This window comes from Nicotiana tomentosiformis, chromosome 5, assembly GCF_000390325.3.
Source record: "Nicotiana tomentosiformis chromosome 5, ASM39032v3, whole genome shotgun sequence".
NCBI lineage: Eukaryota > Viridiplantae > Streptophyta > Magnoliopsida > Solanales > Solanaceae > Nicotiana > Nicotiana tomentosiformis.
In genome coordinates, this window is record NC_090816.1 from 137,507,790 (window position 1) to 137,579,878 (window position 72,089).

At 38.6% G+C, this 72,089-nt stretch overlaps 4 protein-coding genes across 12 annotated transcripts; 3 read left to right on the forward strand and 1 right to left on the reverse strand.

The window, feature by feature from the left end:
• Positions 1–19,812: 19,812 nt before the first annotated feature.
• LOC104093203 (F-box protein CPR1-like) lies at positions 19,813–24,377 on the forward strand. 2 transcript variants are annotated; one of them, XM_009598929.4, is made up of 3 exons: positions 19,813–20,518; positions 20,652–20,707; positions 22,771–24,377. In XM_009598929.4, exon 3 carries the CDS (start codon positions 22,821–22,823, stop codon positions 23,892–23,894), a length of 1,074 nt encoding a protein of 357 aa, XP_009597224.1. In that variant the 5' UTR covers positions 19,813–20,518; positions 20,652–20,707; positions 22,771–22,820; the 3' UTR covers positions 23,895–24,377. The 2 variants fall into 2 exon arrangements, with proteins under 2 accessions (XP_009597224.1, XP_009597225.1); XM_009598930.4 differs by having other exon boundaries at positions 19,833–19,977.
• Positions 24,378–24,802: 425 nt separating this feature from the next.
• LOC104093202 (pentatricopeptide repeat-containing protein At3g51320) lies at positions 24,803–29,341 on the reverse strand. Of its 8 annotated transcripts, none has more exons than XM_009598925.4 (6): positions 27,548–29,341; positions 26,789–26,855; positions 26,268–26,340; positions 25,896–26,049; positions 25,650–25,755; positions 24,803–25,325 (listed from the first exon to the last, which is right to left on the reverse strand). In XM_009598925.4, the coding sequence occupies exon 1, from the start codon at positions 29,190–29,192 to the stop codon at positions 27,555–27,557; it is 1,638 nt and encodes a 545-aa protein (XP_009597220.1). In that variant the 5' UTR covers positions 29,193–29,341; the 3' UTR covers positions 24,803–25,325; positions 25,650–25,755; positions 25,896–26,049; positions 26,268–26,340; positions 26,789–26,855; positions 27,548–27,554. The 8 variants fall into 8 exon arrangements, with proteins under 8 accessions (XP_009597220.1, XP_009597218.1, XP_009597219.1 ...); XM_009598923.4 differs by having other exon boundaries at positions 26,268–26,356; XM_009598924.4 differs by having other exon boundaries at positions 26,268–26,368.
• Positions 29,342–30,574: 1,233 nt separating this feature from the next.
• LOC104093201 (glucan endo-1,3-beta-glucosidase 4-like) lies at positions 30,575–32,782 on the forward strand. Its single transcript, XM_009598919.4, has 3 exons — positions 30,575–30,797; positions 31,399–31,647; positions 32,575–32,782. Exons 1-3 carry the CDS (start codon positions 30,671–30,673, stop codon positions 32,607–32,609), a joined length of 411 nt encoding a protein of 136 aa, XP_009597214.1. The 5' UTR covers positions 30,575–30,670; the 3' UTR covers positions 32,610–32,782.
• Positions 32,783–45,569: 12,787 nt separating this feature from the next.
• LOC138893223 (uncharacterized mitochondrial protein AtMg00820-like) lies at positions 45,570–45,922 on the forward strand. Its single transcript, XM_070177001.1, has 2 exons — positions 45,570–45,782; positions 45,842–45,922. Exons 1-2 carry the CDS (start codon positions 45,570–45,572, stop codon positions 45,920–45,922), a joined length of 294 nt encoding a protein of 97 aa, XP_070033102.1.
• The last annotated feature ends 26,167 nt before the right edge of the window (positions 45,923–72,089 follow it).

Sequence of the window (72,089 nt, forward strand, 5' to 3'; positions counted from 1 at the left end):
GGGTTGACTTTTTGATATCGGAGCTGGAATCCGATTCTGAAAATTTGAATAGATCTATTATGTCATTTATGACTTGTGTGCCAAATTTGAAATCATTCCGGATTCATTTAATATGTTTTGGCACGAGATTTGTAAATTGAAATGTTTAAAACTCAAAGTTCGAATCGGGGTGTGAATTGTAATTCCAGCGTTGTTTGACGTGATACAAGACCCCCGAGTAAGTCCGTATTATGTTATTGGACTTGTTGGTATATTCGTACGGGGTCCCGAGTAACCCGAGAGTGATACGGATTGAAATCGGATCAAGAATTGGACTTAAGCAAAATTTGTACTTTACCTTCTGCTGTAATCGCACCTGCGGATTTTTCTCGCAGGTGCGAGCTCGCAGAAGCGAGGCTTCGATCGCAGATGCGACCGGGCTTGGCTGGGCAAAATTCCGCAGGTGCAGAAACCTGCACGCACCCGCGCGTCCGCAGAAGCGGACCAAATGATCGCAGAAGCGAAGGCAGCGCAGGTGCGCATTTTTCCTCCGCAGGTGCGAGGCCTCGCCTGGCAGCCCCCTTTCGCAGATGCGAGATCGCATGTGCGAGCCCAGGAACCGCAGGTGCGGAAATGCCTGGGCAGTGTATATATCGAAGAGTCCGACATTTTTACTCATTTTGATCATTTTGAGCTCGGTTAAGGCGAATATTTGGGCGCTTTTCACGGAAAACATTGGGGTAAGTGTTCCTTATCCTATATTGATTATATTTCATGATTCCATACTCGTTTATATCATGAATCCGTGAATTTATGGAAGAAAAATCAGAATTTTCTAAAATCTTCCAAAAACGAGAAATTTAGATTTGAAGGTCCATTTGAAATCGGAATTGGATAATTTTTATATGGTTGAACTCGTATCGGAACGGGTGTTCGGATTTGAAACGTGGGTCCTACTGCCAAATATTTTAATAAATTTCGGATTTTTATCCAGAAAATTTATAAATTCATATGGAATTAATTTCTATGATTAGTATTGAATATATCGAATTGTTTGTGAATAGATTTAAAACTTTTGGAGACAAATTTAAAAGGAAAAGTTGTGGTTGAGTAATTGATTGGAATTTGCAAAGCGAGGTAAGTGTCGTGGTTAACCTTGACTTGAGGGAATAGAACCCTTAAATTATTTGTTATGTGAATTGCATGTGAACGACGTATAGATGAGGTGACGAGTGTCTATACGTCGTCAAATTAATTGTTTGCCTGCTTACTTGAAAAATCATAAATTATTTTAAATTATAAATTAATTATTATAATAATTGTTTCTCTCCTATTCTTTGTCAAATATTAATTCCTGAATTCCTGCATTAATTGTTACATACTATTTCAATTATGTGCCTTAATTGTTATTTGACATTTAGCATATTAAATAATAAACTGAATATTTTCTCCCTGATTTCCATAATAATTTGCTAATTGTCATTGTTTGCTTCATAATTAAATTATAATTATTGTATGCTTGTTGTCTTATAATTTTATATTAATGATTGTATTTATTGGGAAAATTTCTTCTATAAGAATTGGTAAATGGATATATTGGAGGATCGGGTTGCACGCCGCAACAGAATTGATTGAAATGGATATATTGGAAGATCGGGTTGCACGCCGCAACAGACTTATATAAAAGTCAATATTGGGGGATCGGATTGCATGCCGTAACAGACTTATATAAAAGTCAATATTGGGGGGATCGGATTGCACGCCGCAACAGACTTATATAAAAGTCAATATTGGGGGATCGGATTGCACGCCACAACAGACTTATTAAAAAGTCTATATATACTTGATTGAAATAAATATACGACAGACTTGATTAAAAGGAATATATTGGGAGAGCGGGTTGCACGCTGCAACAGAATTGAATGTGAATATATTGTGAGAGTGGATTGCACGCTGTAATAGAATTGGTTAAAATAATAATGGATTATGACTGTTGAGTGGCTTCAATTATTATAAATGAGTTACCTGATTTATTTCTATTATTTGTTATTGTTATTAATATTGCATACAGGTTAATGTAAGTGAACCGCCTTAGCCTCGTCACTACTTCGTCGAGGTTAGGCTCAGCACTTACCAGTACATGGGGTCGGTTGTACTGATACTACACTCTGCACTTCTTGTGCAGATTTCGGAGTTGGTCCCAGCGGCGTACCATAGATTTGCTCGGATTTCGACTACCAGAGGAGACTTGAGGTATAATTGCATGGCGTCCGCAGTTCTGAAGTCCCCTTCTATTTTACTTTAGCTGTGTGTTTATTTCTAGACAGCTTTATTTTATTCAGACCTTTATTTGTATTTATTCTAGAAGCTCGTGCACTTGTGACACCAATTCTGTGATGGTATTTAGACACCGTTATTTTTATGGATTATTCACTATATTTCAAACTTTGCTTCCGCATTTGTTTCTTGGATTATTAATAATTTAAAAATTATTTAAAAATTGGTTAATATTATTCTAACGTTGGCTTGCCTAGCAAGTGAAATGTTAGGTGTTATCACGGTCCAAAGGTGGGAATTTCGGGTCGTGACAAAATAATAATTTCAAACTTTCCGACCGAATTCGGTTGGAAATTTGGAAAAATTTTAATAAAAAATTATTTTTGTACATTATATACAAGTATGACCAGGTGTTGGTCAAATTTGACCAATTTCCGACCGACAACATATTTTCGTCAGTAAATTTATTGAGTGCCGCGTATTTAATTCAAAGGACCACATACTCTATCTCAACTTTCGTTAAAAGCAGGGACAATTTTAAGCCTAAATTTGAAGCTATTTTTCGAAGATTTGAGCTATTTGATGATGTTTTTTATGAGTTGAAGTTCGCAAAAGACGAAACTCAATGTTGGTACACAATATTATACAACATTACAATAAGTGTATAACACTGTCGCAATAAAAATGATATGCTACGCCACTGTAAACTTAAACGCATGACTAGATAAGTGTTTGCTATGGCTAGGGTTGTTTGTGTTTGCTATGGCTAAAAGGTGTACAATTTAATTTTACTTAAATTGTTAATAAATTATTTTAGACCGTAGTGGGAAAATTTAGCTGAACACTGGTGCAGTGTTTGGTGGTAAATAGAAAGACAATTTTATGCCTTCACTGAGTTATTTTGTCAAACTAGATAATCCCAAGTGCCAAGTAATTTCAGTTTTCTTCACTTGAAAATATTCAATTTTATTATTTGTCAAAGTTTCTGAATACTTTAAGAAAATTGTCTGATCGCTTTTTCTTTCTAAATAGGCCATGACAATTCACTTCCAAGAGGAAATACTTATGGACATTCTTAGCAGGTTACTTGTGCGTTTTAAATGTGTTTCAAAATTTTGGAAGGTGTTAGTCTCTGATCCTTACTTTAAATTGAAGCCTCTTATTCATGCCAAGAGAATGACCCAAATTCCCAAAATTTCTTAATTGCAAAAGGGGCTTTGATAAGGATGATATGACGTTTAACTTTCTATTGTTCTTCTTTATCGTCGCTTCAAGTGGTTGACGATGAACAAAAATTTGATTGCCCGCCAAGCTACATGCAAGCCAGTAATTTGCATGTTGTTTTGTTGTTGTGATGGGTTCGTTCTTCATAAAGTTAGTGATAGACTTGTTGAACAGCTTTTGCTGTGGAACCCCTCCACAAGAGAATCCATAGAACTTCCCCATCCAGAATCTTCACTAAAGGATTGTGTATGTGGATTGGGATATGACGAAACTAGTGATGACTATAAGATCCATAAGATTGACCTCTGAATGGGAGTGGTTCTTGCAAAATATCCAGTGAAATTCTCACGCTAAAAAGTGGTTCCTAGAGAAAAAATGATAAATATCTTGTTGGCGTTCGTCGTGTGTAAGGTTTAATGGATTGTGGTATGAATTCTTTGGCATTGGTACATTAAGCATTTCATTGGCTTGGTTTGTCACTATATTACACTATCGTCTCATTTACTATTTCAAATGAGGTGTATGGAGAAATACCATTGCTAGAGCGAATGTACAATATATTCAAACAACAGTTCATCAAGCATGACATTTCAGCATTGGGAGGAATGCTATGCTTTTATTTTACATATAATAGGTTTGGGCCGGGCACTTTTAAGTTGTGGGTAATGAAAGACTATGGTTTCAAGGAATCTTGGACTTCATTGCTTACAATACAAGATACTAATTTTGTTTATTCAACTAAACTGAAATATATGTTTGTGGATGGTGAAGTGTTGCTACGCTGCAAACATGTGAAACGTTCTGGTTCTATATATAGGACATCCAGAGGACCATTTGGATTATGGCCTCAATGTGCTGCTATCTTTCAACAAGGAATCATTTATACATAGAGCTTGATCTCTCCGAAATTACTTATTTAATATTTGCATTTGCATGATTGAGATGCTTTTTTCTTTTTCCAAAGATCTTGTAACAACCTCTTGTTGTGATAAGTTTATTTATTGCTTGCTAATTTTTGGTTCCTAAATGTATTCACCAAAACTATCAGGTTAGTTCTTTCATGTTCTCAAAGAGGCGACATGAGCCATTTCATTGGAAAGAAGTGATTGAAGATCTTCCATCGCTTGTAAACAATCCTATATAGTAATTGCTATGAGTAATGCACTGTTTATTCTTAAGCTGTAGTTCAGTGGAATGATTCCTTGCTTGCTTGATCATTAATGATCTAATTTAATTAATTCAAAATTACCCTAAAGACTATGGTGTCAAGGAATCTTGGAATGCATTGTTAACTGTAGAAGATTCCTGGATTCATAATGTCCAACCGAAATATAGGTTTGTGGATGGTGAAGTGTTATTATGGTGCTATCATATTCAATGTATGCATTTAGGACATCTAGTGGACCAATTTCATTATGTCCTCAAGGTGGTTTTCAGAGTGGTATCGCTTTTATAGAAAGCTTGATCTCTCCAAAATCACTTACTTATTAGTTAATTGTGTATGATCCACGCACTTATTTTCAATTATCATGTTACAACCTCGTATTCTTATTAGTTTATCTATTGCTCACCAGTTTTTAAGTTTCAAGATGTATTTTCAAAGCTGTTTTTTGTGAGAAAAACAGGAGTCTCCTAACCATATTACTTCTTTACTGTGAGGAACCGACTATAGGGGAAGTTTCTCAGCTTGTTTGAATGTGGAAAATTGAAATGAGTGCATTAATGCTTCTAATATCATCAGGGAACAAATTTGTTTCTCCAACGTTCCCTAGCACAGTAATTGAAATTTGCAAAAAAGATAATTTAAATGTATTTTGTGGATTAAGTTGCTATATCTCTAATCTCATTGTTCCTTGTGCTCTTTTTGAGCCTTCTCAAGCTCAAATTGAGCTGACAAAGTCATCTCTCTCACCGATCCCAAATTCGCTCTCTCCATCGAGGCAAACGACGACTGAAGTTGAGAAGAAAATAGCCCAACCTCTGCTTGTAGAAGTTGGGCATCAGCCTGTAGAGCAAGGGCCGATGGCTGTAGAGCGGAGGTACCAACATCCTGCATAGAGGAGGAACCAACCTGATTAGGGGGAGAGGACTCGTCCGCCAAAAACTTCTTCCAATCGCCATCATCTTCATTGGGTACAACAACATCCCCAAATGAGGCTTCTAAATCAGATTCATTAGGTAAGGAACGTAACCATTCTTAACCTCTAGCACTTTTATATATTGCCTCAACTCATGTACATAGACCGTTGGTGATACTGCAACGCGAAATACAAATGTAACCCCAACAACATTAAATAGTTTTTCTTGCCTAACAGTAAAGATCAGTCACAAATAAGTCGCAAAGAACGGATGCTAAAAATCGATAAAGAATTAATTTTACCGCAGATTTGAGGTTGTACATTTCATAAAGAGAACTTCCCAGAATTTTCCCCGTACCTACATCAATATGCAGAAAGCCAAGCATCTCCGCTTGTATCTGACACTAGTAACTCCAACGCATATTTATAAATAAAATCTACATGCTTCTGGCAATTTTCGCATAACTTTTCAAGTTGTAGCTCCAAACCATGTTACAAAGGAATTTTTGTATTGCAAATTTTGCAAATACAAAACCAAAGATTGGTCTCAACTTTCTTTACCTTGACCCGTATGTTATAACATGCAAGCTAGCCAAAAAAGAAACGAGTGAAATTCAGGAGTATTCACACAATAAACCGATATGTATATAATTTATTTTTATAGTCCTACTTGAGACTGACCAAGGAAGGGTCAGCAGTTATTTGTGACAATGGGACTACAACATATCTTGATTTCAGCAAACCAACAAATTTAAGATAGTACAATTAGTACTACCTTTATCTATCACGGAAATGTTAGATTCTTATGTCCATGAACGGAATTACAATTTAGTAGTTAGCATCAATTTTGTTTTTTGGAATATAGTACTTTTTTCTATCACACATTCAATGTATGAATAATGTTATATTCTTAGCCTATAAAAGAAGACTGATATTGACTGTTGATACAGTTGACAATTTATTGTTGATACAGTAGATAATTTACTGTTGATATGGGAAAAATTGTAAATGTTGAGATTTTTGTCCAGTGCTAATTATCTTAAATATAGCGTTTCATAGTGAAGTTTATAAGCAGAGGAGTTTAGAAATCCTTTTTGTTCTGCTAGTGTTCTTAATATATATATATATATATATATATATATATATATATTACTTGAGTGGTGTGATATTAAACTTATTTACTAGACTGTTCTAGTAATTTCTTGCATAGATTTAAATACATACACAACTTTAAATTTAACGCATCAATTTATTGAAGATGGATGTCACACCCCTTTTTACCCCCCAAAGATAATGTGTGTTGGATTGTGGGTTAAAGAGTTTTTCAATTAAAGTGACAATTTGAAATAGGGATTATTTTATTGTTCAGAGTCGCCACTTGGAATTGATTTTTGGGTATTCCAAGTCACCTTTTATTTGAATCCCTAATCAAAGGAAGATTTGACTCTTTTATTATTGGTCTGCGAAAACAAAGTCCGGGTAAGGAATTCTATTGACCGGGGAGAAGGTGTAAGGCATTCTCCGAGTCCCGTAGTTCTAGCACGGTCGCTTTATTAACTACAACTTGGCTTGAATTAATTTTGGATAAACTCTGATTTATTGGTTTCCATGTTTTATATATGTACGCTTTTATTGCTTGATTAGATTTATGAAAATTATCTTGAAACGAACTATGTGTGTGTGAATCCGTTTTATTTAGTGTGTTAAATTCATGTCACGCGTACTTGTACGATTAATAACACATTATTTATTAAGATTGTTTCGCTCAAAGTTACGCGAACGCATACTTCGGTTTTAGTTTGGGAATCATGGTCATGTCACGCGAAAGTATACATAATCATGATGATTAGATTAAAAGCGCGCCTAAAAGTATACTAGCTGTGTTCATTATGGATTATTCTTGAACTAATTTTAGATTATTGCGAACACAATCAATTTTTTTTTTAAAATTAAATATAGCAAAAAATATCAATGATTAAACATGTAGCGTCAAAGAAGAATTTAACAAATATAATAACAAAGACTAATAGAATTTAAACCTACATCTCTTTTTACCGTATCATTGCACGTTTGTTTTTTTTAATGGTCTTGCACTTCAATATAACACCAAACAAACGGATTAAATATCAAGGAAACAAGCAACGGGATTATGAAGATATACTAACACCAAAGAAAACTAAACAGATCTAGCAAAGTTGAGAAGACAAAATAAAGTTGCAAATGAAAGAAAATGGACCTTTTACAGCTTTCAATTTATCAAAAAGCCTCATGTCGGTTTACAAAGAAAATCAGGCCGACGAAGCTAAACACGAACAGACCATACCGAAAACCAGGCCAGAACCTTCGAACCTTCACCCCTTCGAACAACGACTTCCGACGATCATCATGAATGCGCCGGTGTTCTCTGTTTCGATGTTGAGCAAGGGACTGTTTTTGAGTGAACTTGGCCGCTGTGTTTTACCTCTTTTGATGGTTGTTTTGAGGAAGAAAAAAGTATTTTTTGGGGCTGATTTTCAGCAGTAACACAACTGAGTTTTGGGGTATTTTTTGGGTGATTTGAGGCTGGTTTCAAGGGCTGTTTTGTTGCCTTTTTGGAGCTGGAATTTCGGGCTGCGATTCGTCGCTTTTTTGGCTATTTTTGCATCGAACTTTTGCTGGAAAATGGCTGTTTTTTCAGGTGCTTTTGGAGCCGTTTTTGGAGTGATTTTCGGCTGTTTTTCAGCTGGGTTTTTGGAGGTCTTCTTTTTTGGTTTTCTTGCTGGAATTTTTATGCTTTTTCTTATAGGAAGAAAAGGATTTTGCTCTCCTCTTTTGGGGGCTCCTTTTATCCGTTTTTCATGAGGAAGAAAGGAGTTAGGGGTTGTGAGTGGGGGACAAAGTGTGGGGGACAAACATGGGGGCAAGCGTGGGGGACAAGGAAAAGTAGAGTGAGAACACGCGTGGGGGACAAAGAGTGGAGACACGCATGGGAAGATGGGAGCGGGAAATATTCAAGCACGGTAAAAAATTAGGTGCTCACAATGGGAGCGGGAACCTGGGTGAAGAGTACTTCTACCCGGAACTGTGAGCTGAATCCCCCTAGGCAAAAATATTCTACCTGGGTTAAGCTACGTAAAATAGCCTGGGCGAAGAGTGTTTCTACCCGAAAACTATGAGCTGGATCCCCCTAGGCGAAAAAGGTTCTACCTGGGTTAAGCTACGTAAAACTTCCTGAGCGAAAAGTACTTCTACCCGGAACTATGAGCTGAATCCCCCTAGGCGAAATGGTTCTACCTGGGTTAAAAGCTACGAAAAACAACAGGAACGAAGAGTACTTCTACCCGAAAGTATAAGCTGGATCCCCCTAGACGAAAAAGGTTCTACCTGGGTTAAACTACGTAAAACATCCTGAGCGAAGAGTTCTTCTACACGGAACTATGAGTTGGATCCCCCTAGGCGAAAATGTTCTACCTGGGTTAAGCTACGAAAGACAAGCCTGGATGAAGAGTACTTCTACCCGGAACTATAAGCTGGATCCCCTAGGCGAAAAAGCTCTACCTGGGTTAAGCTACAAAAAACAACATGGGCGAAGAGTACTTCTACCCGGAACTATGAGCTGGATCCCCCTAGGCAAAAAAGTTCTACCTGGGTTAAGCCTATCAACTATGAGTTACAAGATTCCTATCTATAAGTCTTTTGAAGCTTGATCTTGAATCTTGACTGGTTGTTCATGCAAGCTCTGATCTGAACCTTGATGCTTGCTACCTGTAAGTGCTAGTTCATTCTTCTACGGCTTCTTTTGAGCAAAACGGGAAATGTGAAGCTCGTAACTTCAGTCATGTCTTGAGTAGTCCATATCCTTTCCATCTGCTTCTGCATTTGGATTCACTTCTTTTCCTTTTCTTTTCTTTATTCTGGATTGAGACTTTTTCTTTTGTTCATATCGAACATTGTGCCTCGTGGTAAAACCTACTCAGACATCACAACAAACAAACGAACGAAATTTTTCTGCCCCAGTTTTCACTAGGAAAACTTTCGTGAGTTATTGTAACAAAAATTCTAAACTACTTCTTTATTGAAAGAAATAAAAGAACAGGAATGGTGTACCCTGCATTTAAGCTCAAATCAACTAGGGAATGAAGTATCCTATATTGGAGAACACAGCTAGGGATTGGTATAACCTATACTGGTAAGGAGATCGGGGATTGGTGTACCCTATACTGAAAAGGAAATATAACCAGGGGTTGGTGCCATTTATTACTGAAAAGGAAATGTAACCAGGGGTTGGTGCCCTGTATTACTTGGAAAAAAGAATGTTGAATCCCTTTGGTGAAAAAGTTCTACCTGGTTAAACTATAAAAAAACAAAACTAGACAAAGAGTACTTCCACCCGGAACTATGAGCTAGATCCCCCTAGACGAAAAGGTTCTACCTGGGTTAAGCTATGAAAAGCAAGCTTAGGCGAAAAGTACTTCTACCCGAAAATATGAGTTGGATCCCCCTAGGCGAAAAGGCTCTACCTGGGTTAAGCTACGAAAAATAACCCGGGCGAAGAGTACTTCTACCCGAAACTGTGAGCTGGATCCCCCTAGGCAAAAAGGTTCTACCTGGGTTAAACTACGAAAAACAACGTAGGCGAAGAGTATTTCTACCCGAAACTATGAGCTGGATCCCCCTAAGTGAAAAGGTTCTACCTGGGTTAAGCTACAAAAAACAACTTGAGCGAAGAGTACTTCTACCAGGAACTATGTGTTGGATCCCCCTAGGCGAAAAAGTTCTACCTGGGTTAAGCAACGAAAAACAACCTGGGCGAAAAGTACTTCTACCCGGAACCGTGAGCTGGATCCCCTAGGCAAAAAGGTTCTACCTGGGTTAAGCTATGTAAAACAACCTGAGCGAAGAGTACTTCTACCCGGAACTATGAGCTGGATCCCCCTAGGTGAAAAGGTTCAACATAGGTTAAGCTACGAAAAGCAACCTGAGCGAATAATAATTCTACTCGGAACTATGAGCTGGATCCCCCTGGGCGAAAAGGTTCTACCTGGGTTAAGCTATGAAAAGCAAGCTTAGGCGAAGAGTACTTCTACCCGGAAATATGAGCTGGATCCCCCTAAGCAAAAATGTTCTACCTGGGTTAAGCTACAAAAAACAGCCTGAGCGAAGAGTACTTCTACCCGGAACTATGTGTTGGATCCCCCTAGGCGAAAAAGTTCTACCTGGGTTAAGCGACGAAAAGCAAGCCTGGCCAAAGAGTACTTCTACCCGAAAATATAAGCTGGATCCCCTTAGGCAAAAAGGTTCTACCTAGGTTAAGCTACATAAAACATCCTGAGCGAAAAGTACTTCTACCCGGAGCTGTGAGCTGGATCCCCCTAGGCAAAAAGGTTCTACATGGGTTAAGCTACGTAAAATATCCTGAGCGAAGAGTACTTCTACCCGGACCTATGAGCTGGATCCCCCTAGGTGAAAAAGTTCTACCTGGGTTAAGCTACGTAAAACAACTTGAGCGAAGAGTACTTCTACCCGGAACCATGAGCTGGATCCCCCTAGGCGAAAAGGTTTTACCTGGGTTAAGCTACGAAAAAATAACCTGGGCGAAGAGTACTTCTACCCGGAACTATGAGTTGGATCCCCCAATGCGAAAAGATCTACCTGGGCTAAGCTACGTAAAACAACCTGAGCGAAAAGTACTTCTACCCAGAACTATGAGCTGGATCCCCCTAGGCGGAAATGTTCTACCTGGGTTAAGCTACCTAAAACAGCCTTGGCGAAAAGTGCTTCTACCCGGAATTATGAGCTGGATCCCCCTAGGCGAAAAGGCTCTACCTGGGTTAAGCTACGAAAAACAACCTGGGTGAAGAGTACTTCTACCCGGAACTGTGAGCTGAATCCCCCTAGGCAAAAATGTTCTACCTGGGTTAAGCTACGTAAAACAGCCTGGGCGAAGAGTGTTTCTACCTAAAAACTATGAGCTGGATCCCCCTAGGCGAAAAAGGTTCTACCTGGGTTAAGCTACGTAAAACATCCTGAGCGAAAAGTACTTCTACCCAGAACTATGAGCTGAATCCTCCTAGGCGAAATGGTTCTACATGGGTTAAAAGCTACGAAAAATAACAGGAACGAAGAGTACTTCTACCCGGAACTATAAGCTGGATCCCCCTAGGCGAAAAAGGTTCTACCTGGGTTAAACTACGTAAAACATCCTGAGCAAAGAGTTCTTCTACCCGGAACTATGAGTTGGATCCCCCTAGGCGAAAATGTTCTACCTGGGTTAAGCTACGAAAGACAAGCCTGGATGAAGAGTACTTCTACCCGGAACTATGAGCTGGATCCCCTAGGCGAAAAAGCTCTACATAGGTTAAGCTACAAAAAACAACATGGGCGAAGAGTACTTCTACCCGGAACTGTGAGCTGGATCCCCCTAGGCAAAAAAGTTCTACCAGGGTTAAGCTATGTAAAATAACTTGGGCGAAGAGTACTTCTACCTGGAACTATAAGTTGGATCCCTCTAGGCGAGATGTTCTACCTGGGTTAAGCTACGTAAAACAAGCCTGGGCGAAGAGTACTTCTACCCGAAACTATGAGTTGAATCCCCCTAGGCGAAAAGGTTCTACCTAGGTTAAGCAACGGAAATGAGAGGTATGAACAATAATTATGCATGCTAAAAATAAAGGAAAATGGAGATTTTGAGGAAACTTACCTTTGGTGACATTCGTCCTTTAGAAATCACCATTCTTCACTGTTTTGTTCATGCTGCAAACAAAGAAAAATTGTGAGTTTTGAAAATAGTGGTCGGTTTGTAGCCCTGATGTCTTTGGAAGCTTGGCTTTATGCCCATCTTCTTTTGATGATGATTTCAACCTGCCACTAGATGTTTCCTGAATACCACTAGCATGTCTGGCCCCAGAGAGCCTTTGACTTTTCAAACTTTTACATGACGGTTGGTCGCGTGGGACTTAACCTTTTCAACTTTGTTTTGCCTTTGTGGAATTTCACTTTCGACTTCTTTCCTCCGAAACTTTCAATTTATGAGAATTGGGGAACCTTTAGCTTTTCAAACTTTGCCAAAACGGTTAGCCACCTGGGACTTAACCTATTCAACTTCATTTTGCCTTGTAGTCACTTTCAATTTGATTTCCTCTTTACAAGAGTTTTTGACTTCTAAGCATCAGCCGCTATGGCCAGTCTAGGTCGACTTGATGTCGCTGCCGAGTCTTGGTGCCTTTTTTGCATATTAGCTTGTATCAAACGAAAGCCCTGTAAATCAGTCTTGCTATCCCTTCTTTGTCTTAGTTTTGGAACAGAGTTAGACCAAAATGGATTCGAAGAAAAACAAATAATGGAATGGACAATGAATTTAGACAAGAGGTATCCCTTTCGGGGAAGGAAAGAATAACTTATCTAGAGTATATGCGGACTTTAATGAACATGACATGCCTTTTGGACTTGATGTCTGATCTGTGTAAACCGTCCGACTCTTAGAAATTTATCACAACTTTTGCCTCGAAACCTAGAAACCTTGCCCAGGATTATCAATACCAATGGCTGTGAAGATCCTCTTTTCGATCAGTAGTGCCCTTTGCGAGTTTTCGCCAGCTAAACTCTCTCAATTCTCTTCTCACCATCGCCTTATAGTGCCCTTTGCGGGTTTTCACTAACAAGACTCTCTCATTTTCATTTTCTTTGCTCGTCATCGCCCTATGGTGCCCGTGAGGATTTTCACCAATAAGACTCTCTCATTTTATTTCTCTCATTTTGGTGGCATCAGATCCAAGTGATTGTATCCTCCAATTCTTGAACATTCTCGTTGATTGATCGGAAGGACTTGAAAAGGATTTAGACTGAATTACAACTTTGGAACCTCTCAGGCGAAACCATCGCCGAACCATTATAACACCTGCCCCAGTTTCAACTTTTGGGGGAATGTAGATTTTTATTTTGGTGTGACTGAACCCAGAGAGAGGCTGCCTACGTATCCTTTCGGAATCAAATCGAACGTAGTTCGATTAACATGAACTTGTTTGATTTTTTTTTTCATTTTTTTTTTCATTTTTTTTTCTTTTATTTGTTTTTCTTCTTCTTTTTTTAAAAAATAACATCTTTAGGTTCCAAAGAGGGTAATCAAAGAAAGGTAACCGGCTCAAAAGGGTTAGCAAAGGGTTGATGGTGTTTGGATAGCGAGAATGAAAGCCTTCATCATCCCAATCAGAGAACATTAATGCTATATAGAAGGTCAAACATAGTACCTTTTGACTGCATCCACGTTGACGGTTGTTTCAGGGACACTTTCTTCATTGCTTCCCAGGTACAACGCTCTCTTTTGCAGTATTCTCATTACAATGTATGTACCTTTCCAATTTGGAGCCAATTTTCCTTTAGCTTCTTCATGAGTTGGGAGGATACGTCTCACAATGAGTTGTCCTATTTTAAATTTATTGGGCCGCACTTTCTTGTTGTAGACACAGACCATTCTTTGTTGGCATAACTACCCGTGGCAAATTACGGCCAATCATTTTTCATCCATCAGTGTCAATTATTTCAATCGGTTCTTAACCCAATCTTTATCCTCAATCCCGGCTACAACAATGATCCGAAGAGAAGGAATCTCAACTTCGTTCCAATTTTCTTACAAGCCTTGTCTTCAAAATATTTTGTTTCTTGATCTATTATTTCGGGGTCTGACAACATTTTAGGATCTGGGCATGAAGTCCGCAAGCATGTCATGTCATTAAAATCTGCATTAACAGAACTTTTAAGAGAATAAGAAAAGTGACAAGATTAAGAAAAGAAACATTCCCCGACAATGAAATATTAATTTCATTTGATTTTTTTTTAAAAAAAAACGTTTTTAAGATAGAAGGGTTTACATCAGAAAGCAAAGCAGTGAAGTAAAAATATTCGGATTAGATCTTGAAATAATTCGGACGCAGAAAAGATAGCAAGACCGGCTACCGAGACTCCCATATGACAGAGAACTTTTCAGGTTTGGCGCCCGTTTTTAGGTTTCTCTTCTGTCTCGGCAATGGCTGCAATGGCCTTCAGTGCCAGATCAAATTCCTCATCTTCACAGATCATTCCGATTACTAGCCCATTGGTGTGAGTAGGCAGAGAATTGTTCATCATATTAGGGGCCTCTTCATCTCTAAGCACTATTTCCTTGACATTGATGAGGTTTTCCACTGCTCTCTTAAGAGTCTAACAGTCTTCTGTATCATGTCTCACTGCTCCAGAGTGGTATTCACATCTAGCATTGGAACAAGATCGAGTATGTTTCACCAACAGGGGTAATCCATCTCTGGAGGCTCTCTCTCTTTTCTTTTCTTTTTTTCTTTTTTCCTTTTTTTTTTGATTTTTTTTTTCATATCTTGATTTTTTTCTCTTTTTGTTGCTTTTCGCTCTTTGTTTTTCTCTGTTATTTTTTGTCACTCTTTCTTTCTTTTTCACTCAATTTTTCTATTTTTTTTTACTCAATTTGTTTATGGCTATGATCGAATCCGATGGAGATTGTCTACGTATCATGACGCCGCATGAATCAGATCATTACGTAGTTCAGGAAGATTGAGAATAGACTGGCCCATTTTTCATTTTTTTTTCTTCTTTTTTTTATTTATAAAGACTTGTAAATATATTTTTTGAGTTTTTTTTTGTCTCTTTAGGGAATTCTAAAGAAGGAAGAAAATATTTTGGATTGAAGATTCTTTTTGCTCTTTTTTTTTTTTGGAATGTTTGAAAAGAAGAATTCTTAAAGGAGAAAGAAAATATTTATTTTTTTTTGGATTTTGATTATTTTTGTTTTTTGGATTTTTTGGGAGAAAGACTTCTAAAGAAGGAAAAAACATATTTTTGGATTTAGATTTTGATTTTTTTCAAATGAAAGACTTCTAAAAAGAAAGAAAATATTTTTGGTTTTTTTTTTTTGGTTTTTTTTTCCGGTGAGAATCAGACCCGTGTAGTTCGGTGGATCAGAAATAAAATAGATAAACTAACTCTTTTTTATATACAATTAATCCGATAAAATTTCCTAGCAAAGAAAATATTTTTTAATTTTTTTTTTCGATTGTTTTTTTTTTTGGAATTGGTGAAAGAAAAACTTCTAAAGTAGAAAAATATTTTTTGGATTTTGGGAGAAAGACTTTTTTTTTTAAAAAAGGAAGAAAATATTTTTGGACTTTTGGTCTCAAACAAATAGGAAGTTTCTAAAGAAGTAATTAAAGGAAAATATCTTTTTGGATTTTTTAAAAATTGGGGGCCGAAACCGATGAGGTTTGCCTACGTATCTCACATCCGGTGAGAATCAGACCCGCATAGTTCGGTTAAAATTGACTATGTACTTCTTCTTTTTTTTATATGAAAATTAATCTTTAAGAACCATATGCACTAAACCACATCATTTTTTCTCTCTTTGTTCAACCGATATATGCTAAAGTCGGTAGACATGCAAGCCTCCCAAATAATGCAACAAGTAGCACATAATATGATATAATGGTTTCAACAAGGTACCTGTCCTAAAACAGAACTCGGCCCATGAGTCGAGCGCTGCTAAGTCAAATGCACATGATGCAAATAAAGCGTAGCCTACTAGGGATATTCATTGCTTGCGGCTTGTTCTTCTAAGTTTGTAAATCCTAAAGGAGATGGTATCTAGACCTGGCTTACCCGGGCGGACAACCCGAGCCAAGGAGCGTCAAGCGTCACTAGTAGTAGAACAGCACTGGCTAGCTAACGGCTCTCCCGCCTAAACACGTGTGACTAAATCTTTCACCAGAAACTGGTAGGCTAACTAACTTTATCTCAAGACAGAAATTTTGTGATGCTGGTAGGCAAACACAACATAACTAATTATCAGAAGACTCATAGGAATGCGAGAGAAGATACAATTTATATGTACAGTTCAACAATATCAAAACGGTAAAAATTCGACAAGTAACACATTAGGCCTAAGTAAATCACAATATATACAAAAATTAATAAAGCCAAATAAAGTCAATGTACAAGCTCGAATTCTTGAAGTCCCCAGCAGAGTCGCCAGAGCTGTCACACCCCTTTAATGCCCCCCAAAATTATAATGTGTGTAGATAATGTGTGTTGGATTGTGGGTTAAAGAATTTTTCAATTAAAGTGACAATTTGAAATAGGGATTATTTTATTGTTCAGAGTCGCCACTTGAAATTGATTTTTGGGTGTTCCAAATCACCTTTTATTTGAATCCCTAATCAAAGGAAGATTTGACTCTTTTATTATTGGTCTGCGAAAATAAAGTCCGGGTAAGAAATTCTGTTGGCCGGGGAGAAGGTGTAAGGCATTCCCCGAGTCCCGTGGTTCTAGCACGGTCGCTTTATTAACTACAACTTGGCTTGAATTAATTTTGGATAAACTCTGATTTATTGGTTTCCATGTTTTATATATGTACGCTTTTATTGCTTGATTAGATTTATGAAAATTATCTTGAAACGAACTATGTGTGTGTGAATCCGTTTTATTTAGTGTGTTAAATTCATGTCACGCGTACTTGTACGATTAATAACACATTATTTATTAAGATTGTTTCGCTCAAAGTTGCGCGAACGCATACTTCGGTTTTAGTTTGGGAATCATGGTCATGTCACGCGAAAGTATACATAATCATGATGATTAGATTAAAAGCGCGCCTAAAAGTATACTAGCGGTGTTCATTATGGATTATTCTTGAACTAATTTTAGATTATTGCGAACACAATCAATTTTTTTTTTTAAAATTAAATATAGCATAAAATATCAATGATTAAACATGTAGCGTCAAAGAAGAATCTAACAAATATAATAACAAAGACTAATAGAATTTAAACCTACATCTCTTTTTACCGTATCATTGCACGTTTGTTTTTTTTAATGGTCTTGCACTTCAATATAACACCAAACAAACGGATTAAATATCAAGGAAACAAGCAACGGGATTACGAAGATATACTAACACCAAAGAAAACTAAACAGATCTAGCAAAGTTGAGAAGACAAAATAAAGTTGCAAATGAAAGAAAATGGACTTTTTATAGCTTTCAATTTATCAAAAAGCCTCATGTCGGTTTACAAAGAAAATCAGGCCGACGAAGCTAAACACGAACAGACCGTACCGGAAACCAGGCCAGAACCTTCGAACCTTCACCCCTTCGAACAACGACTTCCGACGATCATCATGAATGCGCCGGTGTTCTCTGTTTCGATGTTGAGCAAGGGACTATTTTTTAGTGAACTTGGCCGCTGTGTTTTACCGCTTTTGATGGTTATTTTGAGGAAGAAAAAAGTATTTTTCGGGGCTGATTTTCAGCAGTAACACAACTGAGTTTTGGGGTATTTTTTGGGTGATTTGAGGCTGATTTCAAGGGCTGTTTTGTTGCCTTTTTGGAGCTGGAATTTCGGGCTGCGATTCGTCGCTTTTTTGGCTATTTTTGCATCGAACTTTTGCTGGAAAATGGCTGTTTTTTCAGATGCTTTTGGAGCCGTTTTTGGAATGATTTTCGGCTGTTTTTCAGCTGGGTTTTTGGAGGTCTTCTTTTTTGGTTTTCTTGCTGGAATTTTTATGCTTTTTCTTATAGGAAGAAAAGGATTTTGCTCTCCTCTTTTTGGGGATCCTTTTATCCGTTTTTCATGAGGAAGAAAAGAGTTAGGGGTTGTGAGTGGGGGACAAAGTATGGGGGCAAGCGTGGGGGACAAGGAAAAGTGGAGTGAGAACACGCGTGGGGGACAAAGAGTGGGGACACGCGTGGGAAGATGGGAGCGGGAAATATTCAAGTACGGTAAAAAATTAGGTGCTCACAATGGATGATTGTTAAAGAGTTACTACAATGTTCCTTTTTCTTTTAGAGAATTTCATGAAGACTGACTATATAATATTTTGGACAATATTCAAAATATTTTGAAATAATTAACTTTTTTTTGGTTGCTAAAATGAAGAACTTTTATTGAAGACAAAAATTAAGGAGAGTTATTACAACATGGAACTAATTTTATTGATACAGTCCCAAAAATGTCTTTGCGGAAATTTAAAGAAGCAAATAAAGACGGTGTACCCCAAAATTGATCTTCGCGCTCAACATGGTTATGTGATGTCCAGGTACTTTCATAGTTTGTTAGAACGTGTGCGGCCGTGTTAACTTCATCGTATATGTACTTGACTGGTGGGTGGTCCATTGTGGCGATGAGGAACCTGTAATCAGGTTTGTGTATGCAGCATTATTCATAGTAGGCTGTAGTAGTAAAGTCAATACCTGAGAATCTATTGCCACTACAAGTATGAATAGATAATTAGCAAAAACAAACTCCAATCCTTTGAGTAGAGCAGTAATTTCAGCTTGTAGTACCGTAGATATTATAATATGACTGGAGAATCCTTCAATCCAGTTCCCATTTGAATCCCTGATGAATCTTTCTACTCCTCCTGTATTGAGTTTTTTTTATGCACCGTCTATATTTAATTTATAGATGTTGGGTGGTAGAGGCGGAGTCAGGATTTGAAGATTATGGGTTCAGAATTCTAGTTCTTTTAAGTTACTGAGTTCTAACTTAATAATTTATGTATATTTAATAATTTCTTAAGACAAATATAAGGTTTCGACCAAAGCTATTGGGTTCAACCGAACCCATAGCCGAAAGGCCGGCTCCGCCCCTGTTGGGTGGTGGTGGATGCCAGCGAATTTGTATACCATGTATCTGTCGTTGAGGATTGTTTTGATTAGTAAGACATAAGTATTCTACTGCCTGAATGAAGATCTTTTGATAATTGATGATTAGGGATGTTTTATGGAATATGTTATGCTTATGATTTAGCCAAATATTCTAAAGGATTATTGGAATGAGGATGGATAAGGGAATTTGAACTTGGTTAGGAGAGTAGTTAGTACGGTAGATGTACACATAATTTTAATCCATTGAAGGATGTCTTCTGCGTTAGAGTCGATGTATAGGACGTCCCAAATGGTTTTGTTTTTCGAAAAATGTATGAAATAATTAACTTTATTAAATATGTTTATACTTTTTGGATTTTATGTGGTTTATTAATCTAGAAAGAAAATTGAACCATATTATGAGGAGATAGGTTCAAGAACTTTATACAAAACCGTCGGTCATAATTATTAAATTTTTTTTAGTCATATATATCGATTATATATTCATTATGCATAATTATACATATATATATATAAATTATACATATATTATATTTTCACCGACTATTTTTAGTTTAAAAAGTTGGGTGGACGGATATTTGGTCTACTTCTTCTATGTTCAAGAGAGGGGAGGACCCGACCCGGGCCATTTCTCATTCCGGACCGCGCACTCCCTGGGCAATATAGCATTCAAATTAAAGTTCCAAAGACGGACACAAAAGACAGAATCTTTTCAATCAAATTCTAACGATGACACAAAAGCGGAAGAAGAAGAAATCAGTACCTCCTAATCAAAGAGTTGTGAGTTCTTTTCTCTATGGCTAAAAGGTGTATAATTTTATTTTTCTTAAATTGTTAAAACTGTTTTAGACCAGTTTATTTAACACTGGTGTGGTGTTAAATAGAAAGACAAAGTTATGCCTTCACTGAGTTAGTTTGTCAAACTAGATACACCCAATTGCCAAGTAATTTCAGTTTTTTCCACTTGAAATATTCAATTTTGTTATTAGTTAATTGTAGAGAGAGAAACCCTAGCAAGCATTTCATTTCCGGATCCAAAATAGACCCGGTATTTTCATCTCCAAATCGATAAAGACTGAGTCTTTTCAATCAAAGCTTACCAATAAGAGAAGCCCTAACATTCAAAGAAAGATGACGCAGAAGAAGAAGAATGAGGTAAAATTAGCAAATAGTAGTTCTGCTCCAAAGATACAAAAGGCGAAAGGTCAACAAAAGAAGAAGAAGAAATCCGTTGCAAATACAAAAAAAGCTAATCTTTTCAATTAAATTATTATTAGCAATGGAGAAGATGCGACCCAAAAGTTCAATCACATCTCCAAAGGTATCTCTTTCTGCTTCTGCTGTGTGTGTGCGCGCTCGCACCTGGACTATTTCACCAGCTACCTCCTAACTCTGCTCATCAAATTCTGCTTTATTGTGCTTTATAACCAACCACAATTTTTAAATTAAATCAGGGAAGAGCATTGTGGAGCCATCAAATGATAACACGGATCGAATGGACGTTGATCTGGTGAGTTCTGATTTCTGGGTGGTATTGCTTACTTACCATTGAGTTTTTAAATTGTTGTTGGTTGGGAAATAGATGCTTGGTGTGTTAGACATTTTCCGAGGTTATGATTAACAACATTAAAGACAACATTTTTCAAGGAAGGAAGATATTATGGCTAGCTAACAAGGCCAATTCTATATATTCTTTCTCATCCTCATTGGAAAAAATAGGAACGATGGCTTAATTTTCTTTCATTAGTTCTTTTCTTCTTTTTTTTGTGATTGAAAAGAGTTTGCTAGTGTTAGAGTTATGCAATTTTGAATCTGAGAAATTACTGGAATTGTTGATCAGGTGAATCCAGGGTGTTACTTAAAATTTAGTCCAATTGTTATTGGTTGGACTTAGATTCTATTTGTAGGTTTATTTGCTCTGATTAAAAGGTGTATTCCCGTGTTTAATTCACTTTAAATTGTTCAAAATGTTTTAGATCCCAGTGGAGAAACTTACCTAAACCATGGTTGCAGTGTTTTGTGGTAAATAGGAAGAATGGGAATAACGCATGCTATTTTTTCCTGTAATTTTTTCCTAACTCGTCCAGTCACTGGAGTTCCATGGAACTTTAGAGCACATCCGCCCCAGTGAAACAACAACAACAACAAGCTGACAAATCACATCAGTGGCTTCATTCATATAAATATAATGTCACACTAGAAAACAATGTGAAATTTATGCCTTTTATTCTCCAGTGTTATAAATAGCGCTCGCCTCAGCGCTAATAGCGTGAGGCGAGGCGATGCGAGCAGCCTGCGCTATTTTGGTTCTGTTGCGTTGCGATTGTAAAAGGCGAGCGCCTCTGCCTGCGTAGCGAGAGGCGCTGTGTAGCGAGAGGCGAGCTGTGGCGTTGCTTTTTGAAAATAAAGAAAGAAAAAGGCTTAGATATTTTTAAAAAAAAAGACCAACGACTTAAAACATTAGGGTTGCAGCGATTTCATGTTTCTTTCTTCTTCAACCTTCTAACAACAGAGCAGCCAAGACCACCCAGCCCAGGTAAGCTTCTCTTCTTCTTCGACTTCCTTTCTTCTTCTTCTTCTTCTTCTTCTTTCTTCCTTCTTCTTTCTCCTTTCTTTCTTTCTTTCTTTCTTCCTTTTCCTTCTTCTTCTCTTCTTCTTTCTATTTTTTTTGCTCTGTTTTTTGTCGAGCAACAGTGCAGAGCAGAGAGTCTGTTGCTCTGTTTTTTTTAGTTTTTCTTCTTCTTCTGACCTTCTCTTCTTCTTTCTATTTTTTTTGCTCTGTTTTTTGTCAAGCATCAGTGTAGCAAAAAACAAAACAGAGAGTATGTTTATGCTCTGTTTTATTTTTTCGTCTTTCTTCTTCTTCTGATCTTCTCTTTATTTTTTTTTTGCTCTGTTTTTGATTGAGCAGCACTACTGCACCCTGTTTTTGCAGAGGCAAAGGCAGAGAACTTCTAACTTCAAACCTGAAATTTCCTCCTTTTTCAGTTATAGAGTAGAATTAATTGCATATTGTGAATTGATATATTTATTAATCTATTATTGTTATTGAGTTTTTAGTTATATATATAATATTTTAGTTTTTTGTATAAATTGTCGCTTCACATAAAAAAGGCGAGCGCTTCGCTGCGCGCCTCTCGCCTCAGTGAAGCGGGCCCTCGTCGCTATTTGTCGCCACACGCTATCCAAAACACTGTTATTCTCACACCAATCTTGTGGAGTCCAGTTTGACAAGATAACTCGGTGAAGGCATAAAACTTTATGCCTTTTATTTTCACACCAATTTTATGCCATCACCGAGTTATCTTGTTAAACTGGACACCATAACTATAGCCAAGGCTTCAAACATGAGTGAAATTCTTGAAGTACATGGCTCATCTGTTGCTTACTTGGTGCCACTGCCAATTGCGGAGTAATTTCAATTTTTTCCACTTGAAATATTCAATTTTATTATTAGTTAGTAGATAGCAGAAATGGAAATAATTGCAGGTTTATCTTTTCTGACTCTTGGTAAGATGTCTAATATTTGAGTACTTTTAAAAAAATTGTCTGATTGCTCTTTTTTTGGCCTAGTTTTTTGTCCTATCTAGGCCACGGCAACTCACTTCCAAGAGGAAGTACTTATGGACAACCTCAGTAGGCTACCTGTGCAGTCTCTTCTTCGATTCAAATGCGTTTCAAAATTTTGGAATACATTGATCTCGGAGCCTTACTTTAAGATGAAGCATCTCAATCATGCCAAGAATGACCAAGATTCCCAAAAATTTCTTATTAACCATATGTGCCCTAAGGATAACATATTTTCCATGTATTGTGTTCCTTTATCATCAGTTCAACCGGTTGAGAAGGTACAAAAACTTGATTGCCCTTCAAACCTTAAACCATGGCGATGCACAATCCATTGTTATTGCGATGGCTTGGTTGTTATCGAGGTTCCTGATAATTTGGATAATGAGAGCTCCATACTTTTGCTGTGGAACCCCTCCACAAGAGAATCGTTAGTACTTCCCCCTCTAGAATTTCCACCAGAGGGAGATTCTCGTTTGGGATTGGGTTATGACTCAACCAGTGGTGAGTATAAGATCCTTCATATTCGGGATGGCTTAGGTGGTTGCAAATTACCTAGTGAAATTCTCACGCTGAAAGGTGGCTCCTGGAGAAGCATTGATGAACATCCTCGTGGCATTTGCACTGTGTTGTTAGGTATGCAGCCTTTGCCATTTGTACATGAGGCATTTCATTGGATCGCTATTTTGAAGAAGTTGAAGTGTTTCGTGGTGGTTTCGTTTAGTATTTCAAATGAAGTGTATGGAGAGATACCCTTGCCAAAGGAAATGTTAAGCTTGAAGGGTAACACGTCTATTGGCGTTTCAGTGTTAGAAGGAATGCTTTGTATTTATTCTAATTCTACTCGTCAGAGGAACGGAACTTTTAAGTTATGGGTATTGAAAGAATATGGTGTCGAGGAATCTTGGACTGGATTGTTAACTATAGAAGATCCTTGGATTTGTAATGCCGCACCGAAATATAGGTTTGCGGATGGTGAAGTGCTATTCTGGTGCCTTCTTTCTCAACATTCTGTGAGTGGGTTTAGGACACCGAATGGACCATTTGTATCATGGCCTCAATGTGATACCATTCAGAATGGATATGCTTTTACAGAAAGCTTGATCTCTCCAAAATCACTTACTTATTAGTTTCTTATGTATGAATGCACTTTTTCTTTTTTCCAGTTATCATGTTACAACCTCGTATTCTTATTAGTTTATCTATTGTTCACTAGTTTTTAAGGTTTCAAGATGTATTTACTAAAGCTGTTTTTTTGTGAGAAAAACAGGAGAGTCTCCTAACCATATTACTTGAGGAACAGACTGTAGGGGAGGTTTCTCAGCTTGTTTGAATGTGGGAAATTGAGAAGAGTGCAATGCTTCTAATATCATCAGGGATCAAATTTGTTCCTCCAATGTTCCCTAGGCCCTAGCATAGTAATTGAAATTTGCAAAAAAGATAATTCGAATGTATTTTGTGGATTAAGTTACTGTATCTCTAGTCTCATTGTTTTTTAATCATATGCCCTGTACCTCATAACTTTATTGGGATATCTTTATCAGTAAATACCTCTTAATTGTATCGTTATCAGGAATGCTGGAAAATATTACTAGTAATGTCTACTTTAGCCACTCTCGTGTAGTCCCCTTCCCCTTATTTTATTTTTTAAAATTTTGATCGTTCTTTGTCACAATTTATCCCCAGCATAATTACTATTTGAAAATCATATTTGTTCTTATTTTACTATAGGTTCCGCAATTTTCTGTTCTAACAAGCAAATTACCATGGCAAAATGAGATTAAAAAAACTGAACTTTTATATCGTTTCATGCATTTGAACAAGCAAATTTTATATATTTAAAGTTAAAGAAACTGAAATCAATGCAAATATTATATAGTTGTAAAATTACCATGGCTAAATGAGGGGGAAAAAAGTTTCTCAGAGAATCAACTAGAGCGATTTCATTGCTAAGAAAGAAGTGGTTAACCCCATTTTGAGTTGTCAAAACTCAAAATATACCCAGTAAGCACACCATCCAAAGACAGATTTTTACATGGAAATGTAAACTTTGCGATATTTATATGCACTGAATTAACTTTGCAGAATATTGCAGATAAACACAGAGCGATCCTCATGTATCAAGATACAACAATAATCAGTCATGGGTGTAACTCACTAATAGACTATAAATGAATGGCCCATTGCTGACTTATTAAAAGAAACTAATGACCCATCTTTTGCTCTTCTGTTGTCAAACTAAGCAAGGACAATCAGCGCAATAATATGTTATGCAGCTTAAAGAGGAGCTGCAAGTTTCATCAGCAGCAGCAACAAGAACGTGGTAGCAGCCGAAATGCCCAGATCCCTGCTATGGCGTTTTCTTGCCCACGCTAGCTCAGGATCTTGAAAGCTTTATAACCTCTCAATGTCAAAAAGAGAGCAAGGTGACTGCCACTATAAAAGCTTCAATCTACCAGTATGTATGATGATTATTTAGTATTATACCCTAACACGCCAATTCTGGTTTATTAGGACTCCATGCATTGAGAGGGTGCAGAGGTCATTCCCAGCCTCCATACCTGCATGTCGTAACAAAACACAACTGCATCATTTGTGAATCATAAATCTATAAAAAATTAACCAAGTACAATACAGTAACAGGGAAGTTCAATATTAATTGCACGTTCGCTAACTGTACAAACAAAAGTCAAGATTTGAGATCATAAAGCACATCTTTTAGTTGAATATTGTTTTTTATACGCAGTTTTATAGTTTAATATTGTTATAATAGGAAGATGGGGTTTTTCAGTGAAGTACCATGAGCTCTACATGTCTAGCGCGGTTTTAAATTGTTATAACAGAAAAATATCATCAATAGATGCAAACAGGGAGTTGGAGTTTACCAGTAAAGCATACCATGAGCGCCACATATCTCTACTTTGAGTCATTCTCAGACAAGGGCACAGCACTAGACATTAAATGTGTAAAGAAATCATCAGTAAAGCCTCCCTGAGAAGAAACGAATAGTAAGCAGGATCCTGAGATCTCAAAGGTAAACAATCTACAGTTTATTACATCTCAAATAAGAACAAATATATTGAAAACATATGCATGAAGGTACTTATCCATCATAACTCTTAAGTCTTTACCATGATATTTAGCTTTTACAAAGCTCCTTCTGATGGAAGGACAGTTTCGAGGAGTTATGCCATAAATCCATCAACAGCTTCCGCCGAAGCTGCATGTCACTCATTCTAAAGTTCTTCATTGTTAGCCCCCAAAGTATCAAAGAAGTACAGACAGCTGTATGTACAAACAAAGAAGATAGCAGTAAGATATCTAATTATGCTCAAAGAATTTGAATTCTAAGATAGGGAATACCCATTTAGAGTTGGGACAAAATTTCCAAGATTGTGGTGAATTAACTTAGAGAAATAGTCAAGCATTAATCTTGTAGTGGTTACTTACTTAACAGGATTGGTGTGATTAAAAAAGGAGGCAAGACTAAAAGAGGGTCTAACCGGTTCTTCAATGTTGCATTCAACACAACATAAGCTAGCTCCTCAAATTCCTGACGCTAAAATGGTTAAAAGCCTGCTTATACCTAGCTCTGTTCGATTACCTCCAGTTTAAAAAATGAAAATAAAAAGAGAAAGGTAACTTTGATGATATCAGACTGTAATATGGAAGTCCTTGCCCCAAGTCTACTCAAACTCAAAATTGGAACTTTCAGCACAGATGCAACACTTGACAAAAGAGTAGGCGTTAGTAGTTAAATTAACCACAAAACACAGTATATTTGCTCTTCCTCTTACTTGAGGACAGCAACTCAAACTGGTTCAGATGGACAAGTAATCACTTACAAAATATAAATATGATAAGGGTAACTAATTCAATCAATTTCTTCTTTTTTATTGAACATAGAGAAGAAAATTGCTCAAATCAATTGAGTAAAATATCACTCAAATTTTCAATCTTTTACCATTCAAAACTACAACAAACTAATAGCACGAAATTTTACATCATGTAAGAGGCCACTTACATATGCGCCTGTTCGTAGAAACACTGGCGACTTGGAAAATGTACCACAAAAAAAAAGGTTTCAATACCTGCACAATAAAGACACGCCATTAACCAGTAATATCTACATATTTCACCTAAATAGATGATAATGTCTTAAGTGATGAATAAAAATTAGTTTACCAAACAACGGAAACAAAAGAAGGAAGTAACCCAAGTAAGTAAGTTTAACAGTGAAAGGAATGCCCACACGCAATCTTCAGTATCACTTTTAGGTTCCCAGCTGATATACAACAACAACCACACAGTATAATCCCACAAGTGGCGTCTGGGGAGGGTAGGATGAACGCAGCCTTACCCCTACCCTGGAAGGGCAGGGAGACTGTTTCCGAGGTTCCCAGCTGATATATTCTCAGAAAGTAGGACACAAACTTTATGAACATGTATCATATGATTGAACATATAGGGTGAGGTCATGCATCTAACTAGGATTTTCCTTTAAAGCAAAGACTATTCCATAGGTAAAATAACCAGCTATTGGCGGCAAGAACTGTGACTCTGATAAGATCAGGTGACCATCAAAGCACAGCATCATGCGATTCTTAAAATAGCTTCATTACTGCGTTAACAATAGTAATAAGGACCGATAATAATAGGGCAAAAGTGATAACAGTGGGGAAGCTGATTATACAGCATCGTCCTACTCAGGCACATCATGCTGAAAAGCTATCAGACTGTTAGCATACAAAAGATGTCTCAAGTTAGATTAACAAAAAGATACCTGCAGTTTATGTCTCTGTCATGTTGTCAACAATTTCCTTCAAGTCTTTTAAACTGCAACCCGGTGTTCTTTCTATTCCTCTCTTCTTCATCCTCTTCTTTGTCTGAGCTACTTCATCCCAACGACCAGCTGCAGCATATATGTTGACAAGCAACAAATAATGCCAAAAATTCTTGGGATCTTCCTCAATCAACTTATTTGCAATTTGTTCTCCTAAACTTACATCCCTTCCAAAGCGGGCTGAGCCAAGTAATTCAGACCACAATGCGGATTCCAGTGGTAAATTGCTCTCCGCCGGTATGTCCTTCAGTATTTTTATTGCCTCTGGCATTAGGCCAACATCTGCCAGAAGATTAGCCATGCACCAATAATGTGCAAAATTGGGCTTTATACCAAACAAATCACTCATGTCGCCAAAGTGTGTTCTTGCTTCTGCTAACAGTCCTTCACGGGCACAAGCGCATAAGACACCCACAAATGTGATTTCATCTGGAAGCACAAGATCCCCATCACCTTGCTTCATGTTCTTAACATGATCTTTTTCTGTACCTTGTAATCTACTACTCAGCAAGTCTGCATACAGACTAAGCCCATCTTTCGGGTTCCCATGAATGCAATACCCCAAAATCATTGCATTCCAGCAGACTATGTTCTTGACCGACATCTGATCAAAAATTAAACGAGCAATTTCTGCTCTTCCGCATCGACTATACATATGGATTAAAGTCGTACTAGTAATCAAATTCAAATCTTTAGATACCTTAATAAGACACCCGTGAACAGATTTTCCTTCTCTCATCCGAGCTGACCGAGCACAAGCAGTAAGCACAATAACTACAGTCGCATCATTCCCGTTCAATCCCCTCAGTGCCATTTCTCGGAACAACTTTAGGCACTTCCCAGGGTTATTCAAATTCAAATACCCGTTCATCATGACATTCCACCCAACTAAATTCCTCACCGGCATTGCATCAAACAACTGCCTAGCAACCACTAATTCACCCACTTTCACATATCCATTCACAATGCTGTTCCAAGACACAGCATCCCTCTGCGGCATTTCATCAAACACCTGTCTAGCAAGACCAATAAATCCACAACAACTATAAAAATGCACCAAAGAATTCTGAACATGCAAAACTCCATCAACACCATTTTTCATTAATTGTCCATGACACTTCTGACCCAAATCCAAATTACCCGCCTTAGCACAAGAACTCATGAGGGGCGGGAACGTAAAACTATTAGGCAAGAACCCATTTTTAAGCCTTTGGAAATAGAACACAACAGCATTATGTGGCACAGAACTACAAACATAAGCTTTTATAACAGTATTAACAGAAAAGGTATCAGGAAAATCAATGCATTTAAATACCAAAGCAGTATATTCAACATTACAATGTTGAGTACAGAGATTCAAAAATCTGCAAGAAAATGAAGGGTTCTGTACTTGTAAAAGACCAGTGATTATCAAATGAGCTTGGATTTGAAAGAGCTGAGGTAAGCTTTGACAAGAATCCAGAAATTCCAAAGTTTTGGAGTGATGAGAAGCTGAATATGAAGAGAATAGCGATGGTTTTGTGGCAGAGAAATGAGAAGGGGTTGTGAATGGGATTAAGTGTTTAATGGAAATTCTTGCTGCCATTCATTACTATGGTTTTTGGATTAAAAAAATCAACAGAATTTATAAGCAAATACCCAAAACTCCAAAAGAGGTACTTACAAAGAAAGTTGAAATCTTTGTAAAATTTGAAGAGGGAAGAGGGAGGGTGGACAAGCCAAAAAACGAAGAAGAACGGCAGGGGATTTTTCTGAAGCGTTTTTTTATTTTATTTTTGGGCTTGAAGGTGGAATATGGGCTTGCAATACTCAATTTGGACGGCCCAATTACATGGACCCAATGGAAATGTATCTTAAGGTCTCATATATTAATCTTAATCATTTAAATTTTAGTTTTTCAGTGTATTTGAATTTATGACTTACTAATTATTCGAATCTTAATCAATAAGTATATTTTTTTTATAATCACTTAATCGGTCTAAATAGTTCTGAATTATCACTTTGTTATAATTAAGATCTATAAAAAAGTTTTGATATTATTAAAATGTTATTCATTTGAAGATTTCAGAAATGAAAAGATTTCACTACTATTCTATTCGCTCCCACCGCTACTCGCCACCTTCGCCCATTACTATCAACTACCATAAATCACAAGACCACAATTACTGTTACGGTCAATCACTACAGTTAGTCGTCACCATTACAAGTCATTAATTTACAATCATCACCACTAACTATCATTAGCAGAACCACCACTATTAGAACCACTGCTATTAATCGCCTATCACTATTATGTATCTCCTTCATCCACCACAATTATCATCCATCGACATTAATTACCGCCATCTACCACCATCTTTAACCATTACTATCGGATATTATCATCACTAGCTAATCCACAACCACCATTACCACCAAATGCTATCGCCAATCATCACCACAAGTATCAGTATTAGCCATCACCACCTCTGACCGCTATTCTTTTATTATTTTATTTATATAATATTAGATAAATCAGTTATTTCAACTTTGATATTTTTTATATATTCACATGTTGAGAAATATAAGCTTTCTTAATTCATTGATATTCAAATTTTAATATAACATTTTAATGTATATTCAGATCCATTCGTCTTAATTTTAATTAAAAAATGTGCCTTACTCTAAGTCATGACTTGTGAGGTTTATGTTAGATGCTTCAAGGAGAATCAATCCATTACACTAGACAACTCACAACTAGAAGAGAGAGGGGAATTTTCCACCTTTTTAGCTTTATGTTTTCTTCTCGAGTCGGTGATCTTGATGCTGTAAAGACTATATGCTACAATCCCATATCTCTTAGTCAATTGACAACTCGACCCTTTAAACTAAATATATTTTCCAAGTGGAGTACAAAGAATCTTATAGCATATCTTGATATAAAAAACAAATGGTATGTAATAAACATGAGGGCAAACTAGTCAATATGAAATATGATTTGCATACATTTTAAGTCATTGTAGACCGATTCGAATAAATTGCAAAACCATAGGATTCAAAAACTTTCTCCTCTGTCATATTGTTATGAGCATGTCCAATTCCAATTGCAACAGAGATTTCCATAACAGATTGATGCACAGATCAATGTCATCTGGGTTGATAAAGATTCTAGTCGTTTTGATCTTCTTCTCAAATGTTCCCTTAAAATCTGGTAAGAGTTTGATCTTTTTCTTTCCATTTGACATGTAATTATTTACCTAGGAAATTTTCTATCTTGACTTGTTTTGACTAGATCTAGACACATAAACCAATCATTTAATGGATCAGAACTTATAAGTCTCGTTTTAGCCAAGAATTCAGATCCATTGCCCTGTTTTACCTCTCAAGATTTGGCAATGGGATCTAATAGTCCTGTGCCACTCAAGAGTACTACAACACCAACAACATATCCGGTGTACTCACACAAGTGAGGTTCGGGGAGGGTGTATGTATGCAAACCTTATCCCTACCTTGTTGTTAAAATCGAAATAATCAGGTGACATACGAAAGCTAGTAAACGACGATAAATCAGATAACACTTGTGAAGGTAGAGAGGCTGTTTCCGGCTATGCCACTCAAGAGTGTAAAAAAAGAAGAAGAACGAAAACGCGATTTTCTATATCAGTCAACTACGCTATAATCACAAACCAGTTCGAGTTAAGCTATATGAATCTTCTTTATATTTTACTCATCGTCAATCTACCGCAACTGTCCTTCTTTAAATGAATGTTGCCCTAATTGGATTTGTCTTTTTTGTTAATGATTTTGGTTAGAGGGACAGTTTCATGATTGGTGCATAGCTGATGAACAGACACCAGATGATGAGCTGCTGCAGGCTGTCAGTTGGGCATGTGGCAATGGTGCAGATTGCAGCAAAATACAAGAAAATCAGCCATGTTATCTCCCAAATACTGTTAGAGATCATGCTTCTTATGCATTCAATAGCTATTACCAAAACTCAAAGCAGAAAGGGGCAAGTTGCTACTTCAATTCTGCTGCTGTTTTAACTGCTCGTGATCCAAGTAAGTTTAAAAGAAATCTAACTGCTATATTTAGCACAATATACACTAGACTCTTTTGAAAGCATTAGAGTGGGTTAGAGTCTCACATTGGTTAGGGAATGAGTTAGTGGTCTCCTCATATGGACTTGGGCAGTCTCTCCTCACGAGGTAGCTTTTGGGGTTTAGTTAGGTCATGGTACCAGAGCCAGGTCCGTTCCCGTGCTTTGATATATATTGCCCACGCTCCAGTTGGTGTCTGGACGTGCGAGGGGGTGTTAGAGTGGATTAGAGTTCCATATTGGTTAAAGAATGGGCCGTTGGTCTCCTTGGACTTGGGCAGTACTCCCTTTACGAACTAGCTTTTTCCATATCTTTACAGAAAGATAGGGCATAATTGAATAAAAAAATCTATATAATCAACATCAGCTAATCGAGAATATGTTCTAGTCATGTTAGCACGGTTAGACTCTATGATCTTTAGGAGTTCTTTAGCCCTATTAGAGATTTTTACGCTAGAAGAAAATACAAGGGCGGAGTTAGAGTGTTGAGAGCGGGTTCGGCCGAATCCAGTAGTTTTAGTTCGAATCATGTACTTGTCTTAAAAAATTTATTGAATATGTATAAATTAAAAATAGAATTCAGTAACTGAAAATGATTAAAATCTCGAACCCATAAGCTTGAAATCCTAAGTTCGTATCCGAGAAAATATGCAAAAACTTACTCTTTAGTAAATATTTGGTTTATTCCATATGATGTTGGTCGACCTGCATTTAAATGGAGAATTATGATCGTGAGGTATAGTCGATTCCAACTTATTTAGGAATGAGACATATTGTTGTTATTATATACACTAGACTCTTTTGAAGTGCCTAAAAGATAGTGATTAATTGTAATATATAATATGTTGAGAACACAATTTAATTATTGCTTGTGATTTTGTATTGACAGGCCATGACGCATGCAAGTTTGACGTTATTCCTTGATCGATCTTCTTTCCCAGATTGGAAGAGTTAAAAACTATGCTTTTCTTGTGATTCCTTCTTTTATCTTTTTCTTTTTCTTATTATTACTTATACAAAACTTAACAAAAAAATTAACTACATGAAATGATGTGAGAATTTTCGTTTGAGTATCCAATGCCATTCTTTACCTCCTATTTTTCCTTTTCTTCTTTTCCTTTTATTTCTTTTCCCCTTTTATTTATTAGACTTTATGTTATTGTCTTACCGTTTTAAAAATTATCTCAATCCGAGTGAACAAAAAAAGGCTATCCGTAAGCAATTCACTTTCCTTCCTTACCTTTAGATTCAGTCATTTATGTTCCCAATAGTCCTTTAATCGCATAGTTGTTAGTCGCTTAGCCAAATCACTTAAATGCGCTGTTTTATTTCTTGATGACCATGTTTTTATACAGGAACTCAGTACGTGACGGATCATTGGTACCGGGTGTCACGACCCAATTTTACCTGTAGGTCGTGATGGTGCCCAACACTACAGCTAGGCAAGCCAACTAATAAATTAAGCATACATTGATAAAATTTAAAACCAAGAAAAATATAAACTCAAACTCTACCAATGTGTGTGCCAAGACCTGGTGTCACAAGTGAATGAGCATCTAGTAGATTATACAAAAACTCCAAATACTATCTGAAATAAAATAGACAGAATAAAAATATCAAAAGAGACACTGGTAGCTGCAGAACGGCTCAGAAAAGCAGCTCACCACTATGCCTCTGGATGACGTGGATATGTGATGATAGGTCCTCCACTAGTACCTGTCTCAGATCCTGCACAAGAAGTGCAGCAAGTGTAGTATGAGTACGTAAACAACGTATACCCAGTAAGTATCAAGCCTAATCTCAAAGTGGTAGAGACGAGATGGCCGACTTTGACACTCACTATAGGTCAATAACAATTGAAATAAAAACTAGGATATTTAAATCAATGTGATTTATAGAATTTATTTAATCAGCGAAAATAATCAAACTCCTTCAAATGTATCAATTTTCAATATATTAATTAAATTCCTTTAATTCAAATAAATTTCAATTTATCAATTAAATCTCATTTAAAGGAGTAACAATTAATTCCTTAACAAGCAAGAATAATAATTCATTAAATTCCAAAGATTTTTTAATTTACTAATTAGTTTTACAAGCTGAAATAAATTATTAAAGTATCGTGTAATTATTATTATTATTAAGCACGATTTCTACCGAGGACGTACGGCCCGATCCAGAGTGTCGTGTACACTGCCGAGGGACGTGCGGCGTGATCCATAGATGCATCTATCCTGCCGAGGCGTTCGGCCCGCTCCACAAGAAAGGAGGACATTTTTATGTACCTCCGGAAGGAGAGTATATTTATTATATGATAAATTTGGGAGGAGAACAATTTCTTTTGACAATTAATTGATTTAAATAGAAATCAAGCCTATGAGATTTTTATCCTTTAATATCTTTATCAAACAATTCACAATATATATATTCATATATATCAATTAATACTAATTAATCAAAGAATATAATTTACACAAGTAATACATGCTTTGAGTCCTAAACTACCCGGACTTTAGCATTAATAGTAGCTACGCACGGACTCTCATCACCTCGTGCGTACGTAGCCCTCACAATTAGCAACAATTATTTAATCTTAATCACCTATGAGGTAATTTCTCCCTCACAAGATTAGACAAGAGACTTACCTCGTCTTGCTCCAATTTAATCCAAGATTTTGCCTTTTTCACGATTATCCAACACTGTCTGGCTCGAATCTAGCCAAAATAATTCAGTACAATCACTAAAAATTGTAGAAAATAAATTCTATAAGAAAATACTATATTTTTAATAAAAAATCCCGAAATTAATCAAAAAATTCGCCCGCGGGGCTCACATCTCGGAATCCGACGAAAGTTATGAAATCCGACAACCCATTTAATTACGAGTCCAACCATGCCAGCTTCACTCAAATCCGACTCTGAATCGATACCGAAATCTCAAAATTTCGTTTCTATGAGATTTCTAAACTTTTCCAAATTTCAATCTCAAAACACTAATTAAATTGTGAAAATAATGATATATTCTTGTATATTGATCAAATCCGAGTTAGAATCACTTACCCCAATGTTTTTCCCTTGAAAATCTGCCAAAAGTCGTCTCTGCTCAAGCTCAAGTTCGTCAAAAATGGCAAAATGGGACAAATGCCCTCTTTTTATAACACTGCCCAGCACTTCGGAACAGGGCCTCGATCGCGGCATCGAACATGTGCCTTCGATCAGGGCATCGAGGGTTGGGCCTCGATCCTAGCCTTCGAGCCATACCTTCGATCATGCCATCGAGCCTTACCTTCGATCGCGACTTCGATCACAGGCTCGAGTCTGGACCTCGGTCATGGCCTCGATCAGGGTATCGAGGTTGGGCCTTCGATCATAGCCTCAATCATTGCATCGAGCTTAAGCCTTCGAGCCTTACCCTCGATCATGCCCTCGAGCCTTGCCTTCGATCGAGGCTTCGATACTGAGCCTCGTCCCTGACTTCTTCTCAGGCCTCGATCGTGGGCTCGATATCTGGGGCTCGATCTGAGGCTCGATATCTGGGGCTCGATCTGAGGCTCGGTATCTGGGGCTCGACCTGAGGTTCGATATCTGGGGCTCGATATCTGGGGCTCGATCACATCCCAGAAAATGCAGCAGAAGAGAAAATTGCAGCAGCTTTTTAAGTCCAACTTTTGATCTGTTAACCATCCGAAAATCACCCGAGGCCCTCGGGACCTCAACCAAATATACCAACAAGTCCTAAAACATCATACGAACTTAGTCGAACCTCTAAATCACATCAAACAATGCTAAAACCATGAATCATACCCCAATTCAAGTTTGATGAAACTAAGAGTTTTCAACTTCTACATTCAATGCCGGAACCTATCAAATCAACTCCGATTGACCTCAAATTTTACACACAAGTCATAAATTACATTATGAAAATTTTCGAAACTGGATTCCGACTCCGGTATCAAAAAGTCAACTCCCCGGTCAAACTTTCAAACTTTAAATTCCTATTTTAGCCATTTCAAGCCTAATTTCACTACGGACTTCCAAAAACAATTCCGATCACGCTCCTAAGTCCAAAATCACCATACGGAGCTGTTGGAATCATCAAAATTCTATTCCGGGGTCATTTTCTCAAAATGTTGACCGAAGTCAAATTTAGCACATTAAGGCCACCTTAAGGAACCAAGTGTTCCGGTTTCACCTCAAATACTTCCAAATCCCGAACCAACCATTCCCGCAAGTCATAAATCATTAAAAGCACTTACGGAAAGTTTTATTTTAGGGAACGGGGTTCTAAAAGTTAAAATGACTGGTTGGGTCATTACATTCTCCACCTCTTAAACAAACGTTCGTCCTCGAACGGGTTTAGAATTATACCTGAAGTGCTGAATAAGTGTGGATATCTGCTCCGCATGTTTTCCTCGGTCTCCCAAGTCGCTTCCTCGACTGGTTGGCCCCTCCACTGGACTTTTACTGCAGAAATCCTCTTGGATCTCAACTGGCGAACTTGTTTATCAACAATGGCAATTGGCTCCTCTTCATAACCCAAGTTATTATCTAGCTGAACTGTGCTGAAGTCTAACACATGTGATATGTCGGCATGATACTTCTGGAGCATAGATACGTGAAAAACTGGATGAACTCCCGATAGGCTGGGAGGCAAGGCAAGCTCATAAGAAACCTTCCCAACTCGTTTCAACACCTCAAATGGGCCTATAAACCTTGGGCTCAACTTGCCCTTCTTCCCGAATCTCATAATTCCCTTCATCGGCGAAACCTTCAAGAGAACTTTTTCACCTACCATAAATGATATATCACGCGCTTTCTGATCCGCGTAACTCTTTTGTCTGGACTGTGCTGTACGAAGTCGCTCCTGAATCAACTTTACCTTTTCCAAGGCATCCCTTACCAAATCAGTACCATATAACTTAGCCTCACATGGCTCAAACCATCCGATAGGTGAACAACATCGCCGACCATATAAAGCCTTAAATGGAGCCATCTCGATGTTGGATTGGTAACTGTTATTATAAGCAAACTCGGCCAAAGGCAGGAAACGATCCCACTGACCTCCAAAGTCAATCACACATGCTCTGAGCATATCCTCCAAAATCTGAATTGTCCTCTCTGACTGTCCATCGGTCTGCGGATGAAAAGCTGTGCTAAGCTCTACACGGGTCCCTAACTCACTCTGTACTGCTCTCCAGAAATGTGAAGTAAACTGAGGGCCTCTATCTGATATGATGGAAATTGGCACACCGTGCAACCGAACTATCTCCTGAATATAAATCTGGGCCAACCTCTCTGAAGTATACGTAATCACAACAGGAATAAAATGTGCCTACTTGATCAACCTGTCAACAATCACCCAAACTGCATCAAACTTCCTCAAGGTCTGCGGCAACCCAACTAATAGTAATTCGTTCCCATTTCCACTCTGGTATGGTCATCTGTTGGAGTAGGCCACCTAGCCTCTGGTGCTCATATTTAACTTGCTGGCAATTTAGACACCGAGCTACATACTCAACTATGTCCTTTTTCATTCGTCGCCACCAATAATGTTGCCTCAAGTCACGATACATCTTAGTAGCACCTGGATGAATAGAATATCGAGAACTGTGTGCCTCTTCTAGGATCTTTTTCCTCAGTTCATCCACATTAGGAACACACAGACGATCCTGGAGTCGCAAAACACCATCCGCTCTAATAGTAACTTCCTTGGTATCACCTCGTAGTACCGTTTCACGAAGAACCACCAGGTCTGGGTCATCATACTGGCGAGCCTTGATCTGTTCAAATAGTGAAGACCGAGCCACAACACATGCAAGAACTCGGCTGGGCTCTGAAATATCCAACCTCACAAGTCTGTTAGCCAAGGACTAAATATCTGAGGCTAATGGCCTTTCCTCTGCTAAAATGAAGGCCAAACTACCCATAATCTCCGCCTTTCTTCTCAAGGCATCTGCAACCACATTTGCTTTGCCCGGATGATACAAGATAGTAATATCATAATCTTTTAGTAACTCCAGCCATCTACGCTGCCTCAAATTTAGATCCCTCTGCTTGAACAAATGCTGCAAACTGCGATGATCAGTGTAAACTTCGCAAGACACCCCATAAAGATAATGCCTCCAAATCTTAAGAGCGTGAACAATCACAGCTAACTCCAAATCATATACCGAATAATTCTTTTCATGGGGCTTCAGCTGACGTGAAGCATATGCAATAACTTGCCCTTCCTACATCAATACACAACCCAAGCCAACGCGCGAAGCGTCATAATACACTGTATACATCCCCGAACCAGAAGGCAACACTAACACTGGTGTTGTAGTCAATGATGTCTTGAGCTTCTAAAAGCTCACCTCACAATCATCGGACCATCGGAATGGAGCACCCTTCTGGGTTAATTTGGTCAAAGGTGCTGCAATAGATGAAAAACCTTCCACGAACCGACAATAATAACCTGCCAAACCCAGAAAACTCCTGATCTCCGTCGCCGAAGTGGGACGATGCCAATTCTGAACTGCCTCAATCTTTTTGGGATCAACTTTAATACCTTCGCCCGATACGATATGTCCCAAAAATGCTACAGACTCTAGCCAAAACTCACATTTAGAGAACTTAGCATATAGCTTTTGTTCCCACAATGTCTGAAGCACTACTCTCATATGCTGCTCATGCTCCTCCTTACTACGTGAGTATATCAAAATGTCATCAATGAAGACAATGACAAATGAGTCAATATATGGCCCGAATACCCTGTTCATCAGATCCATAAATGATGTTGGTGCATTAGTTAAACCAAAAGACATTACCAGAAACTCATAATGACCATATCTAGTACGAAAAGCAGTCTTCGGAACATCCAAATCCCGAATCTTCAACTGATGGTATGCCGACCTCAAGTCGATCTTAGAGAATACCCTAGCACCCTCCAACTGGTCAAATAGATCATCAATACGCGGCAACGGGTACTTGTTCTTAATAGTGACTTTGTTCAATTGGCGATAATCAATACATATCCGCATTATTCCATCCTTCTTTTTCACAAACAATACTGGTGCACCCCAAGGCGATACACTCGGTCTGACAAACCCTTTGGCTAGTAACTCTTCAAGCTGTTCTTTCAATTCTTTCAATTCTTTCGGAGCCATACGATACGGTGGGATAGATATAGGCTGGGTATCTGAAGCCAAGTCAATACAGAAATCAATATCACGATCAGGTGGCATACTTGGAAGATCTGACGGAAATACACCGGGGAACTCTCGAACTACAGGCACTGAATCAATAGCAGGAGTCTCTGCAGTAGTATCCCGAACATAGGCTAGATAAGCCAAACAACCCTTCTCAACCATGTGTTGAGCCTTTATAAAAGAAATAACTCGATTAAATGAACTAACATGCGAACCCTTCCGCTCCAGCTTAGGCAATGCTGGAATAGCCAAGGTAACAGTCTTGGCATGACAGTCTAGAATAGCATGATATGGAGACAACCAATCCATACCCAGAATAATTTCAAAATCGATTATCTCAAGCAATAGGAGATCTGCTCTAGTTTCATAACCACAGAATGTAATAATACAGGACCGGTAGATCCGGTCCACAACAATAGAATCGCCCACAGGAGTGGACACATAAACAGGAGTACTCAAGGACTCACGAGAAACGTCCAAAAATAGAGCAAATAGAGATGACACATATGAATACGTAGATCCCGGATCAAATAGTACTGAGGCACCTTTGCCACAAATAGAAATAATACCTGTAATCACAGCATCTGAGGCCTCCGCATCTGGTCTAGCCGGAAAAGCATAAAATCGAGTTGGAGCGCTAACTGGCTGGCCTCCGCCTGGCTGACCTCTACCTCTAGGACGGGCCCTACCCACCTGTCCTCCACCTCTGGGTGGTCGCACTACTGGTAGAGCAACTGGTCCGGTAAGCATAGGCTGCTGACCGTGCTGTACTGGTCTACCCCGAAGCCTGGGGCAAAACCTCCGCATGTGACTGGGATCCCCGCACTCGTAACAACTCTTCGGTGCGATGGGCTGCTGACTAAGTGTCTGGCCCTGGGGACCTGAATACCCACTGGGAGGACCCTGAATAGCTGGTGGGAGGTAAGAACTCTCTGGGGTAGCACTGAGATAAGGTCGCACTAGAGCACCTCGAGGAGGTGGTGGTGCTGGATATGGGGCTCTACTGGACTGTCCCCTCACGAACTGACCTCTGCCCCCGGACGGAGCACCTCTGAACTCTCCAGAGTACCTGAACCGCTTATCTCTCATAATCTGCTCTCGGTTCCGCTGACGTACACCCTCAATCCTCCTGGCTATCTCCACAACTCGCTCATAAGAAGTACCCATCTTAACCTCTCGAGCCATAGTAGCATGAATACCAGTATGTAAACTGGCTACAAACCTTTGCACTCTCTCCGCCTCAGTAGGGAGTATCATTAGTGCATGGCGAGATAATTCAGAAAACCTCGCCTCATAATTGGTCACTGACATCTGACCCTGCTGGAGCTGCTCAAACTGAAATCGCAACTCTTCCCTCTGGGAGGGTGGAATATACCTGTCCAAGAAGATGCGGGTGAACCTATCCCAAGTCATGGGAGGAGACTCTGCTGGTCTGCCAAGAGCATAAGACTGCCACCATCTACGGGCTCTACCCTCTAACTGAAAAGTAGCGAAATCAACCCCATGGGATTCCAATATCCTCATGTTGTACAGTCTATCCTTGCAACGATCAATGAAATCCTGTGGATCCTCATGTCGCTCACCCCCGAAAATAGTAGGATGTAGTCTAGTCCATCTGTCCAATAGTTTCTGAGGATCGGCGGCTACAGCCGGCCTGGGCTCAGGTGTAGCTGCTGCCACTGGCTGGACTCCACCTACGGGTAATGCACCCTGGGTCTGACATACAGCAGCTGCCTGTCCATGAGCCTGCGCAGTAGGGGTCTGTGCTCCCCTACCCGCCTGAGATGTGGCTGGGTCTGCCGGAAATAAACCGACCTGAGTCATATTATCCATGAATCACAGTATACGACCCATAACATCCTAAAATCCCGGTGCAGATGTGAAGTCCACCAGAGCTGGCTCTGCCACATGCACCTCACCCTGCTCCTCAATAATGGTATTCTCTACTGGATCCACTGGCGGCATAACCGGAATAGTCCTGGGACGTCCTCGCCCTCTACCACGGGCTGGAGCCCTCCCTCGACCTCTAGCAACTAGGGGAGTAGCTCTTCCCTGGTCTGGAATATCATTAGAGCGTGTTCTCATCATCTGTGAGAGAATAAGAGAAGGATATTTAGTACTACATCAATTGCACGATAGAATATGAATAAAGGTAGCTTCCTAACACCATATAGCCTCTCGAAGATAAGTACAGACGTCTCCGTACCGATCCGCAAGACTCTATTAGGTCTGCTCATAACTTGTGAGACCTACGTGAACCTAGTGCTCTGATACCATGTTGTCACGACCCATTTTCACCTGTAGGTTGTGATGGCGCCCAACACTACAGCTAGGCAAGCCAACTAATAAATTAAGCATACATTGATAAAATTTAAAACAAAGAAAAATATAAACCCAAACTCTACCAATGTGTGTGCCAAGACCTGGTGTCACAAGTGAATGAGCATCTAGTAGATTATACAAAAACTCCAAATACTGTCTGAAATAAAATAGACAGAATATAAATATCAGAAGAGACACTGGTAGCTGCAGAACGGCTCAGAAAGGCAGCTCACCACTATGCCTCTGGATGACGTGGGTATGTGATGATAGGTCCTCCACTAGTATCTGTCTCAGATCCTGCACAAAAAGTGCAGCAAGTGTAGTATGAGTACATAAACAACGTGTACCCAGTAAGTATCAAGCCTAATCTCAAAGTGGTAGAAACGAGATGACCGACTTTGATACTCACTATAGGTTAATAACAATTGAAATAAAAACTAGGATATTTAAATCAATGTGATTTACAGAATTTATTTAATCAGCGAAAATAATCAAACTCCTTCAAATGTATCAATTTTTAATATATTAATTAAATTCCTTTAATTCAAATAAATTTCAATTTATCAATTAAATCTCATTTAAAGGAGTAACAATTAATTCCTTAACAAGAAAGAATGATAATTCATTAAATTCCAAAGATTTTTTAATTTACTAATTAGCTTTACAAGCTGAAATAAATTATTAAAGTATCGTGTAATTATTGTTATTATTAAGCACGATTTCTGCCGAGGGCGTACGGCCCGATCCAGAGTGTCGTGTACACTGCCGAGGGACGTGCGGCACGATCCATAGATGCATCTATCCTGCCGAGGCGTTCGGCCCGCTCCACAAGAAAGGAGGACATTTTTATGTACCTCCGGAAGGAGAGTATATTTATTTTATGATAAATTTGGGAGGAGAATAATTTCTTTTGATAATTAATTGATTTAAATAGAAATCAAGCCTATGAGATTTTTATCCTTTAATATCTTTATCAAACAATTCACAATATATATATTCATATATATCAATTAATATTAATTAATCAAAGAATACAATTTACACAAGTAATACATGCTTTGAGTCCTAAACTACCCGGACTTTAGCATTAATAGTAGCTACGCACGGACTCTCGTCACCTCGTGCATACGTAGCCCCCACAATTAGCAATAATTATTTAATCTTAATTACCTATGAGGTAATTTTCCCCTCACAAGATTAGACAAGAGACTTACCTCGTCTTGCTCCAATTTAATCCAAGATTTTGCCTTTTTCACGATTATCCAACTCTGTCTTGCTCGAATCTAGCAAAAATAATTCAGTACAATCACTAAAAATTATAGGAAATAACTTCTATAAGGAAATACTACATTTTTAATAAAAATCCCGAAATTAATCAAAAAGTTTGCCCGCGGGGCCCACATCTCGGAATCCGATGAAAGTTATGAAATCTAACAACCCATTCAACTACGAGTCCAACCATACCAGTTTCACTCAAATCCGACTCCGAATCGATACCGAAATCTCAAAATTTCGTTTCTATAAGATTTCTAAACTTTTCCAAATTTCAATCTCAAAACACTAATTAAATTGTGAAAACAATGATATATTCTTGTATATTGATCAAATCCGAGTTAGAATCACTTACCCCAATGTTTTTCCCTTGAAAATCCGCCAAAAGTCGTCTCTGCTCAAGCTCAACTTCGTCAAAATGGCAAAATGGGACGAATGCCCTCTTTTTATAACACTGCCCAGCACTTCGGAACAGGGCCTCGAACAGGGCCTCGATCGCGGCATCAAACATGTGCCTTCGATCAGGGCATCAAGGGTTGGGCCTCGATCCTAGCCCTCGAGCCATACCTTCGATCATGCCATCGAGCCTTACCTTCGATCGCGACTTCGATCACAGGCTCGAGTCTGGACCTCGGTCATGGCCTCGATCAGGGTATCGAGGTTGGGCCTTCGATCATAGCCTCAATCATTGCATCGAGCTTGAGCCTTCGAGCCTTACCCTCGATCATGCCCTCGAGCCTTGCCTTCGATCGAGGCTTCGATACTGAGCCTCGTCCCTGACTTCTTCTCAGGCCTCGATTGTGGGATCGATATCTAGGGCTCGATCTGAGGCTCGATCTGAGGCTCGGTATCTGGGGCTTGACCTGAGGCTCGATATCTGGGGCTCGATATCTGGGGCTCGATCACATCCCAGAAAATGCAGCAGAAGAGAAAATTGCAGCAACTTTTTAAGTCCAACTTTTGATCCGTTAACCATCTGAAACTCACCTGAGGCCCTCGGGACCTCAACCAAATATACCAACAAGTCCTAAAACATCATACGAACTTAGTCGAACCTCTAAATCATATCAAACAATGCTAAAACCATGAATCATACCCCAATTCAAGTTTAATGAAACTAAGGGTTTTCAACTTCTACATTCAATGCCGGAACCTATCAAATCAACTCTGATTGACCTCAAATTTTACACACAAGTCATAAATTACATAACGGAGCTATGAAAAATTTTGGAACTGGATTCCGACTCCGGTATCAAAAAGTCAACTCCCCGGTCAAACTTTCAAACTTTAAATTTCTATTTTAGCCATTTCAAGCCTAATTTCACTACGGACTTCCAAAAATAATTCCGATCACGCTCCTAAGTCCAAAATCACCATACGGAGCTGTTGGAATCATCAAAATTCTATTCCGGGGTCGTTTTCTCAAAATGTTGAACGAAGTCAAATTTAGCACATTAAGGCCAACTTAAGGAACCAAGTGTTCCGGTTTCACCTCAAACACTTTCAAATCCCGAACCAACCATCCCCGCAAGTCATAAATCATTACAAGCACTTACAAAAAGTTTTATTTTAGGGAACGGGGTTTAAAAGTTAAAATGACTGGTTGGGTCATTACACCGGGCGTGAATGAAACAGACTTTATTACCTTATCCTTGCTAAATCACATGGACTCACATCTTGTCTTCCTTCTACAACTTGTCATGTTACTGATTCACCAGATTTATTACATAAACGGTTGGGACATCCCAGTTTGTCAAAACTAGAAAATGGTATCTGGTTTATCTCACTTATCAGCTCTAGAATGTGAGTCATGTCAGCTCGGTAAGCATACTCGCTCCCATTTCCCTCGATGTCTTGATAATTGAGCAGAGTCACCTTTTACTTTAGTCCATTCAGATATTTGGGGTCCTACCTAGTCGGGTCAGTTCCACCTTGGGATTCCGTTGTTTTGTCAGTTTTATTGATGATTATTCTAGGTGCACTTGGATATTTTTGATAAAAAAATCGATCTGAGCTATTTTCTATTTTCCAGACCTTCTACGCTGAAATTCAAAATCAATTTGGGATTTTTATTCGCACATTTCGTAGTGATAATGCCCGAGAGTATTTGTCTTCCCCATTTCAGCAGTTTATGAAATCTCATGGGATTATTCATCAAATATCTTATCCGTACACATCTCAACAAAATGGGGTAGCTGAAAGAAAGAATATACATCTTATTGAAACTGCTTGTACCCTACTCATACAATCTCATGCTCCGTTGTATTTTTTTTTGGGTTTGGGGGGGTGCAGTTCTTACATCTTGCTATCTTATTAATCGTATGCCATCTTGAGTTATCTAGAACCAAGTTCCATTCTCTATCATCTTCCCCCACTTACCTTTGTTCTCTCTTCCACCCCGTATCTTTGAAAGCACTTGTTTTATCCATAACTTTATTCCAGGAATAGATAAGTTAGCTCCTCGTGCTTTTAAGTGCGTATTTCTGGGTTTCTCAAGAACACAAAAGGGGTATCGATGCTACTCTCATGACCTACAGTGGTACCTTATATCCGCTGATGTTACCTTCTTTGAAACCCAATCATACTTCACAAGTTCAGGTAATCACTTAGATATTTCTGAGGTACTACCAGTTTCATCTTTTGGAGATTCAGTCACTCCAGCTCCACCACCTACAGCTCCAATTGTAGCTCCACCACCTATAACTCCAATTATAGCTCCACCACCTATAACTCAAGTTCCACCACCTACAGCTCCAGTTGTAGCTCCACCACCTATAGCTCCAGTTCCTCCACATAATCCAGCTCAACCTTCTGCAGCTCCACCACTCTTGACTTATCATTGTCGTCCACATCCAGCATCAGGCCCAAGTGATTCACGCCCCGCATCAGATTCTGCACCTACTGCGGACGTGTCTCCTCTTCGTCAACCAATTGCACTCCGCAAAGGTATACGATCCACACTTAATCCTAATCCCCACTATGTCGGTTTAAGTTATCATCGCTTGTCGTCATCTCATTATGCTTTTATATTTTCTTTGTCCACTGTTTCTATTCCTAAGTCTACAGGTGAGGCACTATCTCATCCAGGATGGCGACATGTTATGATTGACGAGGTGTTTGCTTTACATGCGAGTGGCACTTGGGAGCTTGTTCCTCTTCCTGCAGGTAAGTCTACTGTTGGTTGTCGTTGGATTTATGCAGTCAAAGTCGACCCGGATGGACAGGTTGATCGGCTTAAGGCTCTTCTTGTTGCAAAAGGCTATAATCAGATTTTTGGGCTTGATTATAGTGATACTTTCTCTCTCGTAGCTAAAGTAGCATCTATTCGTCTCTTTTGTCCATGGTTGTTGTACGTCATTGGCCTCTTTATCAGTTAGACATTAAGAATGCTTTTCTCCACGGTGATCTTGAGGAAGAAGTTTATATGGAGCAACCACCTGGTTTTGTTGCTTAGGGGGAGTTTAATGGTTATGTGTGCAGATTGTGCAGGTTACTATATGGTTTGAAACAATCCCTTCGAGCTTGGTTTGGTAAGTTCAGCATAATTATTCAAGAATTTGGCATGACTCATAGTGAGGTTGATCACTCTGTGTTTTATCGGCATTCTGCTCCTAATCTATGTATTTATCTAGTGGTTTATGTTGATGATATTATTATTACTGTCAATGATCAGGATGATACTACTAATCTGAAGCAACATCTCTTTCAGCACTTCCAGACTAAGGATCTAGGCAGATTAAAATATTTTCTAGGTGTTGAGGTCGCTCAGTCTAGCTTAGGTATTGTTATTTCACAGCGGAAGTATGCCTTAGACATTCTTAAGGAGACTGGAATGATGTGTTGCAGACTTATTGACTCTCCTATGGATCCGAATGCTAAGCTTCTGCCTGGACATGGGGAGCCTCTTAGAGACCCTACGAGATATAGGAGGTTTGTTGGCAAATTGAATTACCTCACAGTGACTAGACTTGACATTTTTTTTTCGGTGAGTGTTGTAAGTCAGTTTATGAATTCTCTCTGTGATAGTCACTGGGATGCAGTTGTTCGCATTCTTCGGTATATAAAGTCAGCTCCAGGCAAAGGATTACTATTCGAGGATCGAGGCCACGAGCATATTGTTGGGTACACAGATGTTGATTGGGCAGGATTACCTTTTGATAGACGTTCTACGTCTGGATATTGTGTTCTAGTAGGAGATAACTTGGTCTCATGGAAGAGCAAGAAACAGAATATAGTTGCTCGATCTAGTGCCGAAGCCGAATATCGAGCCATGGCTATGGCGACGTGTGAGTTAGTTTGGGTCAAGCAGTTGCTCAAGGAGTTAAAGTTCGGAGAAATCAGCAAGATGGAACTAGTGTGTGATAACCAAGCTGCTCTTCACATTGCGTCAAATCTGGTATTCCATGAGAGGACTAAACACATTGAAATCGACTGTCACTTTGTCAGAGAAAAAATACTTTCAGGAGATATTGTTACAAAGTTTGTAAAATCGAATGATCAACTAGCAGATATTTTCACTAAGTCTCTTACTGGTTCTCGTATTGGCTACATTTGTAACAAGCTCGGTACATATGATGTGTATGCACCGGCTTGAGGGGGGGGTGTTAATTTACAGATATATATAGTGTAGTCTTGTCCCACATTGGAAGAGGAGTAATCTCCTTATAGTGTATAGCTATAAATAGGGACCTCTTGTATTGTATTTATGATCCAAATCAATAACATATTTTCTTCCGTGCTTTCTCACAGTGGTCATTCAACTTTGTGTTCATTACGCAAAAGTCATTTTTCTTCTTTTTTATTACGTAAAAATTATTTAATTTTGTGTTCATTACTCAAAAGTCACGTTTCTTTCTTTTATTACACAAAAAATTATTTTACTTTGCTTTATTTATCACATAAGTCACATTGGCCAGATTTTATAATACTTTTACTTGAAAAGTCAATTAAGCCCTTGACATTATAATTTTTCTCATTTATGTAACACCTTCTATATTATATACTATATAATATATTTTTACCTGGGTATTTTACTTATAATTAAAATAATATTTATTTGAAATAATAAAAATATATTTGTTTAGAAATGATAGTTTGTTATAGTTAATAAGAATTTAGAGAAAGTTTCAAAGATATTTGCATTTAATATTAAGTTTTTTAAAGCTTTATCTATTAATATTATTTATTTGACAGTATTAATCAGATGTGTCATTGTGCAAAATGTAAGTATTTTATTTATTGGATTAATGAGTATGGATTGGCTGATAAATCAGTGAGCTTTGATTTTCTAATTTTCATTAAAAATATTTCAATAAGTATGGTTAAGAATGTGGACTTGAGATTTGTTCACGGCAATGTTACCGACACATTTAATAATGCTACTATATATATATATATATATATATATATATATATATATATATATATATATATATATATATATATATATATATATATATATATATTAAAAATTAATGTTAAGAAAAAAATTAAATGTACGTATATATTAAAAAATAATAAATAAAATAATATTAAATTATTTTAATTATAAGTAATATACTTGGGTAAAAGTATATTATCTAGCATATAATATAGAAGGTGTTGCATAAATGGGAGGATTTATAATGTCAATGGCAGAATACACTTTTCAGGTGAAAGATTTATAAAATCTGGTCAAAGTAACTATTGTCATGATAACTAAGGGTGTACATAGGTCGGGTTGGTTCGAATTTTCCAATTACCAAACCAAACTAATTGTGTAGGGCTATTAAATCTAAAAACCAAACCAATAAAAGTCATGTTTTTTAATCTCGGTTTTTCTCGAATTTTTCGGATTTTCGAATTTTTTCGATTTTCCCCCCATAAAGTCTTCATAGCACAAAACATAGAATTTGTGCTCCAAATATATCTTTATTCCTAGTAAGACAAAACTATATAAGGTGTTTTTCAATAAAGTAACATAAATATGAAATGAGTCATTGCATTGTACTAAAATGTTCAACAATAAAGATAATAAAACTGTATAAAATCAATATTATTAATAAGTCATAATGAAAACAAACATAATTTAAAATTACTAAGTTGCTAAAATAAGTACGACTATACGTACTATTATTCACATGACTAAACACTAAAAGAAAAATAAGTTACGCATTTTATCTAAACCATGGAAAAATTAAAAAATAGATATTTAACACTATTTTCATTCATAGTACTATTGAATTGAATATTTTTTATTAGCATTAGTATTGATTTGATTTTGGTTTAGGATTTATTTGAGTTACTACCATTTATGAACTATAAAATTTATTGGAGCATCCAAAAATTATAAGTTCAAGCTTGAAATAAACGTTAAAAGATAAAACTATGAAACAACTTAAGAAATATTTATAAACTACACTACAATAGCATCTTTCTTCTGGTTTTCATAGTGTTCTCATTTTTCCTATGATTATTGTGGTAATACTAATATTGTCTTTTTTTGTCCTGTTGTCCTTTTATTTTCTTGAGTCGAGGGTCTTTCGGAAATAACCTCTCTACTCCTTCGGGGTAGGGGTAAGGTCTGCGTACACACTACCCTCCCTAGACCCCATTAGTGGGATATTACTGGGTTGTTGTTGTTGTACACTACAATAAATATTTTTATGTATTAAACATAGTTAAAACTTCTACATATATAATATCGGGTTGGTTGGTTTCGGTTTGACTTTTTTTAGTTAAAACCAAAACAAACCAATTATGATCGGGTTTTTCTTCTAACACCAAACCAAATCAAACCAAATCATAGTCGGATTTTTTTCTCGATTTGACTCGGATTATCGGGTTGGTGCGGTTTGTCATTTTTATTTGTACACCCCTAGTGATATCTAGAGCATAGTAAAATGATTTTTATTTAACAAAAGAAAGAAAAGTGGCTTTTGGATAATAACACAAAATTGAATGGCTTTTACGTAACAAAAGAAAGAAAAATAACTTTTGAGTAATGAACACAAAGTTGAATGACCACCCCTGAAATTTACTCGAAGTTTTGAAGATAAGCAAATAAGAATTAAGTCATAATAAAGACGAAATACAACTCAATTCGACATCCTTTCTAGACATACATACCATTTCAAATCATGTTCTTTTGAGGCATACAACGAGAAAATGACTCGGGAGATTAGCACCTCCTTCCTTAGCTTTCTTAGTCAAAGATATACGGCTACATTTGAATAGCAAAACGTTTGAAAACAAAAATAATATCAATAAAGTTGCACAATAAAGAAAAAACGAATGAACATTTATAATAATATCATATAATGGTTATAATTTTTTTTCAAAGTATCATAAATAAGAAAGAAAAAGAGAATACACAACACTACTGCTTCAACAGAAAAGATAATACATGAGAGATTGTACAACTTTTAGATGTATCTGACTTGCTTTCTCATTTCCAGAAAGAAGAGTTTATATACAGGAGTTTATATTCATACTCCCTAAAATCTCTTCTAAGAATATTATTATATTATCTATCATATTCCTATAATATCTTCTAGAATACAACATCTCTAACAAATATAGATACACAATATAGAGTTACTATATCTACGCATTTATAAATCTTGCTTAATAAAAAGAGATATAACTCTCTAGATTCAACAATGAAAATTATAAGGTCCACTAAATTTCTTTTTATAGAATCATAATGCTTCTCCCCTCTTCTTTAATTCAGCTCATCAAATAAGGATGCATAGAGGAAAACATAAACTTAATTGTCTAATATAAGTCCACCATGATTAAACTAAAGTATGCCATATAATAGATAAATTATCAATACAAAGCAAATTAAAACAAAGAGAAAAGAAAAACTACACGTCTATCATTCCCAACAGATATTTTTTCAATTATTAATTAGATCCAAAAGAATACTATTAATATTTTTTCAAATACAAATAGAATCCAAAAAATATATTCAATATAAGTGCCAAGTAGCTTTTTCTCCTTATGCCACTTTGCTTAACTCTATGCTTCACTACCTTTCTTTTAATTAATTAGATCCAAAAGAATATTATAAATATTTTTTTCAAATACAAATAGATTCCATAGAAGTGTCAAGTAATTTTTCTCATTATGCCACTTGGCTTAACCATATGTTTCACTACCCTTCTTTTAATATAATACTAAATATTTCAAGTCAAGTATCATATAATTTGTGCAAAAAATAGTTAAACCATAATCGCAAATGTATTCTAATAGTAAAACTTATTAGAGTATTAAAATGAATACTAATTAACGTATATAATAAATTAAGATTGTTAGTAAACTAATATTTGGATTCAAAATGTAAATGATCATTGTTTGTCCTTCCAAAAGATCACAATTAAAATAAGTTACACGCAATTTATAATTATTTAAATCTTTTTAACTATTTGCTCCTAATTTTTAAAAAGCGTGATATGATTGATTTGTCCTCTCTCGTACACTCTTTTATAAAATAATTTTAGAGAAATTATTATTTTTTCTAAAAGAACTGTACCGACATATATCTGATTATTCTGGCCCGTTAAGTTTTATCACCATCGTCGGTGCACTTACATCGTTGGGATTATGCTTTTCCATTCCCAATATATTCATTTTAAAGTTTTCTAGCGATGTCATCTCTCCTTTTAAAAAACAAAATTTCACTCTAATTCGCTTAGTTCATTCTTCCCTAAGAATCCGAACAAAAAAAATCTCCGACTTATTTCAATCACCATAGGATACTTTATTGCTTTCAAGTGGTCTTGCACTATTTTTTTTTAATACCTGTTGCTTTTAGAGCTTATTTTGTAAAGCTCGAGTTTTGTCATGATCCCAATTTTTCTCCATCGAATATCATGATAGCACATAATTGTAGGGACTAGGTAAGCCTAACACTTACTGAATTAATGGCAAACTCAACCAAAAGTTATTAAACATGAACAAAAAAATTCTATACAAAGCTTACCATCCCAAAACTGGTAGTACAAGTCATAAGCTCTACTGAGTTTACTAGAAAGCCTTCTAAGTACAACTGTTTCGGAATAGAAATAAACAGTACAAGTACAATATCAGAAGGTAACTCTGAGGCCTGCGAACGCGACGACAGGTATACCTTGAGTCTCCATAGCAAAGTCCAAACAACTAGCTAATGATCAACCAACTCTGTAGTACATGGATCTGCACAAAAATGTGCAGAAAGTATAACATGAGTACACCACAACGGTACCCAGTAAGTATCAAGAGTAACCTCTGTGAAGTAGTAACGAGGGACAGCCAAGACACCTACTAGATCAGATAACTTGTACAAATATGAATGCGAAACTAATAGGGAACAATATCATAATAAAACTAAGCATGATAACAATAACAAACAGTGCTTGTAATAGGAAACTAAGAGCAACTATTAGCAGCAGGCAAACAAACAACATGTAATAACGTCGTGGAGTCAGCTGAATACAGTTAAAGTCCGGTGAAACCAAGTAGAGGGAACAAGTAATAATTCAATAAGAGCAACCGCTTCCACACAAGATTTGTTCAAAGATTTCCCCGAGGTACTTCACCTCATAATCACATTTTATGGGTCCCAATTCGTGAACCCTAATCACTTGGCATCTCGTGCCCACATTACAATTCATAGCCGCACGGATGACACACGTGCCAAGGGAGTGACAATATCAAATATCCGCAAGGATAACTCACGTGCCAACAATAATAATGATTCATGACCACACGGACAACTCACGTGCCAATAGAACAACTCTCACACAGAAGGCAAGTAAACGGGAGTATATGTAAATGGTCAATAACATCAGGTTTCGTCTTCTTAAACATATATGGGTGATTAATTACGTGTATGCTTATGCAAGTATTCTATCCCAAATCAAGTCGACAAGTAAGAGTAGAGACAATGAATGACACATAAGAAACGATCACCATAAAATCTACAAAGTATAACTCACACAAGGTAGGCACGCCACTACACAAATATCAATAATAACAATGCCCCCAGGCCATCACAAGTCATCATAAATCATTCCCCGATATAGCCCACCTTGTCTCGCCATGTGCACAATAATAAAGTAAATGCCCGCCTTGTCTCGCCACACGCGCATAATAATATTCTCACCTTGTCTCGCCACATACGCAAACTCACATATATGGCCCGCCTTGTCACGCTGCATGTGCAAGTATCACTAATAACAACGGTACAGACAACTCACGTGCGAACACCCCGACAATCCTCACAACAATACCACGTGTGCCAAAACATAACAACACAATAAAATGACTTTCACAGCATGCGCCCATATGCCACAAGATTTCCTCAAATAGTTTTAATACCACAACCACGTATAGCCTTCGGCTCAACAACACTGAATACAACAACAACTACAATAATAACATGAGAATACGACAAGTAAATCAACACAAGAACTTCATAACACAAAGCAACGGAAGAATGAGCTCACAAATAAAGACACAATAAGGAATAATGGTCTCAACAAGAATAGCTCAACAAGGGAGACATAATGTATAACAATGATTCCAAATAAGGATGATTCAACAATTAAAAGGGATAACAAAACTTCATTTAGGGTTGAGCAATTACGGAAGAGATAACAACAAATTCAATTAAGGATAATCAATTACGGAAAAGATAATAATAACTTCAATTAAGGATAAGCAATTACAAAAAAGATAATAATAACTTCAATTAAGGACAAGCAGTTATGGAAAAGATAGCATGGCAATAAAAGAGGTAACAACTTCACTTAAGGCACATAAGAGTTTAATCGGCAACAAGGGTAAAACCTGAATCAATTAAATCCAAATAAGACACGTAAGAGTAAATTTAGTAAATGGAAGATTTAACATGATAAAACAACTTCACAACAACTTCACAACAACTTCACAACTAATGAACATAAGAACCTAAGGGCCCTAAATGGTCAAATTTCCACAATTAAGCCCGAGTACATACTCGTCACCTCGCGTACACGGTCTTCACATGACACAATTAGCACAAATAACTCAAATCCTAAGGGGTAGTTCCTCCATACAAAGTTAGACAAGATACTTACCTCAAAGAAGCTAGAACGATAATCTAAATTGTCCTTCTCGTATGAAACAACTTCCGGATGGCTCAAATCTAGCCAAAATAACTTAACATCATACTTAAAACTCATGGAAAACGATTTCGGATAATAAAGTTTTGATCTTTAATTAAAACTAAAAAGTCAACCCCGAGATCGTACCTCGGAACCCAGGAAAATTCATAAAATCCGAGCATTTATTCGATAACGAGTCCAACCATACCAAAATTACCAATTTCTGATATCGAATCGCCCGTCAAATCCTCATTTTACATTTTTGAAAGATTTTTACACTTTTCTTCCATTCAATTCACTAATTTAATGATAAAACAATTATGGAATCATGAAATATAATCAATTTCGGATAAAGAATACTTACCCCAAATAAACACGTGAAGAATCCTTCAAAAATTGCCCAAATCCGAGCTCCCCAACTCTAATTATGTTAAAAGTGGTGAAACCCCCGTTTTTAGAAAGCTCTACCTGAGATTTATAAATCGCATTTGACACCTGAGACTTATAAATCGCATTTCAAACCTAAGACTTATAAATCGAATTTGACACCTGCGATTTGCCTCTGTTCCCTCAAATACCAGAAGAAATAGCAGTCTTTCCCGACACAGAAATGGGCATAACTCTCTCATACGACCTCAGAATGCGGCGATTCTTATTGCTATGGTTCTGTAATTACGATACGGATCTGATAGTTCAATAAAATCACAAATCAAAGCTCGTTTGCACAATGTGGTACCCTTTATGCCAAAAGAAACGACGTTGAAGCATAAAATAAGAGCGTGGCACAATCCAAACCCATATGAAACTCACCAAGCCCCATGAGACCCCAACTAAGTATACTAACAAGTCCCAAAATATGATATGAACTTACTCAAAGCCTCAAATTATCTCTAACAATAGTAGAATCACGAATCGCGCATTAATTCAAGCCTAAAAAACTTATGAACTTCCGAATTCCAAAACTAATGCCGATTCATACCAAACCAACTCTGATTTACTTTAAATTTTGTACACAAGTCATAAATGGCAGTACATACCTATTCCAACTTTCGAAAACAGGATCTGACCCCAACATCAATAAAGTCAACTCCCGGTCAAACTTTCCAAAATCGTCCATTTTTCAACTTTCGCCAATTCATGTTGAAACAACCTACGGACCTCCAAATCAACATCCGGACACGTCCCTAAGACCAAAATCACCATACGAAGCTATTGGAACCATCAAAATACCATTCCGGAGTCGTCTACACTAAAGTCAAACTCTGATAAACTCTTTTCACTTAAACTTCTAAAACAATAATTGTTCCTCCAAATTGATCTTGAATCATCCGAAAACCAAACCCGACCACACACGCAAGTCATAATACATAATACAAAGTTGTTCGAGACCTTAAGACACCGAACGAGATGCTAATTCTCAAAATGACCGGTCGGGTCGTTATATTCTCCCCCTCTTAAACAAATATTCATCCTCGAACGTGCCAAGAATCATTCTGAGATCATCAAATCACTGAATGTACTAAACATACATATACTCACGGGGGCTCCCATGTCTCCTCAATTGACATAAGCCCGACAACACAATCTCAATTAAAGATTATATCTCCTATCCATATTGATAAACCTTAGAACTAAATTCTCACCATCTGATCATTTCCAAAAGAACTGATTCCCACATCAACACACGGTATCAGCCCCAACCAGTTGTAATAACTCATGCCTACACCCACCAGGTACAAACAAACAATGTAACACACCACACATATGTCCATAATAACATTTCTGATCACGATAGCTGCCCATAATCAAATACAACAACGACAATAACCCATTCACAACTAAAACCTCATTTCAAACCTTCACAACACTGACAACGGTGCAAGAGACATGAAGACCTCATAACTATTCACTTAATCATCAAGTCACATTCAACGTCACATGGGCACACACCTCGTAAACTCCCCAATAAGCACAATGCGAATATGACTAATTATGCAAGGAGAAACATATGAGAGATCTATCAAACAAGCCCGACAGGCATAACTCCCTATCAGTACGATACTAAGAATAAATTTTATAAGGGAGAACCAGAACATATAAACTAGCCACAAGGGTCCCATCCTAATATAACTCCATCACGGTAAGTAGCCCGGTTCAAACATATCGAACCATATGAAAACGACATCCTTAACTCTAAATCACAAGTAATAGACATATCATGCCAACCGAAACTTTTTTTTTCTATGCTGCTAAACAAAATCACAACACATAATGAACCATTTCACTAGTATAACATCTAAATCACAAATTATAACCAAACCATCCAGAAATAACATCAAAACCTACCGTAATGAGTAACAGAAATTCACTTTAGCCTCATAGATCTAACTAGTGAACAAAAATAAAATGATAGACACGAGCTACCACCATAGAATCTCCCAATAGAGATAAACACATAAGCGGAGTACAAAGTCACGAAACTTACCATATGTGAAGCATGATAGGAAGTCTCGCCTCGATAAGCAGAACCAAATCAAAATAAGGATAATGTTCCTCTATAACAAATCGAAACCATACCTGTAACGACACCATATGGTGTAGCGGCCTCAGCCATACCATGGCAATTATATCAACGAGCTGGGACTCCCCCTTTAGGGTGCCCTCTAACTGCCTGTCCTCCACCCCTAAAAAGTTGTGCAGGTGGAGTAGCAACTAGAACATAACTTATAGCCTAAATACTCTACTGTGACACATCTATCCGAAGTATGGGACAATCTCTCACCATATGGATGGTATATCCACACTCAAAGAAACCTCTCCACTGACGTGGCTGTGGAAGCTATCCGGTACGGGTACTTTGAGATCCATGGGTATCTGAAACACCGTACGATGCCTGAAGTGCAAATTGAAATGCCTGACCTACAAAAACTCTACCATGGTGTGCCCTGCCTCCGTAATAGGGACCAGTAGATCCTCCCGGTCTAGGAGGCCTCTTTGTCCCCTCTTTCCTGACCCGACATGTCCTCTTTCTCCTGGTCCCACTTGCCTTCTAATCGGTGAGCGATCTCTACCACCTGCTGAAATGGAACATCCGACTCCAACTCTCGAGCCATGCTTAACCGGATATCATGACTAAGTCTCTCAATGAATTTGCGGACTCGCTCTCTAATTGTAGAAGCCAAAGCATGTGCATGTCTGGAAAAATCACTGAATCTAACGGCATACTCTGACTGTAACGACCCGACCTGTCGTTTTGAGTATTACAACCCCACTTCCCCCTTTACTTCTTAAATTATACTTTACAATTATTAGGTGAATTGCCGGGGTAATTGGTTCGCGTCCAGTGAGGTTTTTGAAGGAATTGAAATACTTAGTTCCAAGGTTTAAAGCTTAAGTTAAAATAGTGACCGGATGCGGACTTATGCGTAAATGACCCCGGATTTGAATTTTGATGATTCAAATAGCTCAGTATGGTGATTTTGGACTTAGGAGCGTGTCCATAAAATTATTTGGAGGTCCGTAGTGAAATTAGGCTTGAAATGCCGAAAGATGAATTTTGGGGAAGTTTGACCGGGGGGGTTGACTTTTTGATATCAAGGTTGGAATTCGATTCTGGAAATTGGAATAGGTCTGTAATATGAAATGTGACTTGTGCGCAAAATTTGAAGTTATTCTAAATTGATTTGATGTGTTTCGGCACAAGATGTAGAATTTGAAAGTTCAAAGTTCGTTGATTTTGAATTGAGGAGTAATTCGTCGTTTCGATATTGTTAGGTGTGATTTGAGGCCTCGAGTAGGTCTGTGTTATGTTATGGGACCTGTTGATACACTTGGTTGAGGTCCGGAGGGCCTTGGGTGAGTTTCGGACAGTTAATGGATTAAATTTAGACTTAAGAAAATGCTGGAACTGCTGCCTACTGGTGTGATCGCACCTGCGAAGATTTTGATCGCAGGTGTGAAGCCGCATGTGTGCGAAATCAGTCGCAGAAGCAGCCAAGTGTGGAATTGGGTAGTGCTCGCATGTGCGAAGAATTTGCCCGCATCTGCGAGGCTGCATGTGCGAAGGGTTGGCGCAGAAGCGAAAAAGGGTGAGGAAGTCGGGCAGCGCAGGTGCGGAGTCGCATCCGCGCTTGGCTCTCCGCAGAAGAGGCCTGGCTCGCAAATGCGCTCATTTGTCCGCAGAAGCGAGGGTCGCAGGTGTGACCCCTTGTCTGCAGATGCGGAAATCGACTGGGCAGAACCTTAAAATTTGAGGGTTCAACATTTTCACCCATTTTCAGATTTTGGAGCTTGGGTTGGGCGATTTTGGAGAGGAAATTTTTCACACAACTTGGGATAAGTGTTATTAACTCCCTTGTAATTATATTCCATGAATTAATCTTCATTTTTGGTGTAAGATCATTGAATCTTCAAGAGAAATAGAAGGAAATTTCTATAATGTCACAAAACAAAATTTTCAAGTTTGAATACCGATTAGGAGTCGAATTTGAGTGAAATTAGTATGGTTGAACTTGTAATTGGATGGGTTATCGTATTTTGTAAGTTTCGTCAGATTTTGAGATGTGGGCCCCACGGGTGATTTTTGGGGCGTAATTTCGGATTTTATGGAAAATATTAGTATTTTGATATGGAATTAATTCCTATCAATTGTGTGGACTAAATCAAATTAATTGTGGTAGATTCGAGCTGTTTGGGAGTTGATACGCGCATAATGGGATTTTTGGAGCATTATTTAGCTTGCTCGACTTTGGATTCGGCTTGTTCGAGGTAAGTAACTCATCTAATCTTGGAGTTAAGGGTATGAACCCTGAATATATGTATTTCGTAAATTGTTAGGAGGTGACGCACATGCTAGGTGACGGGCGTGTGGGCGTGCACTATAGAAATTGTTACATAATTGTTTATGTGGAATTTTGTAGTTAAATAATCTTGGCATTTTTCATGCGTTTTATGAGTTAGAGAAATTAAGCTGAAAAATATATTAAAATCATGATTGAGGCTATGTGCCAGTATTATTGGGACCCATAGAGGTCATATTGCTGTGAATTATTTGTTTTAAATTGAAAATTCATACTCAGTCATATTCATTTCATTGCATATCATAACTCAGTTTTATGACTCTATTTTGATGCATATAAATGTTTTGGGATGAATGCCCTGTTTTTACTGAAATGCCCGAGTAGCTTGAGAGGTTTATGACTGAGTGGGGCCGAAGGATTAATTTGTGAGGATATTTATGGGATCGGGCTGCACGCCGCAACATGTTGCATATTTATGGGATCGGGCTGCACGCCGCAACATGTTTGATATCGGCAGAGGGCATGATTGTGAAGATGAGTGTGGATCGGGGCTGCCCGCCTGCAACATACTTTATTATTATAGAACGTGAGTTGTCCGTGCAGCACGTGAGTTGTCCGTGCAGATTATAGCGCTTGGGTTGAAGGAGCCCATTTAGAGTCTGTACACACACCCAGTGAGCGCAGGTACCTACTGAGTGTGAGTACCGAGTGCTGAGTGATTGTGAGGTATGCCCGAGTGGCAAGAGTGATTGTGAGGTATACCCGAGTGGCAAGAGTGATTGTGAGGTATGCCGGAGTGGCACTAGTGACTGTGAGGTTTGCCCGAAGGGCTGTATATGAGTGATGTTCTGCCCGAGGAGATGTTTATGATTTTATCACTGAATTGCGTCGCATTGGCATGCACAAATGACATACATGCATAGAGATGTATTTTTCCTCATGTTGTAAAACATCACATCATTTATGATTTCTCACACATTTTTGACAGATGGGCATAGTGATGCATTTGTTTTACACGAGTTATCCGGAAGGAAAATAAAATATATTATTTATTATTGAGAAGATTTTTTGGATAAATTTATTGTTTTCAAACTATTCCTATTATTAGCAACTTCGGTAAACGATTTGGGTTTTTACTGATATATTTGAAAGAAAGAACTACTATATTTTTTGAAATCATTATTTGGCTGAGTATTTTATCCCTGAGTTACTTTTGGTATTATTTTCTTTATGTTGTTATGGATTATTGTGGACTGTTGGTTTTGGACTGGACCTTGGTGGAAGTTCGTCACTACTTTCAACCTACGGCTAAGTTTGTTACTTACTCAGTACATAGGGTTATACTGATACTACACTTCTGCATATTGCGTGCAGATGTTGGCTGTTGTTGTTGTTGTGCTCGATGGTTGCGGGATCTGAAGATGTACCTGCGTTCCTGTTGTAGCTGCCTCTTGTTCAGGGTAGCCTTAGATTTATAAAAGCTCTGTTTATGTATTAATCAAACAGACTATGTATTTATTTCATTTCTGCTTTGTATACTCTATTCTTAGAAGCTCATGATTTGTACTACCAATTCTTGGAAAAATATACTGTTTTAGATGTTTTCTTTTAATTAATTTCATTGAAATTGGATAGTTGAAAATTGGCTTACCTAACGGGTTGGGTTAGACTAGTGGAATTTTGGGTCGTGACACTGACACTAACATTGTACCCCGACACAACTACTCAAATTCTACGCGCCATACATCCCGAAGAGTCTGGGGAACAAACTCTCTCAAGAACATCTCTGAAAACTAAGTCTATGAAAGTGAAGTTGCATCGGCCGGACTACCCAACTCATACTCTCGTCACCACTTATATGTCGCTCCCTTAAGCTGGAACATAGTAAAAGCAACCCCACTTGTCTCCACAATACCCATAGTACAGAGAATGCAGTGACACTCATCTAAGAACCCGTGGGCATCCTCTGAAGCCAAACTACTGAAAGTAGGAGGGTGATACTTCTTGAACCTTGCAAGTCTAAGCTCTTCCTCCTTCGTTGCCACTGGCCTGACCTCAGTCCGAACCGAAATAACAGGTTGTACTGACACCATACCCGAAACTTGACCAATGTGAACCCGCTACTCTGGAGTACCGACGGTCGGAGTTTGAGCTCCTCCCCCAATCTGCGAAGTAGTTGGTGCAACCGAAATCAACCCTGCCTGAGCCAATGTACCAAACATGCTCAGAAATTGCGCTAAAGTCTCCTGAAATCCGGGGGAAACAATAGGCGCCTCTGGTGTCTGTCCCCCAACCGGAGCTACTGGCGGCTCCTCAACCGCTGCTTTAATAGGTGCTCTAGCTATAGCATGTGCCCTTCCTCGTCCTCTACCTCGGCCCCTAGCAACACCGGCTCTAGGGGCATCATCATCAGTAAATACAGCTCGTGTCCTCACCAACTGTGAGAGAATAGAATGACAAAGGCTCAAACTCCGAGATCAATAAACTCACACGATAGGAATGAAAGAAGTGAAGATTTTACCTAATAGTTCCATAGCCTTTTCGAAGATAAGTACAAACGTCTCAATATCGATCCGCAAGACTCTACTAAACTCACTTATGACTCGTAGCACCTATGAACCTAGAGCTATGATACCAACTTGTCATGACCTCAATTTCCCTCCATAGGATGTCGTGATGGCACCTAGTCTTAGGGACTAGGTAAGCCTAATAAATGATCAATAAACTTTTGTGGTACCTGGATCTGCACAAAAGTGTGAAAAAACGTAGCATGAGTACACCACAGTGGTACCCAATAAGTATCAAGACTAACCTCGGTGGAGTAGTGACGAGGGATAATCAAGACACCATACTGGACTAAACAACCTGAACAAGTATGAAGGTAAACTGACGGGGAAACAAGGTTAATATAAAGCTAAGCATGGTAAGGCAGACAAAACAATACTCGCAATGAAACACTAGAAACAACAATTAGCAACAAGAAGCAAACATGTAGTAATGTTGTAGAGTAAGCTCAACACAGTCTAAGTCCGATGAAACCAAATAAAGGAAAACAAGTAACAAATCAATAATAACAACCGCTTTTACACCAGATTTATTCAAGAATTCCCACGAGATACCAAACCTCATAATCACAAATCACGGGTCCCAATTCATGAACCCTAATCATGTGGCATCTTGTGACCACATTACAATTCATAACCACACGGACGACTCACGTACCAAGAGAGTGACAATATCTAATATCTGCATGGCCACTCATGTGCCAATAATAACAATGACTCATGACTGCACGGACAACTCATGTGCCAACAGGATAACTCTCACACAGAAGGCAAGTACATGGGAGTACATGTAAATGGTCAATGACATCGTGATTCATCTTCTTAAATCAATATAGGTGATTTATTTACGTGTATGCTTGTGAAAGTGTTCTACTACAATTCAAGTGAACAAGTAAGAGTAGAGACAATGAATGACACATAAAAAATGATCATCACAAAATGTACACGGTATAACTCACACAGGGTAGGCACTCCACTACACAAATATCAACAATAACAATGCCCCAGGCCATTACAAGTCATCAGTCATCACAAATCATTCCCCGACATAGCCCACCTTGTCTCGCCACGTGCGCAATAGTAAGGTAAATACCCACTTTGTCTCACCACATGCGCATAATAATATTCTCACCATGTCTCGCTACATGCGCAAACACATATATATAGTCTGCCTTGTCATAGCGCATGTGCAAATATCAATAATAACAACAGCACGGACAACTCACGTGCGAACATCCCGGCAATCCTCTCAACAATATCACATGTGCCAAAACATAACAATAAAATAAAATGACTTTCACAATATGTGCCCCATATGCCACAACATTTTCTCAAAATAGTTTCAATACCACAACCGCGCATAGCCCTCATCTCAACAACACTGAGTACAACAACAACTACAACAATAACATGAGAATACGGCAAGTAAATCAATACAAGAACTTCATAACACAAAGAAACGTAAGAACGAGCTCACAAAGAAAGACACAACAGTGAATAATGGTCTCAACAATAATAGCTCAACAAAGGAGAGATAATATGTAACAATGATTTCACAAAAGTACAATTCGACGATAAGAGAGATATCATAAATCAATGACCCCAAATACGTATATGTCAGCAATGAAAGGGATAACAAACTTCAATTAAGGCTAAGCAATTACGAAAGAGATAACAGTAATTTCAATTAAGGTTAAGCAATTACGAAAGAGATACTAATAACTTCTAAGCAATTACGAAAGAGATAATAATAACTTCAATTTAGGTTTAAAAAAATACGAAAAATATAGCATGACAATAAAAGAGGCGACAACTTCAGTTAAGGCACATAAGAGTTTAATTGGCAATAAGGGTAGAACATGAATAAATTAATTCCAAATAAGACACGTAAGGGTGAATTTAGTAAGTGGAGGATTTAACATAACAAAACAACTTCATATCTAATGAACATAAGAACCTAAGAGCCCTAAACGGTCAAATTTCCACAATTAAGCCCGAGTACATACTCGTCACCTTGCGTACATGGCATTCACATGATACAAGTAGCACAAATGACTCAAATCCTAAGAGGTAGTCCCCCTCTCCCCCCCCCCCCACAAAGTTAGGCATGATACTTACCTCAAATAAGCTAGACCGGTACTTTAAAATGACCTTCTCGAGTGAAACAACCTCCGGATCAAATCTAGCCAAAATAACTTCAAATCATAAGTAAAACACATAGGAAATAATCCGGATAATAAAGCTTCGATCTTTAATTAAAACTAAAAAGTTAACCTAGAAGTCAACCCCCGGGCCCATACTTCGAAACCCGATAAAATTTACAAAAACCGAACACCCATTCCGATACGAGTCCAATCTTACCAAAATTATCAAATTCCGATATCGAATCGCCCTTCAAATCCTCATTTTACATTTTGAGAGATTTTTACAAATTTTCCCCAAATTTCCAACTTAATTCACTAATTAAATTATGAACATAACAATGGATTCATGAAATATAATAAGATTCAGGTAAAGAACACTTATCCCAATTAATTGCTTGAAAAACCCACGAAATATCTCCCAAAGTCGAGGTCTACAACTCCAAAAATGATAAATTCCTCAAACTGTCACGACCCAATATCCCAAATTGTCGTGATGACGCCTATCTCGATACTAGGCAAGTCGATAATCTCAATAAACCAAAACTTCTCTTTAAGGTTGAAAGTATAATATTTAAATACAATACAAACACTCCCCATACCCTAGTGTCACTAAATACATGAGCATCTAATATGAATACAAGTCTGAAAAATATAGTTCATAATAGTCTGAGACCAAATACAGTGAACAAGAGATAGAGAAGGAGAGACAAGGTCTGCAAAACACGACAGCTACCTCAAAATCTCCTGAAAATCAACCGCGTGAAAGAATCAACACCCGCTATGTCCGGGAACACCTAGATCTGCACACGAAGTGCAGGGTGAAGTATGTGTACAACCAACTCAGCAAGTAATAATAATAAATAAGGAACTGACGATAATAACGAGCTACACAGTTATGGTTCATTTCCAGTAATTCCAGCAAAGAATAGACATGCTCTCAAATTTGGCAGTTTAATGTCAAATCAATTTTTTATACAGTTCTTGTTCATGTAATCCGTATATCAAATTTGACAGATAGCAACTAAGTGCAACAACAAATGGAAATCACGTACAACCTCTTAGGACAATAATCACTCACTGAGCTCCCAGCCCTCATCACTCCTTGGGCTCCCATCCCTCATCACTCATTATCAATGGGTACCCGCGCTCACTGGGGGTGTACAGATTCTGGAGGGGCTCCTACAGCCCAAGCACTATAATCTGCACAGACAACTCACGTGCCATAATATAAATATCTGGATCCACACGGCCAACTCACGTGCTGCACGGCCAACTCATATGTTGCACGGCCAACTCACGTTCTATAGTATAATATAAGGATCCGCACAGCCAACTCACATGCTGCACGGCCAACTTACGTGCTATAGTATAATATAAGGATCTGCACGACCAACTCACGTGCTGCACGGACAACTCACGTGATATGATATCAATATCTCACAATCAGGACCTCGGCCTCTCTCAGTCATAAATCTCTCCAGTCTCTCGGGCTATCATTAATCACGAAATCAGCCCAAACAACAATGATATGATGTATCAATAATAATAACAGAGACTAAGATAAAATGTGCAAGTAAAAACTGAGACTGAGTACATATAGTATTTAGCAGGCAATTCAACAAGTATGCGACCTATATGGGTCCCAACAGTACTATCACATAGCCTAAGCATGATTTCTAACATGATTTACAGTCAAATTTTTATCAACACATAGAGAGCATATAGCTAACAAAAAAAATTCAACTTTACAGTTTCTCGGGACGGACCAAGTCAAAATTCCCTCGGTGTACGCCCACACACCCGTCACTTAGCATGTGCGTCATCTCCAAAATAATCAGATGATACAAAAATCCGGGGTTTAATATCCTCAAGACCATATTTAAAACGGTTACTTACCTCAAAACGTGAAACTCTTTACTCTATTGTGCCTTTGCCTCGCAAATCGGCATCTGAATGCCTCGAATCTAGTCACAACTAATTCGTTTCAGTCAATAAAATTTATTGGAATTAATTCCATAAGAAAATACTAATTTTTCATAAAAATCAGAAATTTAGCTCAAAAATCACCCGTGGGGCCCACATCTCGGAACCCGACAAAAGTTACAAAATCCAAAAGCCCATTCAACAACGAGTCTACCCATACCAATTTTACCAAAATCCGACCTCAACTCGACTCTCAAATCTTCAATTTAAACTAAGAGGGTTGTCAAACTTTTCCAACTTAATTCGCCAATTAAATGATAAAAACAACCATGGATTCGAGTAATTTAACCAATATTGAGTTAAGAACACTTACCCTATTATTTTCCTTGAAAACCTCCCGAAAATTGCCTCTTCCCAAGCTCAAATTCGTCAAAGAACTTAAACTATCTGTCCATACCTCTCTTCTTCGCGAACGAGACAGGTCCCTCGCGTTCGCGAAGCACAACTCGCCTGCCCATAAATTTGACCCTTCGCGAACGCGACCTTGGCTTCGCGAACGCGAAGCTTTGCAAATATTACCCTTCACGAACACGAAGCTTTGCCAGCTCAGACCTTCACGAACATAAACTCCAACTCGCGAACGCGTAGAACAAGGACCCGGGGGTCCCCAATAGCCTCACTCCTCTTCGCGAACGCGACACCTCTCACGCGTTCGTGCTGCACACACAGACCATACCTACACGTTCGTGTTCACGTCCTCCCCTTCGCGGACGCGAAGAACAAGAGCTCACACTCAAAAAACACTCTTCGCGAACGCGAGGGCCCACTCGCAAACGCGAAAGAGAAAATCAGAAAAATGCAGCAGCATATATCAGCGATATCACCAAGGCCAAAAATGATCCGTTAACCATCCAAAACTTACCCGACCCCCTCGGGACCTCAACTAAATATTTAAACAAGTACTAAAATATCATACAAACTTAGTTGAACCCTCAGATCACCTCAAAACAGTGCTAAAACCATGAATTATACCCCAATTCAAGCCTAATGAACTTTGAAATTTTTAATTTCTACAAACGACTTAGGAACCTACCAATCACGTCCGATTTACCTCAAATTTAGCGCACAAGTCATAAATGATATAACGGAGGTACTCAAATTTTCAGAATCGGATTTCGACCCCGTTATCAAAAAGTCAACCCCCATGTTAAACTTCTCAAAAATTTAACTTTCGGCATTTCAAGCCTAATTCCACTACGGACCTCCAAATAATATTTCGGTCACGCTCCTAAGCCCAAAATCACCATACGGAGTTATTGGAATCATCAAAATTCAAATCTGAGGTCATTTACATATAGGTCTATATCCGGTCCACTTTTCTAACTTAAATTTTTAATTATAAGAGTAAGTGTCTCATTTCACTCTGAATTCCTTCCGGATCTGAACCCACTAACCCGGTAAGTTATAAATCAATAGCAAGGCATAAATTGAGCAGTAAATGGAGAAATGGGGTTATAATATTCAAAACGATCGGCCGGGTCCTTATATTCTCCCCCTCTTAAACAAACGTTCGTCCTTGAACGGGTTTAGAATAATACCTGGAGTCTCAAATAAGGGTGGATATTTTTTCCGCATCTCCTACTCTATCTCTCAAGTAGCTTCTCCGACTGGCTGGCCTCTACACTGCACCTTCACTGATGATATGTTCTTTGACCTCAGCTTTCGAACATGCCAGTCTAAAATAGCCAACGACTCCACATCAAAAGTTAAATTACTATCCAACTATACTGTACTGAAATCCAGAATGTGAGACGGATCCCCGACATACTTTTGGAGCACGGATACATGGAACACTGGATGAACACCTGATAGACTAGGTGGCAAAGCAAGTTCATAATCCACCTCCCCAATTTTCTTAAGTATCTCAAAAGGCCCAATATACCGAGGGCTGAACTTGCCCTTTTTCCCGAACCTCTACACACCCTTCATGGGCGAAATCTTGAGCAGAACCTTCTCCCTAACCATATGAACAACATCACGAACCTTCCTGTCTGTATAACTCTTCTGTTTAGACTGTGCCATGCGAAGCCGTTCCTGAATTACTTTGACCTTCTCTAAAGCATCCTGAACCAAGTCAGTACCCAATAGTCTAACCTCACCAGGCTCAAACCAACCCACCAGAGACCGACACCGTCTCCCATATAAAGCTTCATACGTAGTCATCTGAATGCTTGACTGGTAGCTATTATTGTATACTCTGCGAGTGGCTGAAATTGATCCCAAGAACCCCCAAAATCAATGACACAAGTGTGTAGCATATCCTCCAATGTCTGAATAGAGCGCTCGGATTGTCCGTCCGTCTGAGGGTGAAATGATGTACTCAACTGAACCTGTGTGCCCAATTCTCGATGCACTGCCCTCCAAAACTGTGAGGTAAAGTGTGTACCCCGATCTGAAATAATGGACACCGGCACACCGTGTAGGAAAACAATCTCGCGAATATAAATCCTAGCCAACTACTCCGAAGAATAATTAGTACCGACCAGAATAAAATGCGCAGATTTGGTCAACCGATCTACTATCACCCAAACAACATCAAACTTTCTCAAAGTCCGTAGGAGTCCAACTACGAAGTCCATGGTAATACACTCCCACTCTACTCCGGAATTTCAAGTCTCTGTAGCAATCCGCCCGGTTTCTGGTGCTCGTACTTTACATGTTGACAATTTAAACACCGAGATACAAACCCAACTATATCTTTCTTCATCCGCCTCCACCAATAGTGTTGTCTCAAATCCTTATACATCTTCGTGGTGCCTTGATGAATAGAGTACCGCGAACTGTGAGTTTCTTGGAGAATCAGCTCACGCAAACCATCTACATTAGGTACACATAGCCTGCCCTACATCCGTAATACACTGTCATCTCCAATAGTGACTTCCTTGGTATCATCGTGCTGAACTGTGTCCTTAAGGATAAGCAGATGTGGATCATCATACTGCGCTCTCTGATGCGATCATATAAAGAAGACCGAGAAACCACACAGGCCAAAACTCAATTCGGCTCGGAAACATCCAATCTAACAAACTGATTAGCCAAGGCCTGAACCTCCAAGGCTAAAGGCCTCTCTTCTACTGGTAAGTATGCTAAGTTGCCCAAACTCTCTGCCTTATGACTCAAGGCATTGGCCACCACATTGGCCTTTCCGGGATGATAGGGAATGGTGATATCATAATCCTTAAGCAAGTCCAACCACATTCGCTGCCGTAAGTAAAGATCTTTCTATTTAAACAAATGTTGTAGACTTCGATGATCGGTATATACCTCACACTGGACACCGTACAAGTAATGCCGCCAAATTTTCAAGGCATGAACAATAGCTGCTAACTCAAGATCATGGACTGGATAATTCTTCTCATGTACCTTTAACTGTCTGGACGCATAGGCAATCACCCTACCGTCTTGCATAAGTATTGTACCGAGACTAATCTGCGACGTGTCACAATACACAATATAAGACTCTGAACCTGTAGGCAACACCAATACTGGAGCTGTAGTCAAAGTTGTCTTGAACTTCTGAAAGCTCTCTTCACATTCATCCGACCACCTGAACGGAGCACCTTTCTAGGTCAATTTAGTCTTAGGCGATGCAATAGACGAGAAACCCTCCACGAAACAACGATAATAATCGGCCAATCTGAGAAAACACCGAATCTCAGTAACTGAGGATGGTATGGGCTAGTTTGGAACTGCCTCTATTTTCTTCGGATCCACCTTAATACCTTTACTGGACACTATATGTCCCAAGAATGCTACCGAACTAAGCCAGAACTCACACTTAGAGAATTTGGCATAATGTTTCTCCTCTCTCAGTCTCTATAATACAATACCCAAGTGTTGTGCATGTTCCTCCTGGCTACGTGAGTACACCAGAATATCATCAATGAATACCACGACAAATAAATCAAGATATGGCTGAAATACATTATTCATCAAATGCATAAATGTTGCTGGGGCATTGGTTAGCCCAAAAGACATCACAAGAAATTTATAGTGAGCATAACGAGTCCTGAATGTCCTCTTTAGAATATCCGAATCCCGAATTTTTAATTAGTGATACCCAGACCTCAAATCAATTTTGGAGAACACCCTCGCTCCCTCAAGCTGGTCAAATAAATCATCAATACGCAGCAACGGATATTTATTCTTGATTGTAACTTTGTTCAACTGCCTATAATCAATGCACATCCGTATAGTACCATCTTTCTTTTTCATCAACAGAACCGGTGCACCCCAAGGTGACATACTAGGCCTAATAAACCCCTTTTTAAGGAGTTCCTGAAGTTGCTCTTTCAATTCTTCTAACTCATCTGGTGCCATACGATACGGAGGAATAGAAATGGGCTGAGTTCCCTACACCAAGTCAATACCGAAATCAATATCCCTGTCGGGTAGCATACCCGGCAGGTCTGCAGAAAATACATCCGGAAAGTCTCGCACGACCGGTACTGAATCAATAATAGGAGCATCTGCATCAACATCTCTCTCACAAAGGCCAAATATGATAAGAATCCCTTTCCAACCATACGTTGGGCCTTCAAATAAGAAATTACCCTGTTAGGAACAAGATCTAGAGAACCCTTCCATTCAGCCTTTGGCAACCCTGGCATCGTCAACGTAATGATTTTTGCATGACAGTCTAGAATAGCATGACATGGAGACAACCAATCCATACACAGGATTACATCGAAATCAACCATACCGAGTAATAAGAGATCAACTCTAGTCTCCAGTTCTACAATAGTTACCACACACGACCGATACATACGATCCACAGTAATAATATCACCCACCGGTGTAGATACACAAACAGGTGAAACTAAGGACTCACAGGGCATATCCAGATAATGAGCAAAATATGATGATATGTATGAATAAGTGGAACGAGGGTCAAATAATATAGAAGCCTCCCTATGGCACACTGAAACAATACATATGATCACTGCGTCTGAGGCAACAACATCTGGCCTGGCAGGAAAAGCATAGAATTGAGCTTGCCCGCCTCCTAATTGGCATCCCCCTCTTGGGTGACCCCTAGTTGCCTCACCCCTACCCCGAGATGGCAGGGCGGGTGGTGTAACTGCTGGTGCTGGTGCTGTCGGTTGAGAACTCTGCTATGAAACCCCACTCAACAGCCTAGGATACTCTCTCTTGAAATGACCAAATTCTCTGCACTCGAAACAACCCCTCCTCTGATGGAACTACTCCTCCTGATAACCCGAGGAATGACCTGCAGAAGCCTGTGCGGATGAGGCATGATGAGAACTCTGTGCTGGTAGTGCACTGAATGAAGACTGGCCTGAGTGAGCACTGTAAGAACCATGGCTAGCTGATGCACCACGATGAGCTGGACGACCCGTCTGAGCGTGTCTGTAAGAACGACCCCTACCACGGTGAAACTGACCCCCTGAAGGAACACCGCTGTAATCACCCGGACCACGAGGCCTCTTAGCCCCTCTCTCTCTCTCCACGTTCTTGTATACGAACAATCTCTATCTGCCGAGAAATGTCCACTACCTAATCAAAAGTAACACCATATACTCTCTCCCTAGTCATAAGTAATCGCAGCTGATATGTGAGGCCATCAATGAACCTCATAATCCTCTACCTATCCATGGGGACCAACTAGACTACATGACGAGCCAACTCAAAAAATCTCATCTCGTACCGCGTCACGGACATATCACCCTGGCGAAGCTGCTCAAACTGTATGCGCAGCTCTTCTCTACGGGACTGAGGTACGAACTTCTCCAAGCAGACCACGGAGAACTGATGCCAAATAAGGGGTGATGCGCCAACAAGCCTACATCTCTCGTAAGTCTCCCACCATCTGAGTGCATACCCAAAAAACTGAAAAGTAGTGAATGAGACCCCACTGGTCTCCAGTATACCCATTGTCCGAAGCATCCGTTGCCACCTATCCAGAAAATCATGAGTATCCTCTGACTCAGTACTGCTAAATGGTGGAGGTCGAAGCCTCTCAAATCTCTCAAGTCTCCTCTGCTCTTCGTCTGCCATAACAGGAACTATAGGGCCTAAGCAGCTGCAATCAGCTAGGCTGGTAGAGCCCCCGGTATCTGAAGTCCCTGTACTACCTAGTCTGGAGTACGGGCAATGGGGGTATGAGTACCTCCCTCATCTTGAGAAGTGGTAGGTGCTGCCTAAGCCGAAACCACCTGAGCAAGACCAGTGCAGGCAACCAATATCTGGGCCAAAGTCTCTTGAATGCCGGCAATCTCAATGGGCACAGCTGGTGCCTGAGCTGATCCTGTCGGCTCAACTATATCTGCAATTTGCTCCTGAGGTGGAACAACTGGTGGTACTACATGTGCTATTCCAACTGTGGTACGAGCTACACCTCAACCTCTACCTCGCCCCCGGCCTCTCGCGGCCCTAACTGGTGGCACTGGTGGCTGACCGTCTGATCTGGTAGTACGTGTCCTCACCATCTGTGAGAGAATAGAACAGCAGAAATTTAGTTTCCAGAATCAACAAATTTGCACGACAGAATACAAGAAAGTGAAATTTTTCTAAGGGTTCTGCAGCCTCTCGAAGATAAGTACAAACGTCTCCGTACCGATCCACAATACTCTACTAAACCTGCTCAAGACTCGTGAGACCTATGCAACCTAGGCTCTGATACCAACTTGTCACGACCCAAAATCCCAACCTGTCGTGATGGCACCTATCTCGATACTAGGCAAGCCGATAATCTCAATAAACCAAAACTTCTCTTTAAGGTTAAAAATATAATATTTAAATACAATACAAACACTCCCCAAAACCTGGTGTCACTGAGTACATGAGCATCTAATATGAATACAAGTCTGAAAAATATAGTCTATAATAGTCTGAGACCAAATACAGTGAACAAGAGATAGAGAAGGAGAGACAAGGTCTGCGAAACAGGGCAGATACCTCAAAATCTCCTGAAAATCAACCGCGTGAAAGGATCAACACCCGCTACGACCGGGAATACCTGGATCTACACAGGAAGTGCAGGGTGTAGTATGTGTACAACCA

Bases quoted from the DNA above. Each gene is read 5' to 3' on its own strand.
- LOC138893223 (XM_070177001.1), top strand. From the start codon at position 45,570: ATGATTGACGAGGTGTTTGCTTTACATGCGAGTGGCACTTGGGAGCTT. The intron at 45,783-45,841 runs GTAGCATCTATT...CCTCTTTATCAG, and splicing joins CTTTCTCTCTCGTAGCTAAA to TTAGACATTAAGAATGCTTT.
- LOC104093201 (XM_009598919.4), top strand. From the start codon at position 30,671: ATGAGCATGTCCAATTCCAATTGCAACAGAGATTTCCATAACAGATTG. The intron at 30,798-31,398 runs GTAAGAGTTTGA...GATTTTGGTTAG, and splicing joins AAATGTTCCCTTAAAATCTG to AGGGACAGTTTCATGATTGG. The intron at 31,648-32,574 runs GTAAGTTTAAAA...TTGTATTGACAG, and splicing joins TTTAACTGCTCGTGATCCAA to GCCATGACGCATGCAAGTTT.
- LOC104093203 (XM_009598929.4), top strand. From the start codon at position 22,821: ATGGACAACCTCAGTAGGCTACCTGTGCAGTCTCTTCTTCGATTCAAA.
- LOC104093202 (XM_009598928.4), bottom strand. From the start codon at position 29,192: ATGGCAGCAAGAATTTCCATTAAACACTTAATCCCATTCACAACCCCT.